This window comes from Acomys russatus, chromosome 4 (assembly GCF_903995435.1).
Source record: "Acomys russatus chromosome 4, mAcoRus1.1, whole genome shotgun sequence".
Taxonomy (NCBI): Eukaryota; Metazoa; Chordata; class Mammalia; order Rodentia; family Muridae; genus Acomys; species Acomys russatus.
Genome location: NC_067140.1, coordinates 78,827,193 through 78,888,140, shown reverse-complemented (window position 1 = coordinate 78,888,140; position 60,948 = coordinate 78,827,193). Strand labels below are relative to the sequence as shown.

The 60,948-nt window shown below is 41.4% G+C and overlaps 1 protein-coding gene across 1 annotated transcript; it reads right to left on the bottom strand.

Moving 5' to 3' along the window:
* Positions 1–1,642: 1,642 nt before the first annotated feature.
* LOC127188268 (neuroendocrine convertase 2-like) lies at positions 1,643–32,793 on the bottom strand. Its single transcript, XM_051144759.1, has 2 exons — positions 32,250–32,793; positions 1,643–1,816 (listed from the first exon to the last, which is right to left on the bottom strand). Exons 1-2 carry the CDS (start codon positions 32,421–32,423, stop codon positions 1,658–1,660), a joined length of 333 nt encoding a protein of 110 aa, XP_051000716.1. The 5' UTR covers positions 32,424–32,793; the 3' UTR covers positions 1,643–1,657.
* Positions 32,794–60,948: the final 28,155 nt, after the last annotated feature.

Below are 60,948 nucleotides of genomic sequence, written 5' to 3'. Positions count from 1 at the left end.
AAATGACATTAGTACGATTCCTTCTAATGTTACCCAAGGCTGTCCCTGGGCAGTTAGTATGGCCAAGGACAAGGCCATGAAAGGCACGGCTTCACCTGAAAAGTGGTGGTAACTTCCACAACTGACTCAGCATTAGACCCTGGGTCTTTATCTCAAAGACAGTGATAAAATAGCCTCTCAGAACCAAGATTCTCCTCAGGCCACGTGGGAAGACCTGTGTTAAGGAGCAAAGCAAAATTGCCTGTGGCCTGTCATCTGGTGACTTGCTTGGGAGCCTTTACTTTCTAATTAAATCCCCAACTAAAAGAATAAATTCTGGGTCTGCCCACTCAAAAGGGACCTTGTCCAAATCCCTATATCAAACATCTCACCCAGTTACTGTCTCTTCTTTGAGTCTTAAGGAAGAGACTGCACTGCCTTCAGAGCATAGGCGGAAACTTGACCTTGATGTTACTTTGTCCCTTAGACACTGCCTAAGAGGAAGTAAAATGTTCCCAGTGGGATGAATGTGCAGGTTCATGAGACAGTTGGAGATCAGAAGAGGGAAAATGTCACAGTGGTCCATCTACTCTGAAGATAAGGAGCAGGAAACTCCTCATGGCTGAGATCTTACATTTGGTTGGAGGGAAAGAAAACACATTTTCGCTGAATCCAAGATCAGAGGCAAACAGTGGAGATCATGCATATTAAGAGGACTGCTGACTTCTCTTTGTAGCAGATGGAGCCCATTTCAGGGACTGACAACCATTACAATGCCGAGAACACCCCGTCATGGGTGCCCAGCCCTAGTGGACGTATCTACAGCACAATGCCTTTAGTCAAGACACAGGGAACACCAATGAAGAAGGGGGCATAGAGAGCTATTTCCTTCTCTCAAAATATACAAAAGCCCAGCATCTCAACATCTCCTGCTTACCCTCTGCATCAACTGGGCGGATTCTACTGTAGCAGTGGGGATCAAGAAAAGGATTATAAGATTATTTACATATGCATATATTTAAGTGGACTCAGCGGGTTATATTTATATATTTAATTATTTTTATAAAAATGTAGCAATATTTTAAAACAGAGGTCATGAACTTGAAAAGTAGCAAAGGGGAGGGAGTGGGTTGAAGGAAGGAGAAGGAAGGGGAAATGTTAATAAATATGTTTGAATTAAAATATTACTAAAATTTTAAAAAGAGATAGCCGAGGAGTGAGCATCCAATGGGTCAGTGGAAAAAAACACAGGGGAGGAAGACTGAACGGGGTTCATGGCTGCAGCCATGCGTGGATATCGAGACACCTTCTGCCTGTAGAGCACTGGTCATCACATATTCGTATCATCTAATAGGGTACATTTTTTTCTGTTCATAGTATGAAACCTGGAAACTTCCAGAGCATGAACTTGCCAGTATAAACCCTCCATAAACAACTCAGTAAGCCACTGCGTGTCTTTCTACCCATCACAGGCCACATCATGCTTGCAGGCAATCTGCAGTCAGGAGAAGGCAGTGCAGCCCTTGTGTTTCCTCCCCATCCATATGCATGTGGCCCCGGGTTATTTACTATGCACGAAACAGGAACAGGGAGTCCACAGTGTCTGCCAATGATCCGTTTCTTCTATCAAAATATGCAAAAGCCCAGCATTTCAGCATCTCCTGTCTGCCCTCCACATCTACTGGGTAGCAGGTGGGATCAAGAAAGATGCAGGTGTCTCAGCAGAACTCACCCTGGGGTCTCTCTCCAGCTGCTGCTTGTGGTGTAGGCTCCGCCTCCGTTTGGCCTTTGCAAGGCCATTGTGATAAAAGTGATACAGGCCTTCTGCAAAGGGGAGCTGTGGAAAGCCAAACAGAAAGGAGGATGGTTAATTTCTGGGTTGGCACCAGGGCAGGGGCATGTGAGCAGGAACGGTGTGAGGATGCGGGTCAGGCCTCCTGCTAGAGTCCTCATCTCTGCTCTTGCTTTCCTGACTTTGCTTATTTGGTACCATTTCTTCCCTTCTCTTCAAGTGTCCTTTGTTCTTTCTTCTAGGTTATACTCATACACAATTCTCCAATCTCTTCCCTTGCACAAGTGTTTGTACACTGTATGGTACCCGGTGGCCACAGGGCTGTGTGCTGTGACAGCGTACTCTCTTGCATACCGATGATGGGGTTTCCTTGTGACTGCTTGGTACCTCTTACTGGGTAGGGAACATTGTGGTCACTGAAATCGGACAGAAGCCTGCTGGGTGCAAGGCCAGATTCCACGCTGTCTTCCTATATTCTAAGGATGCTTGGAATCAAGTGTGAGTGCCTAGATGAGAGAGAGAAGCCTCAGCAAGAAGAGCCTGTCTTTCTCTTCACAGTGTTAGAGGGTCTAGCATGTACTGCTGTTTGTCTGCGGTCCCAGGTATCTTGCGGGGAAGGACCTTTGTCTAGAAGCTTGGACTCTTGGGTGCAGCCCCTGTCTTATCATCTAACAGGGTGACCTTGGACGAGTCGCCCCCGTCTAGGTGTCTCTCTCTTTCTCTTTTACATATGTATACATATATAAACTCTCCACATACATACACACGAAGACCAAGGTTTCTAGATTTCTGTTCCTCTTCCACACGCCTTCATACATTGCTTGCAGTATTTGCCCTGAACAATTGATTTAGCTGAGTGCTTCACAATTAAGAAAACAATGCACATATGTGTGTGTGTGTGTGTGTGTGTGTGTGTGTGTGTGTGTGTGTGTGTGTATTTACTGAAAATTTATTGGTTTTCATGAGATTTTCCAAGGGGCTTCTGAATTAAAGTGATTCACTATTCCATGTATTTGATGGTGAAATGTAGATATATGTTTCAACCACGCGCTTGGAAGAAAAGGGAACGTGATGCGAATGCTTTGAAAGAAGTTATTAAAAATGATTGGGGGCCCATTTCAGAATTTTTAGATCAAGTAGAGTTTCAGCACGGCATAAATATTTCTTAAGTAACTATCATTATTATAAAAGGAACGTACAGTATCAGAAAATACAAATATAATACACAAGAAGAATCAAATACAAAAAGTCACCCTTTGTTTTTCAGTAGTATGAGCCATAAGGGTTGATTTCCCTGCACCAAACCAACCCAGTCTCAAGAACAAATTATTACTTTATTAAATAAATGTGTTAATTTTGGTCACATATAACACAAAGACTATGTATTAATACATAAAATGAGTTTGTCATTTGCCACTCACACGTTATCTCAAAGTCCCAAATTTACCTCTCTGATGGTAGCAGTTGCTGTGATGTGAGAGACACCATGATGTATCTGGAATTTCAAATGCTGATGCTTGCTTAGACTTCCTTCCTTCCTTCCTTCCTTCCTTCCTTCCTTCCTTCCTTCCTTCCTTCCTTCCTTTTATTCAATAGTTAAATATACTGCTGTGTTTTGGGACAGGGAGACCTTCGAGAATGATAAGGTGAGGCTCTCCAAAATGAGTTTTTACAAAAGCAGCTAAAACACTGGGAAAATTGCCAAACAACCATTTCAGAATTCTGAAAATTAGCAAGAAGCTTGCCGCTTCCTGAGGAGTATGCAATCCTGGACAGTACTCTGCCAATAGTAACCAAATGTCTTGTGGGGGTTTTAACCTGTCTTTCTGAGCATTGATGACGAATCCTGTAGTTTCTTTCAAAGCAGACAGCTTCCCAATCATTTCAATCACAGTATCTGTGTAAAATAGCAACTTAACAGACACTGGAGAACGTGCCCATTCCCAGATAACTGTTTGTTATGTGACTCAGACATCGTTCACCAGGGAAGGCTTTATCTGAGGGGTATTGTTGAAGTCAGCCCATGGCTATTACCTAGCTGTAGCTTCCTACACTAGCATGCCTACTGTGGCCAGTGAGCAACTGCCCCAAGAGCTTCAAATAAAGAGAAAGAGAGCGAGATATTTTCGGGGCCTTTACTAGTTATAATGTTTGTAGAAACTTAGAAGGTGACACATACAATAGAACTGTGAGCCTCCCTTCCAGATTTTCTACCCGATGTTTCTAAAGATGTCAGTCTTCAGGAAAAGCATCATGAAGGGTATAAGGAGACGAGAATGCATGGTCCACTCACAGAATAAATAAGAACCCTCTGAGCAAGTCTGAGTGTTGTACTTAGTAGGCAAAAATTTTAAATCAGCTGTTTAAACATGCTCAAACAGCTAAAAGGGACATCTTGTCTACACAGTGACAGCGAAACATGGGAATGCTGAGTCATCAAGTAGACAATATAAACAGGTAGAATTAAAAAAAAAACAGAAATTATGAGGTGGAAAGTATAATAATTGAATGAAAAATATCCTTGGAGGATCTTAATAGCAGATTTAGGATGACAGAAGTAATCAATAAATACAAATATAGTGCAATTGAGATGACCTACTTTGAGTAATAAATAAGAAATGAGGTAAAATGAATGAAACACCATCAAACACACCCTTTACTCAGAGCAGAAGTCTTTAAGGAGGACGAGAAGTAGACAGGAAGAAACAATGGCTGAAAACTTCCATAATATGAAGGACATTAATATTCTTACCTAAGGAGCACAACAAATCAAAATACGATAGAGATTTGCATATTATACATATGCAAATATGAGAACCACCCACACACTGAGCCCAAATTGTATGCAAGATGCTCAGTCAGATTCAAAACTGACCTTTGCCAGGGATAGACCTCAGCAGTAGAGTACTTGACAGAATGCACAAAGCTTTGAGTTTATGTCCAGTGCTGAGAGCAACACCCCAAACAAAACACATAAAACCATCTCACTGCCTGTTGGAAGCCATGGAGATCAGAAGACAGTTGGATATCATATTCCTGATGTCGAAAGAAAATCATTAACCAACAGTTCTGTATCTAACCTAATCTATTTTCTCAAAATAAAAAGACTCATACAGTCCCAGAAAAACAAGTGGGTGAGATGGGTTCTCACTAGGAATTACTAACTTCAGCTAAAATGAAAGCATTTCAGGTGTTTATGGAAATCCACAGGAAGAAACGAGCGATCTCAGTGACAGCAAACACATAGGAAAGTGCACAGGGCACTGCTATGGTCTGGATCTGGATGTCTATCAGATGTTCCTGTCTTGAAGGTGATGACACTGGTAGGAGGTGGTGGAAATGACAGGATATGGAGCCTAGTGGGAGGAATTCACTGACTCCAGGGTGGTGGGAGTGGGTGTCTTTGGGAGGCATACTCCACCTCAGCCCTGTCCTGTCTCTTACATCTGGCCACAACCTCCACATGTTCCCACACTGTGTTGTTCTTCCTCACATCTGTCCCACAGGAAAGGAGCCTGAAGGTCAGGGGCTGCAGTTCTGAAATGAAGGGCCAAGGGAAGGCTTTGCTCCTGTGTGCTGCTATTCTCATGGCTTTGCTCCTGTGTGCTGATGTCTCATATACTTCCTACTGTGCACTGCTATTCTCATGGCTTTGCTCCTGTGTGCTGATGTCTCATACACTTCCTACTGTGTGCTGCTATTCTCATGGCTTTGCTTCTGTGTGCTGATGTCTCATATACTTCCTACTGTGTGCTGCTATTCTCATGGCTTTGCTTCTTTATGCTGGTATCTTATGGCTCCGGCATCATTGATGGAAAGCTGACTAATACTGAGGTTATAAATCGATATTTGCATGTTATAGTCTTTTATTTTTGCTACCTTATTTAAATGGTGAGTATATAAAGCAATAATTATAAAAGTGTTTAGTGGATTATAATATATAACAATAAAATTTGCATAACAAACAGCAGAAAAATGGAGGAAGAGAAAATAGCAACGGTGGAGCCAAATTGTCTTTATAGTCATCATTATGGCTTTAAATCCAAGACAGATTATTTAATATATTAGTTGTAATCTCCAAAGCAACCAATAAAAATGGTAAAATAAGCATGGTACCTTAAGATGGTACACTAGATAATATTTTAAAAATTCTCTTTTAATACCAACTACTTATTCTTGTCAATTTATATAATAGTGTATTATTATAAAATAAGCATAGTACTAATATGGTACCCTGAATAACATTTAACACAAAAAGGCAGTTATTAAAGAATTGAGAAACAAAGTTATGCAAGACTGGTTTTATTTATAATAGCCAGAACATGGAAACAGCCTAAGTGTCCCTCAGTAGAAGAATGGATAAAGAAACTGTGGTACATTTACACTATGGAATACTACTCAGCTATTAAAAACAAGGTGTTCCTGAAATTTGTGGACAAATGGATTGAACTAGAAATGATCACAATGAGTGAGTTAACCCAGAAGTAGAAAGAATCAAATGGTATATGCTCACTTATATCTGGACTCTAGCCCAAGGGACATGTCCCATGAAAGTCTTCACTTACCAGGAACGTGGGACAGAGGGGAGGACATCCTATTGGGACTCTAGATGAGAGAAGTGTGGGCGAATGGAGAAATAGAAGGATCCAGAGGGTCCTAGAAACTTACAAGAAGAACATTATGACGGGCAGATCTGGGCCCAGGGGTCCTGCTCAAACTATGGCACCAGCCAAGGACAATACGTGCAGTAAACTTTGAACCCCTACCCAGATCTAGGCAATGGACAGGACATTCTCCACAGTTGAGTGGAGAGTGGGGACTGACTTTTACATGAATTCTGGTGCCCCATATTTGACCACGTTCCCCAGAAGGGGAGACCTGGTGACACTCAGAAGAAGGATAGCAGGCTACCAAGAAGAGACTTGATACCCTATGAGCATATACAGGCGGAGGAAGTCCCCTCCAGTCAAAGCCATAGGGGAGGGGAGTAAGGGGAAAGCAGGAGGGAGGAATGGGAGGAATACAAGGGATGGAATAACAATTGAGATGTAATATGAATAAATTAATATATATAGACTGGTTTGAATGAGTGTGTCCCAAAGATTCCCAGGTTGGTTTTCTTGGGAAGTGACAGATACTTTGGGGTTAGAGATTTGAAGAGGGTCCTTAGGTTATTCGGGGGTGGAGTTCCCCCTAAAAAAGATCTCCAGTGCATTATTTGTCTCTCATGACTCAAGGTGTGGCCCCTGGCTCTGACGTGGGCTCTCATCACTGCCACGCAGAGGTCCTTATCGATAGGACCACCTGATCCAGGACTTTGAGCCTGAAGGTCTATAAGCCAAAAGAAACCTCTTTTTACTTCCTAAGTAGCCTGTTTCAAGTATTTCATTAGTGATACAAAAATGGACATACAGAAGAGAAATAAAAAAAAAAACTGCATATGGAAATCTTATCAGTATTAAGTAAAAATTTTCAAAATTTCAATCCAAAGTTAGAGCTGACAGAACTGGTAAAGAAAAACATGCAATGGCTGACGATTGCATCATGTGCGTATTGACTCGGCGCATATCTCAGATCCAAATACACAGATAAGTTGAAATAAAGACTATGAAAGAATATATTATCTAATCAATAGTAAAGTAATAGGTGTTGTCATTATAAGTATCAGACTAAATCAAATTTAATACAAAGTTTATTGATAGGCACAAGGAATAACATTCTATGATGATTAAAAAAATACAGTCCACCTAATGGCGAGATTATAAAAATATGTAATTCACCCATTAACAGAGTCTCTAACAGATAAAACAAAAACTGGCAGAGCTGCAGGGAGAATGAAGTGACTTGTCAGTCAAAGTTGGTGTTACAGTTAGGATTCGTCTATCTCCTAGAGGCCTGTATGTTGAAGACTTCATTTCCGGTCTTCAAGAGGCGGGGTCTAACGGCGGAACTTTAGTCATTGAGGGGCCCTTCCTTCTTTTCCCTTAGTTTGTGACATAAGTAGTTTTCCTCTGTTGCTCTCTACACCATGATATGGGAGCCAGGGGAACTGATTACAGACTAGAGCCTTGAGGATGTGAGCCAGCATATATCATTTCTCTCTGTATCTCAGGTATTTCGTTACAGTGGTAGGAAGGTAAGGAAAATGGTTGGAGACTCAAAAAGACGTACTTGGTTAGGACCAAAATGCCAGGCTAAAGATCAAAGGCTAACATGATGACGTGAGCAAAGCTCTAAGTGGAAAATGCTTAACAAAAACACAAAATATTCATCTAAAAGTAGAAGAAAATATAGTTTTCTCAAATACACGTGAAACACTTTCCAGGGCAGACCATATGTTTGGATACCGAATGGCTGTCAATAAATTTGGAAAGAGTAGAAGTACAGAATATGCTTTCTGATCACACTTTATAATGACATTAAAAAACAGTAAGCAAAGAAAATCATGTAATTCAACAAGCTGTGAAAACTAACACTATATTACTAAATTATCAATAAGGGAAAGAAAAATTACAAAAGCTATTGAAAAATACCTTGAGTTAAATAAAACAAAACCTTATGGACTCCGGCAAAAAAATGCTTAATTTTTAAAAATTTATTATAATTTATTCACACTGTATCCCGATTGTTATCCCCTCACTCTTCTTGTTCCTTCCCTCCCTCCTTCCCTCCCTCTCCCACCCTCTTCCCCTCACCTAGGCTCTCCTCCCCCATTGTCTGACCTTAGCCTATCAGGTCTCATCAGGGTAGCCTGCATCCCCTTCCTCTCTGTGTCTCCCTCCTCCACCCACCCACCCTGCCCCAGGCCACCCCACCAGGCTGTCCTACCAAGGGGAGGTGATCAAATAGCTGCCAGCACCAGAGTTCATGTCAGGGGCAATCCCTGCTCCCCGCACCCACCACATGAGGTCAACTGTTTGCTGACTAAAGCCTTCCAAACTGGGAGGCCCAAAATCTCTTTTCTCTCTCTCTTTTTTTTTTTTTTTTTTTTTTTTTAATTTTTTTTCTTTTTTTTCTCTTTTTTTTCTCTTTTCTCTTTAGAAGTTGATTATGTCAAATATGTTGTTAAAATAACAGAAATGGACACTATGCTTAGATGAAGTTTTCCTGTAACTTGGGGTCACTCAATGAGATGAGGAACTGTACGTTTCTGCAAGTTTCCCCTAAGGTTCTATATGCCACAAATTTACCCAGACCAGAGTAAGAAAACAAATATCTATTTCCATATTCTCAACAATATGAAATTAGTAGCTATTGATTAACATTTAAATATTTGCCAACTTGATAGATAAATGCACCATCTTATTTGCATTCCTTTGTCCTAAATGTTTGAGTAACTTTCATAGCTTACTCTCCATTTCAGTTTCTTCTTTTTGCATTGTCTGAATTTCTAACCCTCAAACATGGCCATATGAAGTTAATCATTGTTTATATTACTAAATTTAGGTTTTTTTTTTTCCTTAGCAGTGGATAATGAAAAGAAATAGCTAAATAAAAAAAATGGTTGATTTCCTCAGCTTTTAGGGCAATGTGGAAGTCTGTAACAAGATTAGTTACCTATCCGTCTGTGACGTCAGCCACAGGCACTCTGCTGGGACATTCCTGAGGAGGGTAGGACCAGCTCTGTGGCTAGAACAGGGGACCCAAGAGCACAGTCCACTCTACCAGGGGGCTGGCATGCAGGAGCAGGTCTTTAGAACACTGTAGCTTTTGTGATTTAGTTCCCGTTCATTAAAAACCACATTCTCCAGGGCATATTTAACATAAATATTTTATGTGCATTTTCCAGGCTCAATAGTTCTTGTATACATTTTCTACTTAACCCTACTCATGTGCTTGGGCTAATGCTAAGGTTTGTGTTTTAAAAGAGGATCGAGGGAAAGAAAATGCTGCCACAGTGCCCCTGGCTACCCAAAATCATGTGCCCTGACCACTACTGGGTGGCACAGACTTCAATTTTTACTTCCTATTAAGTAGGGCACTATAAATCTGAGAATATTAGCAGTAGAAAAGAACTTGGGGTTAAGTACCAGTGAGTTTTGGAAGGCCATACTCTAGTATTGTTCTGGTTTTGCTTACTGAGTATTAGAAATTAAACTTGAATGGAGGCAAAGGGAAATTTCCCTTACGGTGGGCTTGTAGGCTTGTGGAGGTGGTGAAGTTGAGCAGCATTTGGGGAGCAGCCCGAGGAAGTTGGCTGGTGAGCCTCACCAATGGATGACAAATTAATGGGGAATGACAACAGGCAAACAAAAGAGATATAGAAGATCCCTCCTTAGCCAAGTGGACTCAGCAAGTTGCCCGTGATGAGATGCTGTAGTCACATTCACAAGTCTCGGTGTCCACAGGAAGGACACACTCTCCCCTGTGTAAATCCCTAGTAACAGATATGTATATTCAGTCTGGTGGAAATCCAGATCCTGGGTTAGACCCTACATCAGAGCAAAGTGCACATGTGGGGCAGAACCCCAATGACCAGCATCAGTGCTTCCCTGACGCTTTTACTAATTGTGCTATGGTTATATAAGACGTCATCCGGGGGAAGGCTGGACTAAAGGCAGAGCTGAGGCAGCCATTTCTCCATGCTATTGTTTATTACTTGTCATTTAAAAGAATGGTGGTAAATGTAAGTAGTGTCAAAATTTCCATTTCAGCCACTTTAACGCATATGGATTAGTGCCCTACCCCAAATACGTTCACTTTGTACCCATTGTCAACTCCCCCATTGTCGGAACCAGTTCACCACTCTCAAGTCAAACTCTAAGCCAAGTGTGGTGGCACAGGCCTGTATTCTCAGCAGTCTGAGAGACTGAAGAGGCCAATATGGGCTATAGTAGCATGAGACTCTATTGCCAAGGACAAGCAAAAACCCTGAAGGTGGAAAACCAGTTGACACGTGGAAGGCTTTGCTTTGAATAATCAGGAGCATGCACACACATGCGCGTGTGTGCATGCATGCACAGATACGCGTGCGCGCGCACACACACACACACACACACACACACAGAGAGAGAGAGAGAGAGAGAGAGAGAGAGAGAGAGAGAGAGAGAGAGAGAATACCAGAACATCAAAAAAAAAAATCTGCAATCATGTAGTGGTCACTTCATTTATCAACATGGTAGGGTCAGGATCACTCGGAAGATGGGGCCTCGGGGAATGCCTGTGGAAGATGACCTTGATGACCTCAGCTGATGTGAGAAGACTGTCTTAATTCTGGGAGGGGCCATTCCCTGTTGAGAGGATCCCAGAGTGCATAAAACCAAGGAGACATGAAAATTTCACGCACTCATCCTTCTCCACTCTTCCACTACAGCATGTGGTGTGACCAGCTGCCTCACGCGCCTACTGCCTTGTAACTCATCTGACCTGATGAACTGTACACCTGAAGAGTGAGTCAGAAAAAAACCCTTTCTTCCATAAGTTGCTTTTGTTGGGTAGTTAAACATGGCAACAGGCAAAGTAACTATGACAGCCCATTGACCGGTGTCCCTTCTCAGGCTCCCAACTTTCTACTTCTGTCTCTGTGATATCTCTTGCTAGTGGAAGCATACAACACTTGACCTTTTATGCTTGGCTTATTTCACTTAAGCACAATGTCCTTAAGGCTATTATGTACTGAGCATGTGTCAGAGCGCCTACCTTTTTAACAGTCTGAGGCAGTGGAGAAAGCAAACTCTCCAGGGCTTGCTGCCTTGACAGCCTAGCTGAACCTGCAAACTCAAGTGAGAGACCCTGTCTCAAAAACCAGGTGGAGATAATAGAGGAAGACATTGGAGTTATAGCCTCCACAATACAGTAATGGGTATGCACACATAGGCCTAACACACACACACACACACACACACACACACACACACACACACACACACACACGTATGAAGCACAAAAGAACAATTCCCCCACACCACCACTAGGAGGGTGTGGGCTCAGGTCTCCCAAAAGTCCCTTCAGTATCCTTAATTCTGGGTCCGCCCCCCATCTTTGTAAACACGGCTATGGATCTGTGAGACCTTGGGCTGAAATTCATGACAAAGTGAGTGGAATTCATGTGTGTAGCCAGAATGTGAGTGACGTCCCCACCCCTGGCCCTTGGGAGCCATGATGTTGGCTTCTTTGTTAAGAGCTCTCTGGACTGTGGAAGAAAATGGAGCTAATTGGTTTGAGGAGGCTAAATTCAGAAACTCTAATGAGACTCCTCTTGGGCAATGTATAAGCAGATACATTGCCCAATCACAAATTAATGGAATATTTATCTGCAGACATTGACTACGTTGCTTCTTATCTTTGGAGTACAGACTCCAGATCTTCTGTCCGCTGACACAGTCAGCTGTTTGAGAACACTGTGCGAACGGGAGCCCCATAGGGAAGGAAGGGAGAAGCTGCGTGCCTCCCGGTGGGAGAAGGCACTTTCCTCCTGTACATCTCAGTGATTTGATGCTGATACTTGCATTCCTCCATATCTAAGAATAGCTCTACTATTACAAATAGCTGAGACATTAAAAACAGTGGGAGGTCCCCAAACACTCAGCTGAGTGTCCTGGCAAGAAATTTCTCACATTATAGGCATTTCATACATGTTTAAATGACTTTCTTCCTAGAAACACACACACACACACACACACACACACATATGCACACACTCTTATACACATACAAACACTCACGCACACTCACACACAAACATGTATACACACACTCTTAAACACACTCACACTAACACTCATGCACACACAAATGCATGCACACACACACACTCTTATACACACTCACACAAACACTCATGCACACACAAACGCATGCACACACTCTTATACACACATAAACACTCGTGCACACTCACACACAAACACATGCACACACTTATACACACTCATACGCATATACACACTCATACACAAGCACATATGTACACACACACTCACATATATATTTTCACACACACTCTCATGCATACTCACACACAAACATATATGCATACACACATACATACTTTCATACATACATTTTCATACACACTCACACATAAACATGTACACACACAAATTCTCACACTCACATGCACACTCATAGACACCTGCATGCATACACACATTGTTTTGGTGCTAGCACTTTACTCTCTGAAGTTCAAATATACAGGATTCCAGAGAGAAGGAGAAAATGAGTGGGAAGAGCGTTCACAGCCAGCCGTCAGCTTGCAGACTCAGGCTGGGTACCAGTATAGCAGTGCTACTAACTCAGACTTTCAGAGAGTTAAAATATCACTATGTAGCACAGTTTTATGGATGCCAGCAATGCTTCTCCCCTTTCCCTCTTGTTTCATTCTCTGCCTGTGCACAGCTCCAAGCTGAGGCACTTATTTGAACCTACACACTTGCTTCTCCCAGCACCAGGGAAGCCTAACACCAGAAACCATGACATTTTGATGGAGCTTGTGCTTGCTTTCCGTGAGGCCAACGACAATGCATGGGTGTTCCAGAAGGGCTGTATTCATGACCTCTTCCTCTGATACTGTGCTTCCGGGCATCTGCTTCTTAGAAGTGGCCCCTGTCACCTGGGATCCAGCACTCTCCAAGCGAAGGCCACCCTTGCAGGCAGCAGCTGCTTCTTCAGGCGGCTTCCATGCATCCGTGAAACAGAACAATGAAAGCTTAGAGTTGGTGGTGAAGGAAGAAGGGATATATAGTCAGAGTTTACTGCGTATGAGAAGATGCGTGCTGGAACGCCACACAGCTTTCAAAGCTCTCCCGACTTTCTCACTGACACAGACCAACCCTGACAATGTACCCTTGTGAGAAAGCACAGCGGCACACGTAAACAAGGTTCGCAGGGAAGAGATGTACATCACAAGTTCACCTGCTAGTGAAAGTTGATATCAGGTATAATATTTCAGTTGATATAACGGTTCTGCGTTCACTTCCCTGTATTATTTCCTGTAGTGCCATTTTTGTGCTGGAAAAAGTTGACATGTACAATGAAGATGGTTTTATTCTGAAAATTAGAAGCAAGTGGAGTCCATAGCATGTCAGCAGCAGGTTTTACTTCACAGAGACCCAGAGAGTAAGGGTTTATCATCTTGGCTTCCCCTGCAAGCCTCTTTGGGGAAGAGGACTGTTTCAGTTTGAGAGAATCCTGTGATGGCTGGTAGGTCTGGAGGGCCATAGACACCTAGGTAAGAAAAAGATGTGCGTGCCTGGGCAGAACTGAGTACAGCCACACCGTGGGAGGAGGGGACGCCAAAGCATCAAAGACACAGAGCACAGAAGGATGAGGAGCCAGGAGGTAAGAGGCTGGCCTGAAGGAGCCACTCATCTCATCCCCGAAGTCTTTTTTTTCAATGCTTGTAGCCAAGTGGGGACTGGAGACTTCCTAAGGGTACATTTAAATTCTGCTTGTACCCTGGGTATCATCAGGAAAATTCTTTGGCTGCACAGTGAGGGTTCTGTTGGGGTGGCACAGTCATGGCAGCGGCCGAGTTTCATGATTAAGTCACTATTCTGGAGCACGTAGGACAGACAGAGCTGTGGTTTGCTAAGAGGAAAGTCTTAGTGGAGATGGGATGGAGAAATGAAACGCAGATCTAACCCCAGAGTTAGTGTGGATACTGGAGAAGGTGTAGAGCTTCCACAGCAATTTAATGCAGGGGGCGGGGGAGAGGGGTCTGTGTTGTGATACTGAGATCCCAAGGACCCAGGCTTCTAGTTTACATCTGGCTTATATGCTAAGAAAATTGAGGTTCAGACAGATACCAGTTTGTGTCAAAGCCTCACGGTAACAGAGGAAATTTCAGCCAGTTGACTTTCATAGAGGGAGGTAGCAGTGCTGGTTTTGAGTCAGCCTACACACTTTTGCAGCAATTTAAAAATTTAAATATAATTTAGGCTTATAATACATTTTTAGAAATAGTGAAACTGCACATTTGTATATATACATAATGTACATACATATATACACGTATTCTGTATTATGTGTTTAGACAAAGTCTTACTTTTTCATCCAAGCTGTCCTAAGATTTATTATATAATATATATTGGTATATAATATATATACACTTATTTATTAATTTAGTGGAGTAATTTGTGAGTAACTTATAGATGGTATGTATATCTCTTAAGAACAAATGTCACATCAAAATAAGAATATTAATTCTGAAGCCAGGCATAGTGGAAATTCTAGATTTTAGCAAGTTGAGGCAGGAAGATTGTCATGACTTTGAGATCAGCCTGGATTGTATAGTAAGAACCTGTCTCATCACTCCCTAAAATAAAAAGAAAATTATTGATATTTTATAATATATAGATATCATCCATATGTTGGCAGCTGTCTTAATATTTGTAGCAAAAATGAATATTTGGAAGTAAATTTCAGACCAGGATCACTAGCTGTATAGAGTTACTCTTTTTCTTTTGTACAATCTCAAGGAGCTCCTTAGACTGTCTTGTCTTTTCTTTCATCACTTTCTCACATTTGAAGAAGCCAAGTAATTATGTTATACTGTGTCTCAGTGGGAGTTTGCCTGCTACATTTTCATGATTATTTTGATGCAAGGTGTTTTAGCCATGGTATTAGGTATGCCTCTTGATGCAATGTGCAGTCTTTTAAGTGTGCCTACCACAGGTTCATAATAGTAGTTATGACCACACCTGCCTAATAGTAAACTTACAAACAGAGGGCAGATGCATCTGTGGCCGTGCACAGTGCTCCTCACTGACTTGTTTCTGGACATCCACATACAAAGGTCTATATAATTAGTGAACACAGCTTTTTTTTCAGTGAACTCCAATTGCTGTAATTATCTAAACAGGAAGCAAGCCATTAGGAGTGAGATACAGAACAAGTTCTGTGTATTTATTTTTATTCTTTTTCTTCCCTTTTAATTTGGGAGGGGAGCATAGCTGGGCAGTGAAAAAGAAAATGGAGGTGAAGAAATGGATGTTTTGAGCACATCCACTGATGCTAAGACAGTAAGAGGGTATAGTAATTGAAACAACTCAACAAGAGGACCTTCCACTCCCAGCAGAGTGGCATATGGATGCCCATAAAATCATATGCTGTCTCATAAAGCTCAATCAATGAGAAGCAGCACGAGATAATTTCATACAGAAGGCAAGCATGCCATGTTATTTAGATGAATAAAGTAAATACGATTTTGCTAGAGGAGTGAAGCTTCGACAGCTTCTTGAACCAGATGTCTTTCATGCAGTAAAGCAGCCTCATTACGTCTGCTGTCTCCAGCTCTTGTGTTAGCGTGGGCCAATGGAAGCAGGCTGTCGAGGTAGCTATCAGAGAAGACAGCATTCAGCTGCCGCTGGTTAGTGTTACACAAGGTTGGTGTGGTCTAAGAAGGTGGGAGACTGAGCGCTAAGAGTTCTCACTCTTCAATTCATAAAGCAGGCATTTAAAAAACGCTAAATGGAGACATTGGATTAGGTGAATTTACTAGCCTACCCAGGAACTAGTAAAAAGCTTTGCATGTAAAGTTGAGTCTATCACCACCCAGTAATATCCACCACTTCAAGTGTTCCTTATCTCCGCAGGGCTGAACAAACACTTGTTAATAAGATAATAATGATTGTTCTCCCCAAATGAGCAGATTTGCTAGGGTCAATGCATAAGGAATCCGAAAGGAATGAAAAGCCTTTGATCCAACCCTTGGAACACATGACTGGCCAACCTTGGTCCTTCCTGGGCCACACCTAAGTGCTTCTCTTCATGGATGAGAGTCTACTCTGTAGTCTAAGAACATACTTCCCTTTAACCCGGAGCAAGGCAGGATGAAAGAGCCGAGTTGTTTTTTGCTTCGATGCTGGGATACAAACTATGGGATTCAAACTATGATATATGCCTAAGGACTGAAATGGGCATATCATGGCTCGGATGACAGCCGGGCCAGCCAGGTAATGAAGCAGGTAGAGGGAGCCCCACTCCCACCAACCTTTATTTCCATCCTCTGTCATCCCTGAAGGGAAACTTAGAATGAACATTATTTCTCTGGTGTTATCAGGGAGCCTTCTGCCTCAAGGTGGGCTGGCATCCCAATGATGTTCTTTTCCTCCATGCCCTTTAAAAAAATTGGCTTTCACATGAGTCTGTTTTCTAAAATGCACTTGCATGTGTTTTGTTCTCAGCTGGATTAAACTTCATAGATATAACTGGATGCTTCCAACAGCTATTCGTTGAGACTCAAGGACAGTAATTAATCAAACCATTAACATCATTGATGTTATCAGCCCATGGCAGTGGGATGAAAGAGACATAGCTTGGCTTCCTAGTAACTCATCTATTAAAATGGAAGTCCCGTCTGCTGCTGAGGTGTGAATGATTCTGTAGGACAAAACAGAAGAGGCTGCGATCTAGGCCCCTCCCTTTCTGTTAGCTCATTGGTCATCCTAGGGTTTCTTGTATATGGCTACTCTGTTAAGCTTTCTGAGCATCATAGAATGCCTCCCTGTCTCCTTGTGAAATGCAAAGTCCTCAGCTTGTGGTGGGAAACTTCTCTTGATTTGGCCCTGGCTTACTTCTTCAACCGCATCTCCCAGTCTTTTAGCCTCTAGTCAGAAAACAAAAACAAAAACAAAAACAACAAAAAACACTTGCAGCCCCTAAGATGCCTGGCTACTTTCTTACACATCCTGTAATTTCTTCTAAAAACTTCCTTTGCTTTTGATCTGTTCAAATTACAAACCCGAACACATCTCGCAGTATCTTAACACTGCGGGCTTCATGAAGTTTTCCAACCACTCACACAGAGACTCACCCATGCTTTACTTCCTTAGAAAACTTCTCTTTGGGATTCCTTAAAGTCAAGCCCTCTGTTTTATCTACATTTATGTCTTCTCTGTAGTAGATGGTGGTGATGTCCTGCCTGCATTCCCTTGGCCCATGTTGGTGCTATTTAATAGTACCTGCACATGTCAGTGCCTTTCATGTACCTCTCTGCCTGTGTATGTTCTCATGTACCTCTCTGCCTGTGTATGTTCTCATGTACCTCTCTGCCTGTGTATGTTCTCATGTACCTCTCTGCCTGTGTATGTTCTCATGTACCTCTCTGCCTGTGTATGTTCTCATGTACTCATTATTCATCTACATGGGGCTGGAAGAAGGACTAGAGGTTTGATGTTCTCCAAGAGTAACTCCAACTAAATTTTGAAGCTTTCCTACCTGTCAACGGAACAATTCAGAGATAGAGACACCATCAGAGGGTCCTGTAGGAGAATGCCATGGTAATTATCCATTCTGTTTATGTTTCCATAAATCTATTCTCTGAGTTAGCTGTTTCTCACACTGACTCTTGAGTTTGACTATGTAGTTTGCTTTGGCCAATGAGACCTAGTAACTGTGACACAAGACAGGGTTCAGAAAGGGTATGCTGGGATTTGCTCTTTTCTACCATCTTTTTAGAACATTTGTTAGATCCAAGGGATTGAATCATGGTTGTATTTTTATTTTATTTTTGTCTCAAAGTCCATGTTTCAGTGACCTATGTCATACTTGCTTATGGGGTGTACCCAATACACACTTATCCCATGAACCGAACATTCTATACTCTCCCCAGTGGCTTTTGTTTACTTTGTTGTTAATTGGTTCAAACCTCCCATAATCATTCTTTGGACTTTTCATTTTTCCAGTTAACTGGCTGGGGTGGTTTATTTCTGGTCTCCACTGATGGCTTCAAATTAGGGCTCATGTGAAATCTGAAGAAACAACCATCCAAGATACCTCTCAGTTGGACCCTATCCTCTCTCCTTTTCATCCTATCGTTTCTCTCACCACAAAGTGCTTCTCTTAGATTTCAAAAGATTACAGATTGTTGGCTCAATTTTCATAACAATTATACTTTATTATAAACTCACTAACAAAGCGTACCTCACTTACAACCTGACTAACCCAAACAACAGGAAGAGGAGATTAAAGAACACAATACTGAAACCTTAAGGAGATCAGTTCTGAGGAACGATTCTCCTGGTGTAGTCAGCAGGATCTCAGTGAACCTGCAATTCAACCAAGGTGGCTGCTGGAACCTGGAACAGCATCTGAGGCCCAGAGCCTTAGCTGGAGCCCAAAACCTTGAAGCCTTCCCTGGAGTAGTTCTCTCTAGGAGCATCTCTTGAAGTGCAGGGATGAACAGCCAAAACAATCCCAAGTCCTCTCTTGCTCCAGCCTCTTGTTTTCGGATATATATATTCCAAATATATATATTGTCTCAGAGTCTCTACTAGGATGTTTTCAGCTGGCAACATCCAAGCTCCCCCACAAAGTGTTTCAACTTCTAAGAGAGAGACAGCTCTCTCACTGATCTGTTCCTCATCCCACACTTGGGATCAACACAAAAACATGTTAATCTCTCTTACAACAGATGGTTTGTTTCCCATCTTCTCTCCATGTTTTGCCCTCTGACTGATCTTTTTTGCTCTCTTCCCGCACTAGTTATGTCTCATAGTGCATGGAAATATAATCGTCAAGAATAAACTAGAATTGATTTTCAGAGGTCAACCACCATCTTGAGTTGGAACTTCTGCCACAGTGAAAGACAATGACTGCTATCTGCTGAAGTTATGTTTTCTCTTACAGAAGCCAAGAACACACCAAAACTGAATTTATATGGTCAGTTCAATTAACTGAAACAGCAAGAAGCTTTTGAGGCTAGTTACTCACAGGAATATCATTTGGTCTAGTTTGCTGTCTCCTTCATCCTGAAAAACTGGCTCAGTGAATCTAAAACACAGCTAATCAGCAACAGGACTCTGGGTCCATTGAATGTTGTCTTAGTTGCTCTTGTTTTGCTGTGATGAAGGTAACAAAAATAAAATATTTAACTGAGCTTACAGTTTCAGAGGGTTAGAGTCCGTGATGGTGGAGTTAAGGCATGGTGGTAAGAACAGCTGAGTTCACATCTGGATCCACAAGGAGGAGCTAGAGACCACACTGGCAAGGGTTCAAGTGTTTGGAAATGTCAAAGCTTACCCCTTCCAGTGACACACCTCCTTTATAAGGCTACACCCCCTAATCCTTCCCAAAGAGTTTCACTGGGGATTAACTTTTCAAACATGAGAGTCTATGGAGGCATTACCATTCAAACCATGACATGAGTGCTCAATTACACAGTTAAAGCACTAGGCATGACTTCTCATGCCTGGAATCTCAATACTTAAGAGGCCAAGGCAGGAGGATTGCCATGAGTTTGAGGCCATACTGAGATACATAGTGACTGGCCAGCCTAGATTATATATGAAACTCTTACCTCAAAACCAAACCAAAACAAGCAGCACAACAAACTAAACAAAACAAAAATCCAAACAGAAGCAAAAGAAAAACTACAGCAAAATAAACCAGCAAATAAGCCAACATAAATATCATATTTAATTTTCTTTTCCTCATGTGTAAAATGAAGGCAAAACCAATACTGTTCTAAAAGTCTCTTTCTGCTCCGACAGGCTGTAATTCTATAATTGTAGTTATTATTTGTGAAAATGTAAATGACTCTGGAGAAACCAGTTAGAATAATATAGACTCAATTAGTGAGGAATGTCACAATATTTTGGTGGAGAAGCAATCTGCCCATGGCGTGACAAGTGTTTAGAAATCATTGTTCATGAGAGTCATTTTAATGACACCAAAGCCTCACTGCTTCTGCCCTCCTTTCACCCCTACACTTCCTGAAGCACTTGTTAGCATTTGGGACCCCTGCTTGTTTGACCTTTCACATCTGACCTTTCCTTTGGAGGCTCCTTTCTGAGCCCCCTGGGCTTACACGTTAGTGCATACGACCTCTTCATCTTTACGTTCTTCTCTGAGAACATGCCACTTCCAGACTGGAGACACCATCAACCACCAATAAGTGTGTAAGTGAAATTGCCATAGACAGTTCTATAGGCAGGACAACATTGAAGTTCACTGCACGATATCACAGAGCTCTGGTAGTTCTAGTGTCTATACTTCTTTTTTCTCCACACACAATTTGAAGGTTTCTTTTTCTTCTTTTTTTTTATGTTTTATTAATTTATTCTTGTTACATCTCAATGGTTATTCCATCCCTTGTATCCTCCCATTCCTCCCTCCCTCCCTCTTTCCCCCTACTCCCCTCCCCTATGACTGTGACTGAGGGAGACTTCCTCCCCCTGTATATGTTCATAGGGTATCAAGTCTCTTCTTGGCAACCTGCTATCCTTCCTCTGAGTGCCACCAGGTCTCCCCATCCAGGGGATGTGGTCAAATATGGGGCACCAGAGTTCGTGTGAAAGTCAGTCCCCACTCTCCACTCAACTGTGGAGAATGCCCTGTCCATTGGCTAGATCTGGGTAGGGGTTTGAAGTTTACTGCACGTATTGTCCTTGGCTGGTGCCATGGTTTGAGCAGGACCCCTGGGCCTAGATCTGCCCATCATAATGTTCTTCTTACAGGTTTCTTTAGAACATGACTCTATGGTGCCATTCTAAGTCTTTCTCCCCAGTTATCCACTGTGTCCCAGCACTGCCCACAGATCATTATAGTCCATTGTCATCTCTTTCTCTAATTGCCATCAGTAATTAGTGTCCAAACTTTTGTTTACCTTCAAGCCAAATCTTCTCTTCCCTTCCTCTAAAGGTTGACTTTGATTTCTAGACCTTTAAAATAATTGCAACTCCAAAATGAATGTTTGTATTGGTTACCTTGCTTGTCATTATGTCAAAACACTCGAGAGAAGCAGTCTGGGGGAGGAAGGGTTCGTTTTGGCTCATGGTTTCAGGAACTACAGTCCATTGGCAACAGGGGAGTCTCTGTCTACAATCATAGAAACATGAGGCAACTGCTCTTCATGGCAAATCAAGAATCAGACAATAGAAGCAGCTGCAAAAATGAGTTAAAACCCTCTAAGGCCTATTTGGTGGCTCACATCCACTAACCAGGCACCATGTCCCAAGGGCTCTCAACCTCTTAAAACAATGCCAACCATCTAGGGACCAAGTTCTCAAAGCACAAGTGTGTTGGGGACATCCCATATCCAAAGTATATTCAGAGCATAGCAACACCATTGCCACACCTTCCTCTGCGGCTACATTTGATCAGACCTTCAACCAGAGAGTATTTTATCCTGTGCAAAGATCTCCTCCACGTAACTACTGTTAACTCCCAAGCTGGGAACTCTAGGGAAACTGGAGGGTGTCAGTGGCTCACTTGACGGTTATCAGTCGCTTAACAAATAGAACTTCACTGTCTGTTTCCCTCCTTTAATCTCAAATTGAGGACAACTTTCTTTTTATGCTTGTGCTGCACTCTTTGTTTTTCAATAGAACAGAAAACTTTAAGGAAAATGAGCATTTTGGGCTTGAAGAAGTCTGACAAAAGGATTTGTTGTAGAATTAGAAATGAATTTGAGGTAGAAGAAATGTAAGAAATACTATATGTTATGTATTTATGTAGAAAGTTAACATTTATATGTGACACTGATACAAAGGGACATATCTAACAAACACTGATCAGTATAAGAGGTAAAGTAAGGGGATGGCCTAGGATCCTAATTTTCCCATTTTGCAAATCACTGAACCTATGCTCTTTACAATTTGAAATATGTGATTAAATAACTAAACATGTAATTAAATAGGTATTTACATATCTCTCTTTCCCTAACATGTAATGACAAAATCATAAATCTTATATGCAATATTTTTTCTTTTTAAAAGTATTTTAAAAATTGTGTTTCTTTTTTTAACATATACATGTATGTTATTACACATGAGTAAAATAAACTACATACAGCAGGAAGAACCATGAGACAATCAGGAATTATATAAATGTTACATTCATAGTGATTTGGCTATTTGTATTTGGCAAACTTGAAATAAACATATTTCCTATCTTGTTGAGTCTAAATTTCTGAATGAAGATTAATATGTATCATATCTCATCTCTGTTAGCTTAAAACATCTATCTTGATCTAAAAACATCTTAACCCCTAACCTGCTAAGCTTAATTGAAAGACTAAACTACCTGGTTTTCAAACCCATCAGAGACTTGAGAAGGAATAAAACTTAAATACCTGAGTGAACCCAGAGTGCAGGTTAGCAGCTTCCAAAACCAAAAAATGACTGAGACAGTTTACTATCTAAACAGCCACCCAACACTCTCTATAATGAAATAAGGTCTTCAAAAACCTCAGAGATCCATAGAAAATGGCATTTAAAGATGTTTTTATTATTCTAAAGATTCTTTGACAACAAGGCAAGTTGACCTCTGGCAACACTCAGCCTGCCTCAAAGAAGAAGATGAGCATCAAAGAACCTCCTTATGGATTTGGCTTCAAATGTGGCAAACAAGCCACTGGGAAAAATGTCCTCATTTCTGCCACAGACAGAATTCTGCCTAAAAATGGGCAAATTTAGATGCAGGCAGAGTCAATGGCCAAACTCTGCCAAGACAGGGTAAGCAAGCCCTCAATAGTTCCTGCCTCACAAATATGTCTGTCAGATATATTGGGCCAGAAGGCAATGTTTTTTCTTAAGTTCATGGAAATTTATTAGAAAATATCCTTTACATGGCATGTTTATTTGAAGCATAAATAGTTTTAGTTTTCTGTTGCTCTCCCATTTTGTCACAGTCTACAATGTTTAAATCAGATGGTTGAAAACTTAAAGACTATGTATGATGTGACTCCATTTCTCTAAGTAGTGCTCTCATTTCTCTGTTTTCCTACATATTCATACACAGATACCTGTACTGAGATGTCAGTTATGGTCATCTCTGAGTGACGATGCTTTTTAAATGCTTCTCACAGTGCTCTTTTAACTTGGCACTTTAAAAGAAAATGAAATTATGAAAAGTAAGTGGATGTCTATGGAATTGAATGTTAAATGTAAAGTTATAAATGAAGAGTGACCTGGATCTTGCCCTTTTCTTTCTGCCCTTGTCAGCCTACCATCAATAACTTGTGAAGCCCTCAGGTTGTTTCCCTCTGTGCCGGAGTCTGTGCCATTATTTCACATGCAGGAGAAGGGTTTGTTTCACTTGCCTATGCTCACCATAAGATTTCATCCCATCACACTCCTCAAAACACCGGGGTCAAATTAGCCTTGGGGTAAAAACTTTAGAATGATCTACCAAATCGGTGTCACTATATTTATATTAATTTCATCTGTTTATACACATCAGTATAGCAGTGTTAACTTAATTGTGTTTTCTTGACTTCTTATCCATCTGTGGTCTGAAAACCAATGAACAGGATTTAAAGCCGAAACAATTACACAAAGAAATTCAAATATAATCCATGTTTTTGACTGTCACAGTTGTTTAGATCACAAATGAGACTGTGCATGCTCAGTAAAGGTTGGTTATTTATTTATTTACTTATTTATTTATTTGCTTCAAATGATGGATATGAGTGCAAATGTGAGATGAAAGAGGAGAAAAAGTTTAAGCCTCACATTTTTTTTTTGGGGTAAAACTTGGCTTCTTTGAGAAGCTACCGGTAAATGTAGAATTGCAGCAAGCACAGCTCTGGTCTCACTCACCATCCTGTTGAACATGATTGACATCCAGTTAGGAAAAGAAGCACCACTTTTTCTCCTTCTGTATTCGGTCATACTTTAGTCACAGACTTTACTTATTTGTTTATTTATTTATTTTTGTGTGCAAATATTCCCTCCGCTTCACTGCTGTTGCTTTTTAAGTTGGGAATTATAGGGAAACAGACGTATGCCCATGGCTCACTTGATGATTGTCAATTGCTTTCACTTCCTGGCTGAACTCTTTCTTACACAGAAAAGGATCCTACAGGGGTAGTTTTTTTTTTTTATTCCAGCACATTCTTTTTGTGCTTATGGCCTAATAATCATCATGTGGTTCAAGAGTTCTGTCATCGAAGAAGAACGTATTAAGCATCTGTTGTGAGTGGCATTATTGGCTGCAGTAGGTAGACAGAGCTTTGAAAGAGATTTATGGTTTTTCTAGAGAAAACATTTTTTTTTTTTTTTTAATTAGAGAGTTTACCAACAACATGAGATAAGGATGCAGGAGCTCTCAAAGGCTTGGGGAGATTATTTTTGTGGTGATTTGGTTTTGTTTGTTGTAATGTTAGCAACTGACTCTAACAACATAAAAAGGGATATTTATTGATAGCATATTAGTCTGGGTAATGCTTACGGCTCTAAAGATAACCCCCATATCTTGGTGCCCTATTATGAAAATCTATTTCTCCCTCATGGAGAGTCTACTAGGTCAGCAATCAGAACTCTGGAACCCTTTCATTCTGTGACTACGCTACTGTCGTGGTTTGGCCTTCAACGTTGCTCTTTTCAATATCATTATAAAGAACCATTCGGTAGGAATTTTTTTAATGCATCAGGCATGGGACAAGGATACATTATTTATGCTCCCATAAAATGGATCAGAAATGTTACATGGTCGCAGTTTTCTAGAGCACAGGCTGAGAAATGTGCATTTGCTCCAGTGCAAGGAACAGGGAATTGAGTGTGATGATGATTAAGGCTTTAGCTGCTCCTACAAGTGTCCTTCTGGGATCCGGGTCTCCAGAACCCTGGGTACCTACCTCATGGAAATGATTCTCCTCTCTAAGGCAGCTAGCCAGTTAAAATTACTAAGGAAGCTAGAATGACCAGCTGCAACCATTACCATGGTCTATGATAAACCAACTTCATGGAGACCTTGTATCTGGGCCATTTCATGGACTCTACTACTAGTCCATAGATGGGTTGCTGTTGGGCTGTGGTGTATCTCTTCTCTAGTCTGCTGCAAATATGACTACCCCCTTGTGTAGAAAGGTGCTACAGTGCCATTGTCTGATCACTGGCACCACCAATAGAAGACATCTAATTCTTTGCACCCAACACTGTGATCAGATCCTATGCATCATGCGTTAGCTGTTTTTGCGATCATAATCTTTATATTTAAAAATTGGAAATATTACAAATGTATGCAATGAAATATGATCACATAGGCCTCTTCCAACTCTCCAAATGTTCCTCACAAGTCCCCTCCCATCCTCGTAGATTTTGTGTGTGTATGTGTTTGTGACAACCCACTAAATCCACTCAGCGCTGTATATATGTGCCAATGTCCATATGCCCATCCATTGGTGAGTGAGAAACCTACCAAAGGTTACATCTTCAGAAAAGAATGCTTCTCCCAACACCAGCAACTGTCAATCCACTGCCAATAGCTCCTTAGTAAAGAACAGAAGCCTTGAGATAATCTATCTCACCTATGACAGAAATGGGCTGGCTTGATCTTTTATAGATCTTATACAAGTAACCACAATCATTGTGAGTTCATGACTTTGATAGCATTTTATAGTAATTATTTTCTACATCTTCTTCCATGATACTCCCCGAGCCTTGGAGATGGTGGGGATAAAATACATGTCCCATGTTAGGTTGAGCACCCAGTCTCTCATTCTCAGCATTCTGAGTAGTTATGAAAAAATGTTGAATAAAAGAGAGCATCCAGCCAGGCAGTGGTGGCACATGCCTTTAGTCCCAGCACCTGAGAGGCAGAGGCAGGTGGATTGCTGTTAGTTTGAGGTCAGCCTGGTCTACAAAGTTAATCCAGGACAGCCAAGGCTACACAGAGAAACCCTGTCTGGGAAAAAAAGAGAGCATACAAATCACAACATGTTGTGAGGCACTTCATTTTAGCTTTTTGCTAGGTAAAGCTGTAATGAAAATTGAAGCTTTGCAGATATGACCACACACCCGTAAGAGCGGCTGAGAGCAAAGAGGTGTGAACTATCAAGGTGCTTGAGAGTGTAGGAAAACTGGAGCTTTCAGGCATGCTGGTGGAAAGGTAAAATGCCATAATTTCTTGGAGAAACCTTGTGGCTGCTTGTCTGTAATGGGCAGAATTCTGAGCGGTACCTCCAGACTTCTGTTTCCTACTGCTGATGTCCCTTATAATCTCCTTGTTTGAGCAAGGCGGTGTGGGGTGGGACTGTAAATGGATGGATTTCACTTCTGTGACTAGATTGTGAAAATTTGGGAGTAATAATAAAATGTTTGTAGGCTACCAAAGCAGTTGATTTTCAGGGAAAAAATAAAAAGAGAAACTATCCTAGTAAACTTTACCTAAGAAAGGGGCAGAGCCTTTCCAGACAGATGGCATTTGAATGGTTACCCTATGTGAAGGCCTGTGGAAGGAGGCTTCCTGTGAGTAGGTAAAGATGGTCTCTAGGAGCTGAGCCTTGCTCTGAACAGCAGCCAATAAGGAAATGAAGATTCCAGGTCTATAGCCAGGAGGAACAAATGGGTCTGAAAACCTGCATGTACCTGGAAGCAGTTTATTCATGGATCATGCTTCTAGGCGAGGTCACAGCTGACTGATGCTTTGATTTTTATCTTCTGAGGACTTCAGCAAAGCAGTCTACTAAACCTACCAGACCCAATTTAGTTCTACAGGATGCATGTTGAAGTGACTTGTTACCTGGTGTTCTCGTTTGCTTTCTGTTGCTGTGAGGAGCATAACCTCTAGAAGTAACCTGGGGAAGGACGTGGTTAATTTTACTTACAATTCCAAGTCACAGCCCGTGACTGAGGAAAGTTAAGGAAAGAACTCAGACAGAAACTGGGTGAAACTCACTGAGAAACACTGCTTACTGGCTCCTGTGCTCATGCTCAGCAAGCTTTCTTGTACAACTTTGTGTGTGTGTATGCACGTGTGTGTGAACTTCCACCATTCGCTGGGCCCTCACACATCAATCAGTAATTAAGACAATTCCTCACAGACTTGGCCACAGGCCAGTCAGATCTCGGAAGTTCCCTCATTTGAGACATCCTCTTTCCAAGTGACTCTTAGTTGGCAATAAAAACTCAAATGGACACACAGCAATAGAAAACCAATGCTACTTCCTAATCCCAAATGTATGCATGACTGGTGGGATCCATTCTGGTAATTTCCAGAAGAAAGGTACGTGCATGTCTACCCAAATATATGCACCGTTGCCTATTTGTATTTCCTGGGAGCTTGGTCCAGAAAGCATGTGTCTTGGTGTTTACCCAAGCCCCATAGGCTTCATATCTCATATATAAAATTTTATACTATTTGCATGTAGTCAACACACATATTTTTGCAAGTACTATAAATAATTTCTACTTATAACACCTAATGCAGTGCCAATGCTATGTAAATAGTAAACAAATTGTTTTGGGAAACATAACAAGGTAAGAAACAATTGTTCGGTACAGATGCACCTTTAGTTTTTTGGGTTTTTTTTGTTTTTGTTTTTTTTTTTTTACTCATCCCTGGTTGAATCTGTAGATATGAAGCCACCTGGATATGGAGTGTCGCTGGACTTTGGTACCTGGAAAGCAACGTTTATATTTGCCAATGCTCAGAAGCACTCAGGAAAGAATAGAGGCCTTGAGACATCTGATAATAATTGCTTCTTGACTTCCGTACTCATGATGCGGAGTGTGTGTCTTGTGAGAATATCAAACAATATGTGCTTATATACTATATAGATTTCATATATCCGTAAAGTATAATTATCTGAAATTTATTTTTATTATCTGCTAGCACAATTATTAGTATATTGTCTTAGAACTGAAAAATGGTCTTACACACATAACAATGGTCATGCAGTGTTACCTGTGTAAGCACCCCAGTGTTAGTCCTCCATGGGTAACGACCCACACACATTACAATAAAACAAAAATGCCCACCAATATTTAAAATGTTATCTCCTTGAAATTTTTAACTTTTTCCTTATTTGCTTAGCATTTTCCCCACAATTAGCTGAAACTATTTGATATGGAATGCCATTAGTAATTTTAGTTTTCCAGGTCAGAAGAGTAAAAGACCCAGAGCTCTGAAAAGTGAGAGGGCATACTTGAAGTCAGTGTTGTCATCACCTAGTTCTTTGAACATAGCATCTCACATGGACATGGTTTTGGGTGAGGACAATGTTAAAATAAAACAGAAAAAAAATTAGATAGGTAGTTTAGTCTACTTATTGGAGGGAACATAAATATTTGCTAAAGGTCTCCTAGTGATGAGATCATTAAATCACAAACAAACCCTTTTCCAGAATTTCATGCCCAGCACAGCATGCGGCATCAGGGGTAGGCGAGGGCAGAATCTTTAAGTTCTGATCTTCTGGAAAGGCGTACAGATGTGCACAGTTGTCAGTGACATATGTTCATATCTCAACAGCACATGAATAGTAGTTACAGAAAAGGTGAAATGGAAGGAAATGTAGGGAAAAATTTTCACAGTTCCAAAATGTGATGACTTCAAGGATGACTTCATGGAGGTAGCTACTAGTCAAGTGAACTTGGATTTATATTTGAATTATTTCCTTTGCCAACATTGGTCAGTTGCTTAATATCCTAGAGCTTTGAATTTCATCTGAGAACTAAGGTGGATGCTAATAACCCTACTCATTCTGTGAGGGTAGGGTTGGATTTCCTATAACACAGAAGGCTCCCCTCATCTGCATCCTCTCCCCTTCCTAGCATGGATAACTAACTAATCAGACGCTTTCATATCTGCCATTGAACAGGAGAAAGTTAGGAGGCTTCTAAGGCTTGGAGCAACCGCAGAGAAGGATGTCTTGGGGTTTAAAATGCAAAATAAATGATAAAAATTGGGACAAGTACAGAGAGGTGCAATGCGGTCAAGAGAAAACAATGCCTGGGGAACAGAGTAATAAAACAGGCTAGTATGTTCTCTAAGGGTGAGCATAGCACTGTGCTGGGTAGGTGGTGAGAAAACCAGGAATACAGAGGATGCCGGCCCTGAATACTTAATTTCCCGATGGAAAACCAAACCAGCCTCCACTTTCACTGATTTACATGAGTGACCTAGGATGAGGAAGAGGGCACTAGCTACTCCTGTCTTGTGGACATTTGGGAGAAGGAAAGCTCTTTATGGCTGTAGCATCAGGCAACATTTAGGCCCAGGTCTTGAGGATCAACAGCACAAGCATCCTAAGGAGGAAAAGAGGGCTCATTGGAAGTAGGCATTGCACCAGGAAGCTTCTTCAGGCAGAAGATTAGTCCTTGAATATGCATCAGGGCAAACATCTCTGGATTTGGTTAGGAGGTACCATCTGAGAGGATAAGGAAAGGTCATGAAAGAGACAGCAAAGCAAAAGTCTGTCCTTTACAGATGGGAATTTCAGTTTTATATTGTAATGCAAAATCAGTGGCCTCCTTTCCAAGAAAGAATAGGGAGAAAGAGTCAATCCCCAAGTGCATGTGTCCTTTGTTCAAAGTCTGTCCAAATTGTTGATAAGAAATAAGATTATCTCTATACTGCCTAGCTTCAGTTGGACCAATCACAACTGTTAAATTGCATTGAGCTACTCGTTCCTATTAGGAAAAAAAACCTATATTGGAAAATTGATGAGGTAAGCCATCATCAGCCTTACCTATTCCTATCTTTGATAAAAATTTTAGCATCAGATCCTAAGGATGTGATTTCAAAGGGGAAGAAAAGGAGATGGAAAACCATTGCAGCAAGGTCTGTCTGCCTTCCCTGTAAGAAAGGGCTGGCACGGAAGGCACCCACAGGTAGGGGTTGCATGGGTCCTGGAGAATTAAAGATCTCGTGGTCTCCTCCCTTTCTAGAATAACCCAGGCCCACAATCCCTGTCAACACAGAGCAAGAAGAGTGTTGACACAGAACAACAGGAGCACAAGATTAAGTAAATGTGCATGAGAGCAGGCTCGAGAAAGAGCTCAGAGTTAAGGGCACATACAGTTCCCAGGATCCACATGGAACAGTCCACAGCCTTCTGTAATTCCAGTTCCATGGGGATGCCATGCCTCTGGCTTCTGCCAGCCTACACACACACACACACACACACACACACACACACACACACACACACACACACGCATGCACGCACTCATGCACACACACACACACACACACACACCTGAAAATGAAATACATCTTTTTTTCAAAAAGGAAAGTATCCAAGGACTCTGACACATGAAAGTTCTTACTGTGAGAGATCAGCTAATTATAATCACTCATATCCAACGGCGTTAGGAGGCTGCGTCTTGCCATTTGGGGTGTGTGGGATGTCCGCTTGTACCAGGGTTGCCTTTTGGAAGCAGCCTCCGTGGGCCTTAGCCAGGGAGACCTGCTCTACCCACACTTCTCCTGAGGAGCAACTAGTTCTCTGTGTGTAAGACCCGCCCGCGCGCCACCCGCAGACCTGTGCCTCTTCCAGGACCTCTGTGAAACTCGCTGCTAAACCCAGCTGAGGTAGAAAACGCACCGCTGCGCTGGTAACTGGAGGCTGGAGAGCCCTGCGCTCCTGAAGGAGTTCTGGTGGCTGGGAACCAGCGAGAGGCATAGGAAGTTCTGACAGAGGAGGCTAGCCCTTCCAGGGAAAGAACCCACTGATCGCTCAAGCCTCTTTCCTTGTGGTATCAGGAGGGAAGGGACAGCCCATGGGTTCCAAGCTGAATCCTTTGACCCTCACTCTGGCTTCTCCCCGCATCCTTACTCTCCCCTAGCGATGCCAGGTCCCCTGAGGACACTCCAGTACTCGGACACAGATATTTCGCAGGGAGAATAAGCAGGTCACACATGTCCCCTACCAAGTGCATTCTTCTCCTCTATTCCCCCTAAGACGCGTACCCTAACTTCTCTAAAGATGGCCAGAAGCACCCCAAGCCCGAAATCCTGTCCAACTACCCAAACAGTTTAACTCGGACAACTTCTTGGAATGGGGATCCCGGTGCTCTCCTGGGAAAGCCACGCTAGCTGCCCACATAGCAGGAGAGGACAGCTAGACTTATCCGTGGGGAATCCCCCCTCAGAGTTCATCTCTCTTGGCGGCATGGTGTCCTACAGCAGCGAATTAAGAACTCTCCAAACAGGAGTGCTCTTTGGGAGTGGGAGGTCGTGGGCGGAGGGGCCGGGGGGGGGCATTGTAGAGCGCAGAAGTTCAGCACGCGTTTTGGACAGAGAACCCCTTCCACGTTTCCAAGTCAGAAAGCTGCTCTTGTCTGCTGGGAAAACAAACAAACAAAAAGCAGGGACTGAAGTCTCTGGGAGGGAAGTCCTCTAGGCGTGAGTCGGAAAACTGGGGTGAATTGCGACGCTCAGTCTTTAAGACATGTCTGTGGGAAACTATTTTTCCTCTGGGGCGTGGGGGCGGGGAGGCTTCCCAGGCAAAGCAGCCAACGTCAAGCTCAGCTGCTCTGGACTCTATCCCTATGTCCCCAGGCAGCCTGGAGAACTTGGTACCTCGGACAGCAGCCCGGGCGCACAGCATCCTTTGCAAGGTGCGGTCCTATTTTTCCCCCTCACCAAGTCAAGCACCAACAAATTATTTCGCTGACCTTTCTAATACAGATGAAGGACATTTTAATTACATAACCCATGAAAGATCACCGGAGGCAATGTCGTGTTTGAGAGCTGATGGCAGAATAGCTGCATAGCATAAAAAAAGATAGAAAACTTGTAAATCTGCAGCGAGAATGTGCAAGGCTGTCCCTCTTCTGGAAACAACATGTGAAATGTATGGGCGAAATCTTACCTTTCGGACTCCAAAGCCATGTTCTGCTGCAACTTGGCGAGCCTCTTCCTCTCCGTCTTTATGCAACTCCACAAGAAAATGATTCGTGAAGACGGGTCTCTCGGCAGACGCAAAAACCATGACACAGAAGAGGAGCCCGGCCGCCTTCCACTGGGATCCACAACCGCTCTCCATCCTTCTTTGGGAGTGAAAAGTGGGGCTGCGAGGCGCGCAGGGTGGTAGAGCAGGGGACGAGGAGGGAAGATGCAAATAAAAATTAGGTATGTAGTTTTTGTTTCTGTTTTTCTTTTAAAAAACCTTTGTATGGCAAAAGAGGCAGAAGAAAAGCTCAGCAAACAGCTAATCTGTGCGCTGTCCACCGGCAGCTGGCTGCCAGGGAAGTCCTGGAGTCGTGCAACCCCGGTGGCTGGCAGGGGTGCGAATGTGCGGAGCTGTGTGTACCCGAGAGAAAGAGCTAGTGTGTGTCTGTGCTTGATGCTAAATCTGCATTTTCAGCTCCTCCTCGGCTCCAATTCCACGGGGCTGGAGGCGAGCGCCAGCCTGGGTGACGCGCGCCTGCCAGCGGCCAATGGAGGCCAGAGGAGCGGCGGGCCCCGCCCCGGGCCGCCCCGAGTCCGCCCCCGCCCGCCCCCGCCCGCCCCGGCCCAGCTGGCTGCCTGGGTCCCCGGGGGTGCTGCCAGCCCGCGCCCCCGCCAGCCCAGAGCAGCTTTGCTCCGCCGGGCCGCTGAGCGCCCAGGAAAATCCCCCCCGCTGCCACCGGCCGCCGGTGCCCGGTGATGTCATTGTTTGTGGAAATCTGCACAGCTCCGGGAAGGGAATTACGGTGCGTGCGGCTTCAGAGGCCCCGAGGGGAGAGGGGGGCACCCTGGCCGCTCCCTGTTGCTCTTCCTTGCTGGTCTTCAGCTGCCAAATAACTCTTTTTTTCCCCCTCTACTCTCTTCCCTTCTCTCCTCTAACCCCCTTCTCACTTCTTTCTCCCCTTTTACTCCCCGGCCCCCACCTCTGTATCCTATTCTTCCAATAACAAAGCAAATTTGATCCTTCCCGCCCCCTCCACTTTGGGCAAATCCCAGGCTGGGAAGAGCATCCTTCCAGAGGTGACTCAAGGAGGCGCGAAGGAGCTTTCTCCGATCATTTCCCCCATGCTGGAAGCAGGCCAGAAACTCAACATCTGGCATTCCAGCGGGAGTCCGGGCTGCCCTCCCCATCACCCGCGATAGGTTTTAGGAGAGACTCCTTTGGAGTCAGTGCAGCACATGCAACCCATGACCACCAAGGGAGGGAGACGTGATGCTTATGCTGGGAGGTAGATTCTCAGACCCTGGGCTTGTGGCTGCATCAGGACCAAGAACCTGAAAGTTTAAGTAGGTGTAGTTACCATCCCAGATGCAGGGTCAGGATTCCTACTAAGCGTCTTTGCCTGCATAGTTGAGGCTGAGTAGGCAGAGGGACAGCTATGTTGTCCAGGTCCAGCTAACAGCTGAGGTCTGACTTCCCCTACTTGCTCTAGTGTGAGGAAGTAGACCCTTTCTGCTGTAAGGAAAAGAGGACAACCGCTCTAAGTGACTTAAAAATTTAGTTATTATGGGGTATATTTACATTGTTTACCATTTAGCACCAAATTCTGTCATAAATAGAATAATCAGTAAGATGCTTTTCCTTGGGAAAGCGGAGAAAAACGGGGGAGGAGGGAAGAAGGAGAGAAAGTAGGGAGAGAGGGAGGGTGGGAAAGAGGGAGGGAGGGAGGGAGAGAGGGGGGGTGTTGACACAGCATATCGCACCAAACCACATTCACTCCACTCTCCCAGATTTTTAGCACAATATCACAGTCTAGACAAGAGATACAGGATTGGTGGACAGGAACACATGCTCAGTGCACAGAGCACACTGTGTTCACTGACATAGCTGTCCCCAGACACTGTGAGAGAAGCCTAAGCAGGCATTGCACTCGGTTTCTTCAGCAGCATACCACATTGTCAGTTTTGTTTAATTCCTTTAAGACAACCAAAGGAGAGATTGAAAAAAGTTTGGTAGAGAGGATTTCAGAGTGAAAGCAAGAGCCTTGGAAAATTAGTAATGAAATAACAGATCAGCCTGGGTGTCTCAGTGTGGAACACCACTCACTCACCTGCTCATTTTGGCCAAGAATGCTTTCTTTTTTATCTCTGTGTTGTGCCACACCACTGACTACAACACATACTTTACTTACCCAGAAGCCTCCAGTTCTTCCTGTACTTTCATCTTCCTTACAGATCACCCACAATTTGAACCAAAGTACCAGTTTAGTGCGAAGCAATAACCACATGGTTCCTCCTGTCCTGTATTGTCATTTGAGAAAAGTGGCATCAGATGTGAAAATTACATTAGATAAAGTCACCATTGGGGAGAGCATTTCAAAAGCAGCAAAAGAGACACAAATCTAAGCCTTTAGAAAACAAATCTGAAGAGCATCAAATAAGTCAATTTAGAAGATTATAGGTGCTGGGTAATAGCAGTGCTGATGTAGCTAAATCTCTCTGAAATTACCATCTATTTAGATTATGTATTAATTTTTCTGGAACCACTGAGCAATGTCTCATTTCCTAAATAAACTCTAAAGATGAAATGCCAGTGTGCTCAATCTACTACCATGGTTAGTCTCCCTGGAAATCCTACAGAAATTTGATTCCCTTGGTGGTGGTGGTGGTGTGAGGTAGCCAGGCTGTTGAGATGGCTGGATAATGAGGATTCTGCCCTCATGAGTAGATCACTTCATCTATAGATTAATGAGGTATTGAGTGACCGTGGAAGTGGCTTTGACATAAAAGCAAACTTCCTGGGTAGCTTTTATTATCTTGCCATATGATGCTCTCAATTGTGTTATGATGCAGCAAGAAGCCCTTACCAGACACCAATGTCATTCTTTTAGACGTCTTAATACTCCAAACTGGGAGCTCAAGAAAACTATTATAGATCACAGTTTCAGACAGTTTGCTACAGTAACAGCAAGTAGACTAAGATGCAGCTCTACATTTTAAGTAATTAAAGCTATAAAACCATATACAGGCAGAATAAAAACCTGGATAACTGATTGAAACCTGTTTTCTTTTATAAAAAATATTTTATGTATTTGAGAGTCTTACATGTATGTATGTATGTATGTATGTATGTATGTACACTGTGTGTACGTGCCTGCTACCTTCTGATATCAGGAAGAGGGCATTAGAGCCTCTGGAACTGAAGTTACACACAGTTGTGAGCTACCATGTGGGTGCTGGGAACAGAACCCAAGTCCTCTGCAAGAGCAGTAAGTGCTCTCAGCTGCTAAGCCAGCATTCAATCCCCTGAAGTCTGGAGTGGTTTATAAATTGTATAATTCATTACAATAGTGTCAGCACAGAAGAATGAAAACAGAATTTTTGTGATGCAAATGCTAAATTTATAATGCACTAAGGTACCATAAGCCAATGATGGAAATGCACTGAAATATTTGATTGGTATTTGAAATGTAAATACATTCAAGTGTACACAAATTTGCTCTTCTAGAGAAGTATTATTGCCCAAACTCTTTTCTAATATCAATACATTTAGACAGAGAATGCCTAGTGGAGTGAGAGAGATAGCCTGGCAGAAGCAAAGTGTCTGAGGACTGACCCAGAGACCACTGCAAACTCTGCTGTGGCTGCCAATGGAGGCCAAACCATCAACTCTTTCTAAGCCTGTATTTCTGCATCTGTGGAAACCTGAGTTTAGGCATCCTCTAGTTCCCAAACTGTGCTTTCATAATGCTGAAGTCCAAAGTGTGGTGGTGTAAAGCATCACCAGCCCCAGGGGTGTTGACAATATTGCAGGGTCTAAGAAGTCACTTCCCACAAACCTCCTTGAACCTTTCTCCTATGTACCTATGTACCTGAGTTTGTGGGCTTGAGAAAATAACTGACAAGTGTTAACAGTCAATATCAGATATGAAAACCATTACATTTTGTTTAGTCCTTTTATTTAATTTTTGTTATAACTGTAGCAACAACATGGATAATATGTGTTACCCTCCACTCTCTCACTGAAGATATTTTTAAAAGACCAGAATATTTTCAGTTCATACACACACACACACACACACACACACACACACACACACACACACACACGAACAAAATCTACCTGAGACAAAATTGGGATTTTTCCATCTAGGTACATTCAGATTCCTCTAGGGGGAAGACTTTGCCTCCACAGACCATCAGGTCAAGACCATCATGCCCTGTGATGGGCATGGGGAACAGGGTGAACTACAATCGTCCCCACAAAAAACTCCTGGACATGTTTATATTGTTTGGACCACTGAGGAAGATATCTAATTTTGCTGTTGATTTCTCTTACATAGGCAGTGTGTAACCAGGAGGGAAATAGGCATGTACAGCTTAAGGTCATGATTCAAACAATAGCTCTGATTGAGTCTAGGCAAATGGTGCATCTCAGCATTCGGGATTGGAGGCAGGAGAAGTGTGTGTTTCAAGGCTAATTCAGGTTACAAAACACCTATCTTGCCAAAAATAAAATAAACACACAATCTTATTTAAACCAAACTGCATTACCATTTTTGGGCTATTCATTTTGACACCCCAAATGCAGCCATGACACTTCACTTGGCAGCATGGGTTTTCTATTATCATATCTACTTTGTCTTGATGACAGATTCTCCCTCCATCTCTAGCCATCCTCAAGATTCCTCAAAGGTTATTTCCTCTCTCTGTTCCCTCATGTGGTGCAGATTCCTTTTGCACTTGCAGTGATGCAAGATTCGGGTACTTGGCATATTTAAATCACATCCCTGGTTACACACACCCCTTCACAGTTACTTGGACTTGGTTGTTCTTATCACACATTCCTATATCTTTTTTTTTTTTTTTTTTTACCAACTTAATGCTTTTCCTTAAATTATCTAAGTTCATTTTTGTCCTTAAGTTGAGAATCTTCAGATGGCTTTTATTTTCTAAGTTATCTTAAATTAATATAGTGGGGAGAAAACGTGGAGATTCATCCAACACTTTACTGTTAAGAAAGCTGTCAATCTAGGACATTGTTAGGTGGTACTTAATGTTGCAACTTTATCAACAGATCATCAGATTTATTCAGACCAACCAACTCTTCATAAACAAAAAGTACTTGCGTTCTTATTTTTGAGGACGTTGAAATTTTGTTTCTTCTGCTAATTTGGCTTCTATTATTTTGGTATTGTTTGAAGGAGCTAAGCAATGAGGACCAAGGGTCCTTTTAATCTTCTTTGGAAAATTAGAAACATGTTGTTATTCACTGCCTTTAGATTCCTCCCCAGGTCTAGGGGAACACAGAATAATGTTTGCTCACTTGGAAAATTAATTAGTTATTTCTTGGGCTCATTGGAATGTTGCTTATTGTCTGTAGAAAATGATTAGCTATTCATGAATTCTCCACCTGTGTTCCTTCCTTTTTTCTCTTGGTCTTTAAAGAAATACAGGAAGCCTTCCACAATCCACTTTTTGAAGGATTATGGAAATTGTCTTTAATAGGGAGCCTTTGTTTATGAGTCTCAAACTACCTGTAACAGATAAATAATTCACAGAGAACAAAATAGCTTGTTAGAAAATTTAAACTGGGATAATAAAAGAAAAATGTTAGATAAAAATAAAAACATAAACCTAGTTCTCTGTAAGACCAACTCTCATGTAACATTTAGGATACTCTCGAATCTGGAGTGATTGTTTTAAGTGCTCACACGCTGTCTAGACTCAATCTGCATGATCAGGTTCAGCATACAGTTGACATCTAATGATATTTAATATGTTGGAAGACTCTTCAACCTTATGGCTGTGTGCGCAACACACCATTTTTATTCCTTTGAAACATTCCATCCTGTCATGTCTTGAAGAAACGTGACATGGTCTATTTTGGGAAACATCGTCATGCAATATAGATTTTTTTTTTTTTTTTTTTTTACCCTTTTAGGATACAGAAGAGAATGAACCAAAAGCACATCTTTACAAACATATTTCTAGAACTAACCATCTGACACAATCTATAGTAACTTTGTAGGTTTATCTTCTTCATAATTCTGTTCAGGGCTGGGGATATAGCTTAATGGTAGAGAACTGCCCAGCATGTATAAGGTCTTAAGTTCACTGCAAAATAAATGAACATTTGAACTAAGATCCTGTTAGTGCGAAGCCTCCTCAGGGTGCACTTAATTCCTCCCACCCAACTACTTATCAGGCCTGAACCTGTTTCATTTCCTAGGCCTGGCAAAACGAGGCATATTCAGGGGTGGTGTGAGTTTGTTCTCAAAGTTACATATCCTCATGGTTTTCCTTGTGGAAGGTTCTTTGTGGACCACAGCGATAACCAAAGTAGTCACGACCTCTTAAAAGTTGATCATTTCTGTAAAGATTCAGGGATGGGGCTTATTTTTGTGTCAGCAAAGATTTGGCTATAGTTGCCCTTAGCTAGAGTCAGTGGCTCTTGATTCTACCCACTGAATGAAATTGGATCTGAACTGCCCGGTTGTATCTCCTGATTTACATTCCTCTCTTGGCCCTTAGGTCACCTGAGGTTGTGACTTCGGGTTGAACAGCCTATAAACGTTCTCTCCATTTTGCCCCAGAGATATTTTTATAATATGTTTAACCAAACATGTTCTAATAACATGTATATAAAGGCATAGTCTCTAAATCATTAGAAAAGATGTAAATGCATTAAACTCGGACTTCCAAAATACAAACTTTCAGTTAAATGTATATTGTCCATAGCTAATAACACAAAATACTAAGGTTGGTAATAAGTCCCTTTTTGGCTGGTTAGAATGTTTGCAAATGTCTAGCACTTTGCTGAAAGGCCAGTCACAGAAGAATTCCAGGAGAGGAAATCAGAAGGTGTGAGTGCAGTGAGATATGCAAGCAGGATAAGTCTGTCTACACACTAGACATGTTAGATGCAGAGAGAGAAGAACCTGAGGTTAGAAGGGAAAGCCGCTTGGACCTTGGCATTGCATTACTTTGTTAGCTAGAAGTATGTCACCGCCCCCTGGGTTAATCGGGACGAAGATCACTTACTTAGATTGTGTCTAAGATCATGTTTAGACTAACTGTCTTTCCCATAAGTATCTCATACTTCAGGGTATACCAACTACAGGAACAATGTGATGGTGCATGGATCACAGAAATGTGGTTATGAAAAGTGTAGAAACCAGCTATGCTACCACAAGGCTGCATAACTAATTACCCTGTACTTCATAGCCTAGAAGTGATTTATCCTTATATTACAGTTTGGTGCAAAAATAATGGTGCAGAATTATGCTCAGAGATAGCTGGATCAAGAGAGTCCTTCATTTTTACTTTTAGAGTTTTTCTACTGCTTTTTGGTATACTATACTTTTAATTGTATTTAAGTAATTTATTCAGATTACATCTCAATTGTTATCCCCTCACTTGCATCTTCCCATTCCCCCTTCGCTCTTTCATCTTATTCTCTACATTCTCTAGGTCTGTAACAGAAAGGGACCTCCTCCCCCACCATATGATCACAGCCTATCAGGGCTCATCCTGGCAGCCTGCTTATCCTTCTCTGAGTGCCACCAGGCCTCCCCACCAAGGGGAGGTGGTCAAATAGAGGGCACCAGAGTTCATTCAGAGTCAGTCCCCCCTCTCTACACAACTGTGGAGAATGTGCTGTCCATTGGATGGATCTGAATAGGGGTTCTAGGTTTACTGCATGTATTGTCCTTGGTTCGTACAGTAGTTTGAGCAGAACCCCCTGGGTCTAGATCCATCAACCTTGATGGTCTTGTAAGTTTCTAGGACTCTCTGGATCCTTCTATTTCCCTGTTCTCTCTCTCTCACCTGGAGTCTCAATAGGAAGTCCCAGCATCTATCCCACTCTCCTGCTAAGTGAAGACTTTCATGGGACATCCCTTTTGGGCTAGTGTCCAATTATAAGTGACTATATACCATGTGTATCTTTCTGGGTCTGGGTTAACTCACTCAGGATGATCGTTTCCAGTTCCATCCATTTGCCTGTAAACTTTATGATTTCCTTGTTTTTAATAGCTGAGTAGTATTCCATAGTATAAATGTACAACGGTTTCTTTATCCATTCTTTGACTGAGGGACATCTAGGTTATTTCCAGGTTCTGGCTATTACAAATAAGGCTACTACAAACATGGTTGAGCAAATGTCCTTGTTGTGTGGTGGAACATCTTTTGGGTATATTCCAAGGAGTGGAATAGCTGGGTCTTGAGGAAGCCCTATTTCCAGTCTTCTGAGAATTCACCAGATAGATTTCCAAAGCAGTTGTATACGTTTGCATTCCCACCAGCAATGAAGGAGTGTTCCCTGTTCTTTACATCCTTGCCAGCATGTGTGGTCATTTGAGTTTTTGATCTTAGCCATTCTGATGGGTAAGTATCTCAGAGTTGTTTTGATTTGCATTTTCTGAGGACTAAGGACTTTGAGCATTTCTTTAAGTGTTTCTCAGCCATTTGATATTCCTCAGTTGAGAATTCTCTGTTTAATTCTGAGCCCCATTTCTTTATTGGGTTATTTGGTTCAATGGTGTTTAATTTCTTGAGCTCTTTATATACTTTGGATATTAGTCCTTTGTCAGATGTAAAGTTGGCGAAGATCTTTTTCTAGTCTGTAGGCTGTCACTTTGTTCTGTTGACAGTGTCCTCTGCATTACAGAAGTTTCTTAGTCTCATGAGGTCACATTTATTAATTGTTGACCTTAGAGACTGGGCTGTTGGTATTCTGTTTAGGAAGTTGCCTCCTGTGCCAATGAGTTCCAGGCTCTTCCCCATTTTTTCTTCTAGCAGATTCAGTGTCTCTGGCTTTATGTTGAGGTCTTTAATCCACTTGGACTTGAGTTTTGTGCATGGTGATAAATATGGATCTACTTGTATTTCTCTACATGTAGACCTCCAGTTAGAGCAGCATCATTTGTTGAAGATGCTATTTTTTCTTCATTGAATAGATTTGTCTTCTTTGTCGAAAATCAAGTGTCCATAAGGTGTGTGGACTTATTTCTGGGTCTTCGGTTCAATTCCATTGTTCAACCAGCCTATTGCTGTGCCAGTAACATGCTGTGTTTTTTATTACTATTGCTCTATAGTACAGCTTGAGATCAGGTATGGAGATTGCTCTGGAGGATCTTTTATTGTACAGGATGGTTTTAGCTATTCTGGGATTTTAGTTTTTCTATTTGAAATTGAGGATTGATTTTCAAGGTCTTTAATAATTGTGTAAGTATTTTGATGGGATTACATTGAATCTGTAAATTGCTTTTGGTAAGATGGCCATTTTTACTATGTTAATTCTCCTGATCCATGAGAAAGAGATATCTTTCCATCTTGTGATGTCATCTTCAATCTCCCTCTTCAGAGCTTTGAAGTTTTTTTCAAACAAGTCTTTCACTTGCTTGGTAAGAGTTACTCCTAGATACTTTATATTACTTGTTGCTATTGTGAAGGGTATAGTTTCCCTAGTTTCTTTCTCAGCATGATTGTCATTTGTATACAGGATGGCTACTGACTTTTTTGAGTTAATTTTGTATCCAGTCACTTTGCTGAAAGTGTTTATCAGCTGAAGTTCTCTCATGAAATTTTGGGGGTCACTTATGTACACTATCATGTCATTTGCAAATAGGGATAATTTGACTTCTTCCTTTCCCATTTGGATTCCCTTGATCTCCTTTTGTTGTCTTATTGCTCTGGCTAGAACTTCAAGAACTATATTGAAGAGATATGGAGAAATTGGGCAGCCTTGTCTGGTCCCTGATTTTAGAGAAATTTCCTTGAGTATATTTCCATTTAACTTTATGTTGTCTATTGGATTGCTGTATATAGCCTTTATTATGTTTAGGTGTGTGCCTTGTATTTCTGATCTCTCCAGGACTTTAAACATGAATGGGCTTTGGATTTTTGTTGAATACTTTTTCAGCATTTAAGGTGATGATTGTATGGTTTTTTTCTTTCCATTTGTTTATATGGTAGATTACATTGATGGATTTCTGTATCTTGAACCATCCCTGCATGCCTAGAATGAAGCCTACTTGGTCATTATGAATGATATATTTGATGCAGTCTTGGATTCTGTTTGTGAGCATTTTATTGAGTATTTTTGCATAATTGTTCATAAGAGAAGTTGGTCTGAAATTCTCTTTCTTTGTTGGGTCTTTGTGAGGTTTAGGTATCAATGTGACTATGGCCTCATAGAATGAGTTTGGTAATGTTCCATCCATTTCTATCTTTTGGAGTAGTTTGAAGAGCATCAGTATTAACTCTTCTTTGAAGATCTGGTAGAATTCAGTCCTGAAATCATCTGGTCCTGGGCTTTTTGTTGTTGTTGTTGTTGTGAGATTTTAATGACTGCTTCTATTTCTGTAGGAGAAACGGGACTATTTAATTTGTTTATCTCATCTTGATTCACCTTTGGAAGTGGAGTCTATAAAAAAATTGTCCGTTTCCTTTAGATTTTCAAATTTTGTGGCACATAGGCCTTCGAAGTAGGACCTATTTCTTCTTTGTACTTTTTCAGTGTCTGTTGTTATATCTCCCTTTTCATTTCTGATTTTGTTGATTTGGATAGTGTCTCTCTGTCTTTTAGTTAGTTTGGCTAACAGTGTATCTATCTTGTTGATTTTCTCAAAGAACTAGCTCTTCGGTTTGTTGATTCTTTGAATTATTCTCTTTGTTTCTAATTTATTGTTTTCACCTTGAGTTTGATTATTTCCAGCCATCTACTGCTCTTGGGTGTTTCTACTTCTTTTTTCCCCTAGGGCTTCCATATGTGTCATTACATTGCCTTCATGAGATGTTTCCAATTTCTTTATGAAGGCACTTAGTTCTATGAATTTTTCTCTTAGCACTATTTTCAGTGTACCCCATAAATTTGGGTATGTTATACCTCCATTTTCATTGAATTTTACAAAGTTAGCCTTAATTTCTTTCTTTATTTCTTCCCTGACACAGTTGTCATTAAGTAGAGAGTTGTTTAGTTTCCATGTGTTTGTAGGATTTTTGGTATTTCTGTTGTTGTTGAAGTCCAGCTTTAGTCCATGGTGATCTGATAGTATACACGGGATTGTTTTAATCCTCTTGTATCTGTTGAAGTTTGTTTGTGACCTGATATATGATCAATTTTGGAGAAAGTTCCATGAGGTGCTGTGAAGATGGTATAATCTTTTGTGTTTGGATGAAAAGTTCTGTAGATATCTGTTAGATCCCTTTGATTCATGACATTGGTTAGTGTTATTATTTCTCAATTTAGTTTCTGTTTCATTGACTTATCCTTTGGTGAAAGTAGAGTGCTGAAATCTCCCACTACTTATCTGTGGGGAATCAATGTGTAGTTTAAGGTTTGTTAATATTTCTTTTACAAATGTAGATGCCCTTGTATTGTGGGTGTAGATGTTCAGAATTGTGATGTCACCTTGGTTGACTTTACCATTGATGAGTATGAAGTGTCCTTCCTTATCTCTTTTGATTAATTTTGGTTGAAAGACTATTTTATTAGATATTAAAATGGCTACAGCAGCTTGCTTTTTGTGTTGGTTTGCTTGGAATACCTTTTTCCCTGAGGTAATGTGTATCATTGTGGCTAAAATGCATTTCTTGACTGCAGAAGAATGTTGGGTCTTGTTTATGCATCCATTAAATTAGTCTGTGTCTTTTCATTGGATAATTGAGACCATTGAGACAGGTGACTGCTAAGTTCTTTGATTTTGATGTTGGTTGCAGTAGAGTGTTTGTATGGTTATGTTTTGCAACAGTGAATTTATCTATTTCCTGTATTATTTTGGTTTGTAGTTTGTCACGTTGGGTTGGGGTTTTCCTTCTAGTAACTTCTGTAGGACCAGAATTGTGGACAGGTACTGTTTGAATTTGTTTTTGTCATAGAATATCTTGTTTTCTCCATCAATGGTTATTAAAAGTTTCACTGGGTATAGCAGTTTTGACAGGCATGTGTGGTCTCTTAGGGTTTGCAGAACCTCTGGCCATGCCCTTCTGGTTTTTATGGTCTCTGTGAGAAGTCAGGTGTAATTCTGATAGGTTTGCCATTATATGTTACTTGGCCTTTTTCCCTTGCTGCTTTTAATATGTTTTCGTTGTTCTGTACATTTTTTGTTTTGATTAGTATGTGGTTGGAGAACTTTCTTTTCTGGTCTATTCTATTTGGTGTTCTGTAGCCCTTTTGTATGTTTATATGCATCTCCTTCTTTAAATTGGGGAAAGTTTCTTCTATGATTTTGTTGATAATATTTTCTGGGCGTTGGAGCCAGACATCTTTCCTCAATCCTCAGGTTTCGTCTTTTCATGGTGTCCTTGATTTCTTGGATGTTTTGTGTTAGGAATTTTTCAGATTTAACAGTTTCTTTGATGGTTGCATCAAGTTCTACAATTATATTTTCTACTCCCGGGATTTGTTCTTCCACCTCTTGAATTCTGTTAGAGACATTTACCTCTGCATTTCCTTCTTTCTTCTCTAACTTCTCTTGTTTCCGGTTTTCTTCTGTCTGTACTTTTATCATTGTTTCCATTTTCTTCTTCAGATCTTGAACTGCTTTGTTGATGTCCTTTATCTCATTGTTAGTGTTTTCCTGAATTTCTTCCAGTGATTTCATTTCCTCTGTATAGTACTCTTTAATGTCTTCAATCGGCTTGGCTTCACCTTCCTGCATTTTATTCATTTCCTCCATTATCATCTTCATTACTAAGGAGTTTAGGTCATTTTCTTGTGTTTCAGTTGTGTTTGTGTTTCCAGGGTTGAATTCTTTGGGATAGCTGGATTCTGGAGATGCCATGCTAGTCTTTGGATACTATGCCTGCGTATTAGCTGGCCCCTGGGGCTTTCTGTGGACTGTGTGGGTGGTCTGAGGTCAGATCCACCCATTTTCCTGTGTTCTCCCAGCCCAGCAGATCCAGACTCTGGTACTTCACTGCTCACAGTTTAGTCCCAGTTACTGAGTCTGTGATGTAGATCATGGCTGCAGCTTGCAGGCAGGTACAGGTCCAGACTCAGGGGACTGGGCACCCATCCTCCAAGGGGCCAGTTGGATGGCCTGAGGCCAAAACTACCTGTGCTCTGCGCTGTGTGGACCTCTTTCATCTAAGGCTCTCCAGGTCTTGCAGTCTGTAGCTTCCAGACAGGTCCCTCGTATTCATCCTGCAGATCAAATACTGTGTGTGTTTGTAGCTGCCATCTTAGATCCTCTTGGTATAACATTAAAGAAAATAGATTCTTTTGTCCAACAACTTTTACACAATTATATCAGCAGCTCGGTTGCTTGTTTATAGCATGTGATAAACTCTTCCTCAACTATAGCATCCAAGGATTAGAATCAGTTATTTGGACAGGCCTGTGTGTACTGCCTTTTTTGGAGTAAACTCCTGACTCCAGACTAAACCACAAGAAGTGCGAATATAAAATGTTTGATTATATCAAGGAAAATAAGGGGCTTTTCCTTTAAGGAGGAGCAAGGATATTAGGCCAATAGAAACCACAGATGTCGTGAAAACATCTTTTCATCAGTTATAGGTAAAGCTTTGGGGTAAAAGATAATTTATGATGCAGAACTACACTGAAAGATAGGATTAACTAAAGTCAATTTCAAGCTGTAGAAATTGTGTGGTCTGCCACCTCCCTATCCTCTGGCTGATGGCTAGAGGGAGCAGTATTTGATAGAGTGGTTCTTTTTGGAAGATAAGATGGGTTAGTCTATCCTGTGGACTCAACAGCCATTGTATCTCTTAGTCAGCAGCAAGCCACTAACTTAAGCCCATTGACTTGTTGATGGAAGGTTTGCTCAGCTGATGAGTATTAGGCATACCCAAATCCAGGTTTGATTTTCTTGAGGGGAAGCTATTAGTCATTTACCCAATGACAGTATATAAATATCAGGATCTAAATGGTGATAAAAATAATGGCTAGAATGTGCCTTCACATTTCTTTTATTGGCAAAGGAAGGAGGAAGGACTCCTGTTCCAAGTTCCACATGAGATGGCAAAATCATCCCAGTTTTCACCACTGACCACAGTAGTTTATGCATAATTACATTGTCTCTTCAAGGTGCCCTTATTGTTTCTCCTCTCATTTTCCAGAAAGACATGTACAAGGAGGAGCTGGCAACTTTCCTCGGCAAGAACAGATGAATAAATAGGGAGCATGAGCTTGTGTCTTTTAGCTGGGGTGATTTGTCAAAAGCCACAGCACTGTGGCTGTCCCTGGATTTTAAGGATTATGCTCAGCCTCAACCAAGAAGTATTTCAAAAGCTAAATCATAGAGTGGAGTGCAGATGAGGGTTTAGTAGAATGTGAGGTGACCTGTTCACATGTGGGTCTGAAGGCATCTCATGTTTTTCCCCAAAGCATTAAGCAGTGGGGAACTTACATCATTTAATTTACTGTGAGTGGTGTTGAATTAGGAATGCTACAGAAAATAATTACTTTTTTGCTTGACAGGTGGCACAATGTCTCAGCAAGAGACTGGAGAATCAACTACTTGCTAGGAGTATGAGCTGGTGAATACTGGACAATGGTGTCTGCAGTACAATCCAAGTTTATACTATATTAATGATTTGTGAAATGTATTGCTATGTGGACCTCAATAATGTTATGTATGTGTAGGTATTTTTGGGGTTTTCCTCCATTCTGTGCTATTATGGATCAGATCAATTATGTCCCTTTATATACATTTTGCCATTGAATTCAGACAACAGGAGGAACTACTTCAAAATTAGAGACTGGGGCAAGAATGTTGGCTCACCATTTTATATTCCACACTCATCCCTTGGTGGCTCACCATATGTTTCTTCATATGTCATAGAATTTTTGTCTAGAATTCTTCAGATCTCATTAACTATCATTCTATTTCTTTAAGCCTAAAAGGACAGTGAGACCAATGCATTGCTAATCTCTGGGGCTTTGTGATTCTTTGTTGGATTTTCTTGATCTGTACATGTTGTCAGTGACTTTATCTACGGGCACCATTTATTAATTCCCGGCAGCCTGGCTAGGGTGTGGGATACATACACGTTAACCTATTATGTAGTTAAACACACATCTTATGAGTATAGCTGCAACTTTCCATCCTTTCTGGAGATTGGCTGCAAGAATGGAGTTGTTGACAAAAACAAAATGGAGCTAAATAACACAACATGGAAGAAAAATATATGAGACAGAGCCATACAACTTTGTTAAAAGGCAAGGGAAAATGGAACAGTCAGGAACATTTCCAGAACCAAACCAGAAGTCAAATTGGGAAAAATCAGATAATGGTGGTGGTGGAGGTGGGGTGGTAAAGCAGAAGGAATTACAGGAAAGACAGAAACCAAAAAGGAGACAGATAGACAGACAGACAGGAAACACCACCACTACAAGTCAGGGAAGAAGAGGGCTTAAGGGGCAGGTTAAGCCTTCTCCTGGCCCTGTCCATCGTGCTGACTATCTACAGTCTGCACTCTGCTTTCTCTGCGGGGGTTGGGGTTGGGGGCTGGGCTCCCGTGATTGATGCGCCTTCAGACTTTGCTGGAAAATACTTTATACAGAGGGTGTTTTCCACAGAAACAAAGTGTACAAGGCTAAAGAAGATTGGGAAATATCTCACTTGTCTTCCAGTTTTTGCATGCATGACTGACAGCAGCGTCAGAGCCGTTGGCAACCGATCTGAGCATATTACCATGCTAAAACAACATGCCAGGCAGATAGGCACAAACATGAGGACTCAGAGAAGCAGTTTCAAGATAAGAGGTCGGGGCAGATGTAACCCTTATTTCCACAAGACAGAAACAGTCCACATATCTGAATAAATATATATTAGCACAATTGAGGTTTCTTTTCCCTGTTTCTTCAAATGCGTTATCCTGAACCAAAGAGGACTATTTCTTGTTTGAAAAATGAAGAAAACTCTTGCAAAAGATAAGATAAAAGCAAGTTAGTAGCTACAGTAAACGGTGTTTGGAGGGTTTTGGGAGAAGTTACAATGTAATCTGAGCCTTTCCTTTGTTACATTATTTTTCTTCATGGCAACAGTGACCAAGGGGAGCAAATTAGCCTTTTCTTCAAATTGTTTTCAATCTCTTCATTCTTATTAGAAACAAAATGAAATGTCTCGATAATATAAAGTATATGCTCATTAAGAAATCTTACCCATCTGCCAGTTTTTCAGAGTACTGCAACTGTAGTATGAAAGCTCTTCAGTTTAAAATGTAGGCACTAGTATAAAGAGGCCATTGTAATGACTTGTAAGGGTTTTCTTTAAATTAGGGTAAACTCATGGCTATAGGAAAACGGACCTAGAATGTATTATAGTAATAAAGAAAATGTTAACATATGAGACCATATAATAGGGTAGGGAATTCCCTTGTCAGATTTGTAATTAGGTTCTTAAACAATCACACACACACACACACACACACACACACACACACACACACACACACACATACACACAGAGTATAAACTTAGGCTCACATACACAACAACATCACTTGGAAATGCAAGCACTTGGATGTCACCTTGTGTTCCACATCTTGCTTCTTGTTTTCTGATTTTGAAAACTCTCTGGGGATGGTGACAAAGCATTAAAGGATTCCAGGGCACAGTTCTCAACCTGTCAGATGATGTTTCACAGTGGTTTCCTGGTACTCATTTCCCTCTAAGTTAATATAATGTCCACACTCCAAGGATATCTTGGCCTTTAAGTGTGTGTGTGTGTGTGTGTGTGTGTGTGTGTGTGTGTGTGTGTGTGTGTGTGTGTGTATAAGTGAGAGAAAGGGGGAGGGAAGGAAAGAGAGGGGGGATATGAGTCTTTCTTGTGTCTGAAACCTAAATTTAATTGTCTCAAGCTTGATTTGGATGAACTGATGGACTGAGGGAAATCTTAACATTTCTCATCATGTTTGAAAATCTTGGATATTGCTCACGCATAATTTCCACAGTACTAACTGGAAAGAAAGTGAATACTTTTAGTATTATATTATACAATGCACATTGATAAAGAATCTCATAAAATCACAGAAGCTTCCTCAAAATAACGCAAAAACAAATACCAAACTTAGAACAACGCTATAAAATACCAGCTGTGAGGACATGGTAGAAAATGGTAGAAAATATTGAACCTTGGTGAAAACCTTATTCCATATCTGCAATGTATGTTCATATTAGTGTAGAGAAGTGGGTGGAGCAAATGGAACCATGGTTTAGATGGTGACTTGGAAGCTGACTGTGTGACTCAGTGAAGGAGAAGAGTAGAGGATAAGAAAAAATTTTCTGTAAAGAAGGGAAGAGAGGTAGTGGTAGAGTGCCTGGGATGTAGAGAAAATGATGGGAAAACAGAGAAAGGAAGCCAAGCCACAGATAGTTTTGGTCATAAAGCTCCCCAGCATAGAAAGGGAAAGCAGACAGTATCTCCAGAAGTCAAGTCTGGAAACCCTAGTGAAGGAAATTGGAATCTTACCCTTAGGGAAATCCTACAGTCCTCATGAACCTCCAAAACCCATTGCAGGTTTTAATGAGATGATAGGTCCTCTAGCAGATGAACTGGCAAAGGAGGAATCCAGATCTGGAATTCTGTAGGACTAGGAAGGCAGGGGCCATTTTGAGAGGAAAATCTATTGCTTAAGAGCTATGCTGAAATCAGATAATGGGGAAAGACGAATCAGAGGACAGAGAACTTGGGTTGACTATGCCACAACTCCAGGGTGGGAGGCAACCCTGTGAGGCAGTTGTGGAAATCCAGGAGGCCAGACTTTGACAAACAAATGTGCAGAGCCCAGGAAGCTTTGCTTGGCCAGTGAAGTGCGAAGGGAAAGTGTATAGGCCAGAGCAGAACTGGGGCTTCATATCAGCAAATGGGTCAACTTCTAGATCAAGGCATCTGTTGTTCATCACTGTGGAGCTTGAGGACTTTGAAACTCCAGAGGCCTATAAGTCAACTACAGTTTCATGCCCTTAGCACCCTGATTAATAGCTAGGAGGCCTTGAACATATGAAAGCAGGTCCTTTGCCTCTGCAGATCTCACTGTTATAGCTACCTTCTTTGCTCCCAACACTTTTGGGAGATTCCCCTCCCATCCTAGAACATCAGCCACACAGGAGGGTACCAGAGTCTTGGTGAGCAAACCTGCGCAGCTCACACACTTCAGAGCTGAATGTGGCTAGAAAAGACCCCTAGTATGCAGAGAAGGGAAACTACTGAAATGGAGACAATTTGGAGTCCTACACAGTGGAGCATGCCTTTACTGTGGCCACTTGGGAGGCAGAGGCAGGTGGATCTCTGAGTTTGTGGCCAGTCTATTCTACAGAGCTAGTTCCAGGACAGCCAGGGTTACACAGAAAGACACTGGTTGTTTTTTTCCTAACAAAACCCCTAACTCCCCCAAAAGACAACTTTGGCAGCCATTTGACATTTGTCCAACACAGGCTCAGCACTGGCATAAAACACAGAAAAGACAAGGGCTCATACATTCAACTGAACCTCCCCAGTCTGTGCCTATAGTCATGCAGATACAGTTTTCAAGAATACAGAATGTTTTTTTTTTCTTTTTCTTTTTCTCTATTTTTTTTTTAAGACAGATTTTTTGTGTGTGTGTGTGTGTGTGTGTAGCCTTGGCTATTATGGACTTGCTTTGTGGACCAGTCTGGCCTTGAACCCACAGAAATCCACATGCCTCTGCCTCCCACGTGCTGGGATTACAGGCGTGTACCTCCTTTTCCATTACATGACTACTACTTTTAAGAGTACTCTTACTTTATTGTATTTAACTCAGGTAAAAAGTGGGTGTGATGGTGCTTTCTTGTAATCCCAGTGCCAAGTTGGTAAAGACATGTTCCCAATGAGAGACTCTGCTAGAAAACAGAATAGAAAGCTCCTGAGAAATTACATTTCAGTTTGACTTCTGGAAACATGCACCTGCACACACGGTCACACCCACCCAGACGAGCTTTGTTGGCCACTGAGTCCAGGAATCAGTCTCATCTTCACCCCCTTTGTAGTGGAGTTGCAAGAAGAGCCAGAACAATAATTGTAAGCTCTCAGGGCAAATAACTGCCAACCAACATTTCTACATCAGGTAAAACTATCTTTCAAAATTAATATAGAAATAATATTTCAAAAAACCATGAATTAATGCATTTCAGAACAACCAAGAGAGCTCTGCAGAAAGTTATTCAGAGGGACACTACATCACAAAGGAGAAGAAAAAGTTAATCCAGAGAGCATGGGGAAAAATGAGTTTCATGAGCAAAAAGTATGAAAAAGGGACAGTCAGGAAAAAAACATATCACACTCTACATACCAAATTGCCAAATCCTTGATGCGAATGGAGGAGAAAGAAAAAGAAAAAAACAAAAAACAAACAAACAAACACACAAAAAAACAACAACCCAATTAATTCAACTAGGAAAACAAACAATAAAAAAACACAGGGCTTACTATACATCTCTCAGTTACAACATGAAATGTAATGACTTCCTCTTATCAATAAAGAGATTCAGATTGGATGACACTATTAAAAATACTAGACCCATTGAAAAATAACACACCTCCTTGGTAAAGATAGCCACAAAAGTATAGTCAAAGAGTGGAAGACTATCAGGTAAATGGAAATTGATGACTAACTAAACTCCACGCTAAAACTACTTAGAAGAAGGCTACTTTATGTTAGTGAAAGGAATAGTTGGACAAGAAGGTGTAACAATGATAGTGTGTGTTAGATCTTGGGACTCCACATTTCATAAATCAAACAGTAATATGTGTAAAATAGTCTGATGGGCCCTGATACAACATTCATGGGTGACTTCCATGCCTCAGTATGACCATTAAATAGGTCATCCCAACTAACATAAGCAAAGAAACTTCAGGTTTGACATAAACTATAGATCAGAGATGGACGTGACATGTTTCTACAGAATATTTCATCTAAGATCCAGAATACACATTCTTTGCAGCTGTCCACAGAACCTACTTTAAACTAGAACAGATTCTAGGTCACAAAGCAAATCTTTACAAATATGAAATAGCCAAAATAGTTTCTTTTATCTTGCCAGATCATAGTGGAATAAAACTAGAAAAGAATAGTTTTGAGAGACTACAAAGATTCCTGGAGACTTAGCAATTCTTTCTTGAATGACCAGTGGGTTGAGTCAATGACAAAACCAGGGAAGAAATTTTTAAAAAATTCTAGAATCAAATGAAAATGAAAGTTCAACTTACCAGAACTTTTGTGACATAATAATTCTATGAAGAAAGTTTATAGCTGTGAATGCTTATGTTAAAAAATCCAGAGATCTCAAGTACTCAGCTTCTCCTCCGAATCTTAAAAAAAAAAACTGAAACTAGCTAGTAGTAGGCAGTGTATATTACACAGTAAAGAGCAGAAATAGAAATAACAAAAAGCACAGTAGAAATCAATACAATGGAAACAAAAATCACCATATATAGAACTATTTTTTAAAAAGCCACTGATCCTTTGAAAAGATGAACAGGATTGGTATCCCTATTGAACTAAAGGAAAGACAGAGAAAATCTAAAATAAAATTAGTGGTAAAAGAGAGGAAGTTACAACTGTTTCCAATAAATCCAAAGGATCACTAGGAAATATTTTGAAAACTTGTATCCTTAAAAATGGAAAATCTTAAAAGAGATGCATACATCATTATACATACATGACCTATTAAAATTAAATCAGGAAGATACAAGAAACTTAAAAAGATTCATGATAAGCAATGATATTGAAACAGTAATAAAAAACGCTTACCACAAAGAAAAGTCCAGGAGTGGATGGATTCACTGCTGAATTCTACCAAACACTTAAAAACACTTAAAGAAAAGCTAGTATCAATTCTCCTGAAAGTATTCCACAAAATAGAAAGGGGAGGAACACTACCACATTCACTTTATGAAGACAGTATTATGCCAATACTAAAACTAGGTAAGAACACAATAAAAAAGCAAACTATAGACCAATTTTTGTGATTAATATATACAGAGATATTCTCAATAAAATTATTGTAAGGCATATTCAAGAATGCAGTAAGATCATAGGGCATGGTGGCACATGTCTGTAATCCCAGAGCTTGGGGAGGCAGAGACAGGCAGATCTCTGTGAGTTCAAGGCCAGCCTGGTCTACAAAGTGAGCCCAGGGAAGCCAAGGCCATACAGAGAAACCCTGTCTTGAAAAATAAAGGAATGTAGTATGACCATAACCAAGTTCAGTTTATTCCAGAGATGCAAGCTTGATTCAGAATGCACAACCAAAGAAATGTAATACAAGATGTAAATAGACTTGAGTATAGAAATCACATGAATAGATGAAGAGAAAAATCTTTGTCAAGCTCACCACCCTTTCCTGACAAAAGCCCCAAGAAACTAGGAATAGAAGGAATATATCAACGTAGTAAAGGCTATAGACAACAAAACTATAGCTAACACTAGACTAAATGAAGAAAAACCATAGCCATTTCCCTTAAAATCAGGATAAAGCAAAGCAAGAGTGCTCATTTGCGGAATGATTCAATAAAGTGCTTGTGTTGAACTATAGCAATAAGACAAGAGAAAGAAAGTGGATACAAAGGGAAGAGGGCAAATTGCCTCTACTTGAAGATGACATATCCTGTTCTTACAAGACAGCAGCGTACACAGCAGAAAACGCTCAGAGCTGATACACACATTCAGTAGAATAGCAGGATAGACTATAATGCCCAGCAATCAGTAGTTTTATGTATATCAACAATAATAATATTTTTTAGAAGAAATTAAGAAAATATTCACAATCCTCTAAAAAATTTAGGAATATATTTCACCAACGATATAAAAAAATCTCTACAACGAAAACTTTCAGAAACAGAAGAAAGATATTGATACTAAAAGATGAAAGCTGTTCCTATGTTCATGGGTTAAAGCGATCAGTGCTGTTAAAATGCCTAAAGTTATCTGCAGATTGGATGCGACCTCCGTCAGCATTTCAGTGACATTCTTTACATAACTAGAAGCACAAATAACTTGGAATAGCTAAAGCAGTCCAAGGCGGGAAGAGCAATGCTCATCTCAGCTCATGTTCCAGAGCCACAGTGGCAAAAACTGCATAGCACCGGCACAAAATAGACGAATAGAGTACAACAGAAACAAATGCACACAACCTCAGCCCACGAATAGAGTACAACAGAAACAAATGCACACAACCTCAGCCCACGAATAGAGTACAACAGAAACCAATGCACACAACCTCAGCCCACTTATGTTTTGATTAAGATGCCAGAAATATACATAGGAGAACATACATTAAGACCGCCTCCTCAACAAAACAGTACTGAGGAAACTGGATAGTCACCTGTAGAAGAATAAATTTGATCCAGATCTTTTGTCCGGTACAAAACTTAATTCAAATGGATCAAAACCCTAAGGTTATGACCTGAAACTTTGAAGCCTCTCGAATAAAGCTTACATAAAGGACTGGAAAGGAGACAAGGCTGTTGCCCAAGACCTCTAGTCTTCTGAGGTCCAGCAGGCGTGGAGCACCTCCACAACTACAATAATGCTACTACTATCTTCTGGAGGGTGGCAGCTACCCTGAGCAGCGGGCAGCAGCTGTGGTGGGTGGTGGCCTCTGTGAGGAAGTTCAAAGCCTGGATGACAGTGAGAACCAAGCAGGCAACCTGAACCAGGGAGGCCACATGAACCCTGACAACAACCGGAAGGTGACTAGAGGTTCTAGGAGCCCCTCGAGCTGAACTCAAGAGGAGCCAGTGCTCCCTCAGCCTGAGGTTTCAAGGGCCCAGGAGGCAACAAGCCTGGTTCTGCTTTGCACAGTGGCAGGTGCAAGTGATGAAGGCTGTCTTACAGGAAACCCAGTGTCCGGGTGAGCTCACAGGGAGGTGCGTTCCAGAAGCATGAATGTACCTGAAGCCAAAGTGAAGACTTCGTTTAACAACAGGGGAGCCTGACAGAGGGACACCGAGAAGAAAGCAATGCTGGAGAGCATGCCGCCTGGGGCCCAGGACCACATTTCATAATGGACGTTGGGGAGCCCTAGGGTTCCAACCATTCAGGAACTGCACGGAGATGGGATGTCTGCTGTCAGTCACAATTTTGTTCTTCATGAGGGAAAAATTGAGTTTCTTTATATCCTTGCCATTTGTATTATAGTAACAATAAAGATGAAGTTTTCAGACACACACACACACACACACACACACACACACACACACACACGACTCGAAAGATACAGGCATAGACAATAACTTTTGAAAAGGATGCTGGTAGCACAGGAAGTAATCCCTAACACTGACAAAATAATTACACCAAATTAAAAAGCTTCCATAGAGAAAGAGAAACAATCACAAAAGTGACAAGTTCACATGAGATAGGGTATGTGTGTGTGTGTGTGTGTGTGTGTGTGTGTGTGTGTGTGTGTGTGTGTAATATTATATAAAATACATAAAGAACCAACAGAACACTCCAAATCCTAAATCCTTCAGTAAACAAAGGCTAGTGAGCTGAAAAAATAATTCTCAAAAGAAAAAATAAATAGTACTTGAAAAAGTGTTTGTTATCTTTAGTTATCACGGAAATGTAAATTAAAACCACTTTGTCACCCTGGACAGCCTGATTAGTATGGCTATCATCAAGAAAACAAATCACAAATTCTGACAAGGATGTGGGGAAAGAGAAATTCTTCTGTATTCACCACTGGTGGGAATATAAACCTATATATCCACTACAGCAATCACTACAGAGGCTTCTCAAAAACTGAGAAGAAAACTACCATCTGAGCCAACCACACCATTCTTGAGTTTATACCAGCAGGACTCTAAGTCAATGCACCACAGAGATGCGTGCACATCTATGTTTATTGCAAGTTTTTACAATAGTCACAGGATGGAATCAGCCTCCATGAACATCAACAGATGAAGGGATAAAAACCTGTGGTCCATATACAAAGCAGAACTTTATGCAGCCACAAAGGAAAAGGAAATAACATTTGTAGGAAAATTGATGTGACTAGATTGTATTAAGTGAAATAAAAATATCACAAAGATGAATTCCACATCTCATTTCACATGCAGACTCTAGATTTAAATGGTGTGTGTGTGTGTGTGTGTGTGTGTGTGTGTGTGTGTGTGTGTTGAAAACAAGAGACTGTCATATAGGAGAAAGAATGCAGGAGAAGTGATGGAGTGAAAGGAGAGACTAATGGAGTACATGTGGCATGAAAGAGGAAGTGCTTTTGGGGGGAGAAAGGGACAAAAGCAAGAGAGTGATAAGAAGAATGGGTAGGGAGGGCATGGAGGAGGGAGGAGGAATAAGAGCAATGTGTCATGACAGTTGTATGAAAAGGCCAGAACATGTACCAACCGGGGACAACACATGCAGTAAACTTAGACCCCCTGTTCAGATGTAGCCAATGGACAACTCATTCTCCACGGTTGTGTGGAGATTGGGGACTGCCTCTGACGTGAACTCTGGTGCCCCTGATTTGATGACTTCCCCTTGGTGGGGAGTATTGTTTTTAAATTATCATTATTATTAGTATTATCAGTATGTCCGGCTAGCGATCAATTAAGACACTGACACTTGTTATATTTTAAAGTAGCCTTAGTTAACCTGGGGCAGGGCAGACATTAATCCTCTAAACTACTTCCCATAGCGGAGCAGGCAATGGATCCCTGTCTCAATCCCATGCCATCTGCTTCTAATAACTTCTATCAAACTACCTCCCATCCATAATCCCAAATACTTGCTAATGTTCTTTATCTGGGCTGACTTTTCCCTCCACACCACCAGCCATGTGCTTCTCCTCCAGCTAACCCATGGCAGTCTTCCTCTCTTCCCTTCAGGTCTCTCTCCTTTCTCCTCATGGCAGTCTTTCCTCTTCACAGAATTCCTCTCTCTCCTTGCCCCATCTAGCTCCTTTGCCCTGCCCAGGTAGGATGGCTTTTTATTAAGCAAAAGGTGGGTCACAGAGACAGCAAGCAGTAATTAGCATCAAAATACATCAGACCATCCCCCAACAGGAGAGGCCCTGTGGACACACAGAGGAAAGGGAAGCAGGCTATCAGGATGAGACCTGATAGGCTGTGGTCATATGCTGGGGGAGGAGGTCCCCCTCTGTCAGAGGTTTAGGGAAGAAGAGGGAAGATAAAAGTGAGGGGATAACATTTGGGATGTAATCTCAGTAAATTATAATAAATTACAATTTAAAAATAAAAAATTAACAAAACCAATAACATATTTTGTTACTTAGGAAACACATTTGCAAAAATGAGAAAAAAAAGTTTTAGGCTTATGAAGCTCACACTTAATATTGTTGTTGTTTTTAAATCTTTCAGGACCAAGATAATTAAATGAGATAAAGCACACACAAGGCTTTGTATAGCTAAAGCCACAGATAAACTTCACTCTGTTTTTGTGTGATTATAGTCACTAAGGAGAAGAGTCATTCAGTCCAACCCACGTTGTGGTTCCATCGTTTTCTCATTAAGGCCTCGCAGAATGGCATGACCTTGTCGCGGTCACTGTTGCTCTAGCATATTGTCCCACTCAGCTGGAGCCCCACTGACCAGGGGATGTGATGAGGCATCACTGTAGTCCACAGGCTTTGGGTACTTCAAGCATCAGAGCAAGTACTGTGTGGATATCTTGTGCTATCTCTTGGAGTTTCACCCGAGAGCTAGAGTGGGATAATTTGGCCAGAAAACAGACTAATTGCTGTCTACAGTATCAGATACAGAAAGCCCAGGAGCAACTTGCAAAACCAGTCCTTATGAGCCCTCAACTCATGTCTCTTACCATATATTTCTTCCTTTCTTTTTCTGGAGAGAAGACGCCCCCCACCCCCACCCCACCCTTTCTCTTTCTCTGTGTTTCCATAAACCACTTGGCTAAAATGCCCAATGTATTTATCTATAAAACATTTCATTTTATGGGTCTAGATGAGAAGAGTCCAGACAAGAGCTTACGGGAAGAGCTGGGTGAACAGAAGCATTCATGCTCTGAAGGCCGCTGTGGCCACAGGCACTGAGACAGACGCACAGGTGCCTTTTGCTTTACCTTCAACTCTGCCATTTCTTGGTATCTCCCAACCCTATTGACCTCCATCAACTCCAGGCCTGGACACTTGGACTCTTAGCTGCAAACCCATAAAAGCATGAGACACCAAGAGCTAACAGGGCCCACAGAGTACCCCATCCCTTTCTGTGGTCCTCTCTAGTTGCTAAGTGGCTTCCATGTTCTCAGAGAAGATGTAAAAAGCCTTGCTTTCTGATGGGGTCTGCTTGTGATGGTGGCTGGAGACATCTCCCAGGGACTCTAGTCCGTCATTAGACCCTTCTCTCCCCAGCACCTCCCATCACTTTGCAAGTTGAATCCCACAGTAAGTTGCTTATTCCACAGACATCGGAGCAGTTTTGTGTTTCTGACTTTGCCCTTGTGTCATGTTTGCTTACTATCAGGCATCATGTGCTTAAATCACATCAGCTTAATCCCTCCCAGAATCACTTGAACTCACATAGATTTGATGCTTTTTTTTTCGTGTTATCCAAACGTTTTATTGAAACATCCAAGTAAAACCTTGACATTAATCTTTGAAATAAAATGGATGCCAGGAGACATGTCTATTTTGTCATTCAATGCATTTTTTTTTTCCTGTAGCTTTCAAGAGTCTCAGAGTCATATATGATCCAAATTACAGGGTCTTTTCAGCTTTCAGTATGTTTCGCTCTTTTTTCTTTCTTTCTTTTTTTTTTTTTTTTACTAACCTTTTATAGTTATTATTGTAATTTGTATTACACTGAAAATGAGACAAGAGACAGACAAGATCTATGCATTTAAGCATCTGCGCAATGTCATCTGAACTAGACACTTTATTTCTGTCTTCTATTACTTTCATGTCATTTTGCATATGAGAAATCAGAGGCCTGTGATATAAGGGGATGTAGCATTGATTAGAGACAGGAACTGCAGGTGCACGCATCTGAGCCATGGCAAGTTCTTTCTCTGTTGTGTAGGACTGCTCTCCAGGCTGGAGGAATCATTGATAAGCACAGGGTGACAGTGGCGTATGTGCCTGGTGCTGCTAATATAAGAACCAAAAGTTTGAAACTGGTTCCTTTCTTGTCTTGAGCAGTTTGTGCATGTGGACACTACCTGAAAAAATGTACAAGGAAATGAGAGATGGAGACAATGAAATAAAGATGGTGATGAAGTTGGTGAAATTGATGATGTTAGATCATTTTAGTAAAACAAAGACAGAGATGCCCATCACTGCTTCATGACTTATTTAGATACCCACCATGGGGCAACTCACATCTAACTTTGGAGATAGGATTATCTACCTGGCTAATAATCAATACAAAACAGCTAAAATAATTCATTGAATGATTATCTGAGAACTCACAACACAGCCAAGCTCTGGTTTGAACTTTTTTCACAGGTTAGTCCATTTAATGCTTAAAACCACATTGCAAATTAGGTGCGTTTTGAATTTCTACTTTGCACCTGACAAATCCAAGGCACAAAGAGATCGTGTTTCTTTCCTGAGCAAGATCACAGAGATCCTAACTGGAAGAACTGGAACGCCAGCCTAGGGTGTCTAGCTTTAGAGTCAAAGCTTACCTTCGACGACAGTGTACTTTATGTTCTGAATCCCTGGCGAGGAGAAAGAAACACTCCCCAGAGATAAACACGTTTGGATTCAAAGAAAGATTCCACGGCTTCTGAGCTGTGTGAACTTGAGTTAGCTCATTCACCTCCTTAAATCTCAGCTCCTCAGAGGGTTCTTTTAAGTACCAAAGAATGACATTTTCTTGACCATTAGATTCTCTCAATATGTGACCCCGAGTTTAGAACACAGCTAGGTGCTTTGAATGAAGCAACCTATAGGCAGAGAATTATGTTCCCATTCAGTGGTTTTGTTCACCAAAAAAGCATAAAGATCCTCAAAATGCTTGCATAATAAGAATACATTTTCTTGCAGTGGCCCTCAGGCACCCCAGCTTTCCTGAAAAGACAAGAAAACCCATTATCTGAGACATCTCGAGGTTTTACTTTCCCCATGAATTCCACGTCATACATCTCTTAACAAATATTCTTTACTCTTCCTTAGTCAGGGTAAATCCCTTTGTGAGTCTTTCATCAATAGTCACTTCTGAAAATCCTGACTGCACCCCAGGACCCCTGGGATAGGCGCAATGACTATGAGGAAGCTTACATGGAGTCGTGGCTGGGCTGGAAGGCTGTGGCTCTGTATCCTGGTGTTGGTACCATCATAAGAATAGTGTTCTGGCTGCAAGTGTAGCGTGGCAGGAGGGTTCCTACAAGGAGTGAAGGAGGCAGGGTACTGGCTCACCAGTGAGAAGAGGGGAAGGGAGCAGTTTCTGGAGACAATCGTGACCCCCTCACCTTCCTTGATTTCGATGGCAGTAAAGTGTGAGATGTGGAATCACTCCGGTCTGATGGTACAGCCTTTAGGATCTGTGACAGCTGCGACATATGCCAGGAGGAGAGCCAGCAGAAGAAGGAATAACACGGTAGTTTCCTGGCTCTGAATTCTGACTCAATCTGTGTAATTACCAAGGCTTTTCTGGTGAAGGGAAGGGGTCAGTGAAGGTAGAAGTCTCCAAGGAGTCTTCATTCTGTGGCTTCTGTGGTCATGCCTGCTGGGTAAAAGCTAAGCAGCCCAGAGGAGACCACCTGCTTTT

Bases quoted from the DNA above. Each gene is read 5' to 3' on its own strand.
- LOC127188268 (XM_051144759.1), bottom strand. From the start codon at position 32,423: ATGGAGAGCGGTTGTGGATCCCAGTGGAAGGCGGCCGGGCTCCTCTTC. The intron at 1,817-32,249 runs GTAAGATTTCGC...GGCTTTCCACAG, and splicing joins ATGGCTTTGGAGTCCGAAAG to CTCCCCTTTGCAGAAGGCCT.